Source organism: Quercus robur, chromosome 7, assembly GCF_932294415.1.
Source record: "Quercus robur chromosome 7, dhQueRobu3.1, whole genome shotgun sequence".
Taxonomy (NCBI): Eukaryota; Viridiplantae; Streptophyta; class Magnoliopsida; order Fagales; family Fagaceae; genus Quercus; species Quercus robur.
Genome location: NC_065540.1, coordinates 1,854,779 through 1,926,508, shown reverse-complemented (window position 1 = coordinate 1,926,508; position 71,730 = coordinate 1,854,779). Strand labels below are relative to the sequence as shown.

At 37.2% G+C, this 71,730-nt stretch overlaps 3 protein-coding genes across 8 annotated transcripts; 2 read left to right on the top strand and 1 right to left on the bottom strand.

The window, feature by feature from the left end:
* Nucleotides 1–1,827: 1,827 nt before the first annotated feature.
* On the top strand, nt 1,828–9,679 carry LOC126691672 (type I inositol polyphosphate 5-phosphatase 8). Of its 3 annotated transcripts, XM_050386762.1 has the most exons (12): nt 1,828–2,123; nt 3,128–3,184; nt 3,274–3,361; nt 3,453–3,524; nt 3,861–3,936; nt 4,461–4,565; nt 5,052–5,120; nt 5,853–6,324; nt 6,479–6,675; nt 7,257–7,365; nt 7,541–7,689; nt 8,616–9,679. In XM_050386762.1, exons 2-12 carry the CDS (start codon nt 3,155–3,157, stop codon nt 8,896–8,898), a joined length of 1,650 nt encoding a protein of 549 aa, XP_050242719.1. In that variant the 5' UTR covers nt 1,828–2,123; nt 3,128–3,154; the 3' UTR covers nt 8,899–9,679. The 3 variants fall into 3 exon arrangements, with proteins under 3 accessions (XP_050242719.1, XP_050242721.1, XP_050242720.1); XM_050386764.1 differs by lacking the exon at nt 5,052–5,120 and having other exon boundaries at nt 1,829–2,123; nt 3,456–3,524; XM_050386763.1 differs by lacking the exon at nt 5,052–5,120 and having other exon boundaries at nt 1,829–2,123.
* A 26,790-nt stretch (nt 9,680–36,469) lies between these two features.
* Nucleotides 36,470–40,669, top strand: LOC126691670 (uncharacterized). 3 transcript variants are annotated; one of them, XM_050386758.1, is made up of 6 exons: nt 36,470–36,817; nt 37,157–37,302; nt 38,344–39,621; nt 39,713–39,778; nt 40,019–40,217; nt 40,319–40,669. In XM_050386758.1, exons 2-6 carry the CDS (start codon nt 37,300–37,302, stop codon nt 40,387–40,389), a joined length of 1,617 nt encoding a protein of 538 aa, XP_050242715.1. In that variant the 5' UTR covers nt 36,470–36,817; nt 37,157–37,299; the 3' UTR covers nt 40,390–40,669. The 3 variants fall into 3 exon arrangements, with proteins under 3 accessions (XP_050242715.1, XP_050242716.1, XP_050242714.1); XM_050386759.1 differs by having other exon boundaries at nt 36,473–36,817; nt 38,353–39,621; nt 39,710–39,778; XM_050386757.1 differs by having other exon boundaries at nt 36,475–36,817; nt 39,710–39,778.
* Nucleotides 40,670–41,371: 702 nt separating this feature from the next.
* On the bottom strand, nt 41,372–47,123 carry LOC126691671 (WAT1-related protein At2g37460-like). 2 transcript variants are annotated; one of them, XM_050386760.1, is made up of 8 exons: nt 46,973–47,123; nt 46,600–46,888; nt 46,418–46,480; nt 46,214–46,330; nt 44,543–44,783; nt 44,282–44,443; nt 41,896–42,047; nt 41,372–41,822 (listed from the first exon to the last, which is right to left on the bottom strand). In XM_050386760.1, exons 2-8 carry the CDS (start codon nt 46,785–46,787, stop codon nt 41,621–41,623), a joined length of 1,125 nt encoding a protein of 374 aa, XP_050242717.1. In that variant the 5' UTR covers nt 46,788–46,888; nt 46,973–47,123; the 3' UTR covers nt 41,372–41,620. The 2 variants fall into 2 exon arrangements, with proteins under 2 accessions (XP_050242717.1, XP_050242718.1); XM_050386761.1 differs by lacking the exon at nt 46,973–47,123 and having other exon boundaries at nt 46,600–46,942.
* Between the last annotated feature and the right edge of the window lie 24,607 nt (nt 47,124–71,730).

Here is a 71,730-nt window from a genome sequence, read left to right as displayed (position 1 = left end):
AAGGGAAGATATTAAAGACGCGCTTCGGATAACCAAACGGCATAAACGCATCGTGCGCAAATTAAGGGGAACGTCTTGTAGATCGGTACATTCCCTGGGCAGGTGAAAAGTCGCCAGCGTCAGTCAAGGGCTGAATTAAATGAGCCATAATAAAGGCTCGATATTACCAAAACCCCCCTCTCCAACCAGGAAGTCGGACAGCAGGGTTTTGAGGGGCTATTGTGGGGCTCAACAATTTATGGACCAGGCCCACTTGCTCATGCGAAGTCCAAGGGCCCAAGCCGAAAAAGGTTATGGCCCAAATTCAAAAATATAAGGCAAAAAATGGTCCAGAGATGCAGCCGATGACAGTTTAGTCCTCGGCAGACCCAAAGCTCCCTTGAGAAGAGGGGTAAAAAAGAGGTATAGGAACAAATCTGTAAGGAGATCTAAAATATCTTGGGTAAGTTACCCTTACTACCCTTCCCAGATAAGACTCTGCACCTAACAGAGCCGTATTCTTCAGCTTTTTCAACCATCTCCTACAATTCTGGAATTAGACTGACGGGACAAATATCAGTCTTGTAAAGGTTGACCCTACACGTGAACGAAGGACAGCGAGCGTCAGCAAGTATAAAAGAGAAAGTAAGTAATCTGAATAGGGGGGCTGGGAAAAAATGAAGAAAAACCAGGAGCTCCCATCCCACCTCCAGGAAAAAAAAGACTCCAAGGAGGAAAACACCTGAACTCTGTATGCACACCACCAAAACACTCACCGCCGGGTAACCGGGGGAAGACCTTAATGCTCCTCGGAACAAGTCCGAGGAGCCCAATCCTTCAGGCTACGAAGTTGTAGGGTTTGGGTGCCCAAGCTGGACCCCTTTCTACGTAAGTTCCCCTAAAATCAGGACCGGATTATCGCCCCGTGATCGACGGCTAGCCTTTCAAGCCCACTCTCTACAAATCATATTGTGAGGGATCTTTCATGTACGAGCCCAACATCATCATTGGGCCGTTAAATAATCGTGTCCTTACACTAGTATTTATTAATTTTCAAATACATTGTTACTATTAGGGCATGAATACTCTCTTTATCGTGTGAAAGTGTATTTGATTCCTCTTGTGTCCGTGTACCACACATTTTTTTTTTCTTTTAAAAAAAAAATGACACAACTAAGATACACACGAATAAGTATTCTAGGCTTGTCCTATGTTCGGTAGAATGAACAAAGTTTTTGGAGAGAAACCTTACAAATTTATCTTATATCTTTATATTAAGTATGAATTTTGCATGTTCTTATTATATTATTCATATTTGCAAAATTTTAAGCAGATCAAAGATCAATTATTATATCATCAAATAAATGTTAAAATTTCAAATTTTTGTAATTTTAAATTGTATATAAAAAATAAATTTATTGATTGAATAGTAAATGTGTTCTGATTTAAACAAAATTTGATATGCATGTTAGGAACATAAAGAAACATGAAATTCAATTGTTAGAATTTTTAAAATTCATACTAAAAAAAGAAATATATGAAAATTTTGAAAAAAAAATTTTGATAGAAAAAAATTTATTCCAACTAATTTAGTGAGAAATTTTGTTACTGTTACTGTATTGGGCAAAATATAATGAGACGGATACGCGTACGGTGTGGTGTTTCAGTAATTCAGTTACATTAACAAAGTGTTTAAGGCTTTAGGCGCTTACTATAATAGTACTACTAATTAATGTAGTAAATGACTAAAATACCCGCCAATCAAAGGAGTGTTTGGTCTTTAGAACGTGGAACTTGGACTTCAACATCCCCATCTCTCTCTCTCTCTCTCTCTCTCTCTCTCTGAAATCTTTTCACTTTCTCCATCTCACACTTATAAATTTGAGGACCAAACTCACTTTTTTCTTTTACGAGGAGGAACGCCTCCAAACTTGTTCTGCATTTTTTTCTCTTCACGAATCTCCTCCACCAACCAAAAGAGGAGAATCAAGTACACATCACAACAGTACTTATAAAAAAAGTACGCATCACTACACAATCCTGTGATTTCTCTCTCTCTCTCTCATAAAAGGGTTCTTTTCAATCTGAAGCGCACACTTTGATCTTTCTCTGCAAAAACTTAAACCTTCCCATCTCCATTTCTTGTAAGTTCTTGTGCATCTCTGAGATTTTCTTTTACGTTTTTTATATATATAATTTGGTTGGTTAACTTCAGGCCTCAGTGGATAGTACTTGTGGTGTATGTAATTATTGTTTCTTTTACCTTCTTGATTGTGTCTTCCTTTTCTGCTAAAGTGACTTAAATCAATCTCTAATTAGCAATGTTGTTGACCCCACTTCCCAAAACCACTTTTGATGATTTCCTGCTTCATTATCCTGCTTTTCTAGTGTACTCTGTTTTTCCTTTTTTTTTATAAAAAAATTATAATAAACGTCTTTCTCTTGCATTCATTATTACTGTTTCAACAACACACAAATGGGTTAAACCGAAAAACAACTTTAAGATCTTGGGGCACAGTTCGGTTTTCTGGTGTACTTTTCTGTTTCTTCATTATGGTTTTCAATGCCTCAGATTTATGTTTATGTTTTCTTAGGTAGTTTCAAAGAACTAAAAAAAGGTGAACTTTTCGAAATGGGTTTAATTGAGATTGATCATTAATCTTAAAAAAAAAAAAAGTGAAGTCTTTTTTGTTGTTTAATCCTTGATCTTCCACTCTGTCTTCCTCTCTGTAAAGAGCAAAACTGGTGCTTGTAAAGGATGTATCTGGCCTCTTCTTTCTCTTTCTTCTATATTTTATTCACAACATTTCTTTTTCTTTATTTATTTCTTTATTTTATTTTCCTTGCTTGCTTATATATATCTCTCAGAAGTTGTCTCCGTTTTCCCTGCAACTGGGTTTTTAATATTGCCGTTGATTTTTCCATTTGAAACTAATAAAACCGTCTTAATAAATATCCTCTTTTTTTCGTACCCTCTTGGTGTTTGATAACTTTGATTAATAACCCATTTTTGTTTTTATTGAAGACTTTCAGTTTTCAATCGAATTTTCTAAAAAAATACAAATCTTATAGATTCGGATGGTCTTTTACTTATACATTGAAATACCTTCTTCAAGTCTTAACCTTTGGCAACTGTGATTTGATTCAGTTTCAGTGATCGGACGGTGGTGGTGCAATGAGAACCGAGCGTGGGAAGATCTCCAAGGTACGAAAATTTGATCCTTTACCGGTAAATTATTCTCTACCGAAATTTCGGCGTATTACTGAAACCCGAATTGTTTTATTTTATCGCAGTCTTCTTGGCCGAAAATTATCGTGAGAAAATGGCTAAATCTACAGAGCAGAGGAGACGAGTTTCACTCCGATTCTTTTGCGTTAAAAGGTAAAAATTTTTCCTTTTCGTTACTTTGTTCTGTATCGGGCACGTTTCGGGTTTCGGTATCGGATTTAAAAACGTACTTGGAAATTTTCAGCAGATAAAACCGAGAGGAGGAAAAGTTGCTCGGACAAAGACTGCTACGTCGTCGTTCCGGAAAAGTTTTCAGGTAATTTTACTGTGTAGTAGCACTGTAGTTTTGGTTCGTACAGCTTTATATTCTCGGGTACGTTTGAGTCGTCTGATTGACGGCTCTGATTGGACAACCGGACTTTGGGATCATCGGGGTTTGCAAAGCACAAAACTTGGAAAATGGGCTTTCTTGCCCTTTTATTCTAATTGGGTCCCCCTAATTTCATTTTGTAAGTTTATGAGTAAGAGTAGGGCCCATCTGCCACGTGGACGGTGGAAGATACAGATTCTTGAAATGGACCTGTAATTTTTCTTTGGATTTTGATTTTTTGTTTTTTGAGTTTCTAACTTGGTCTTAATTTTTGGCCGCAAGGTTGGTTGATGGAGGCAAATGATGGGCCAGGATTTGAACCAGTAGCACCAGCTTTGACAGATACACAAAACCTCAGGTAAATTAGAGAAAATAATGTTTGTTAGGCTCAAATCCATCATACTTTGATTGGAAATGCACAAATTTGACAGCTTTTGCGTGCTTTATAAGTGGAATTATTATTAAGGCTGCTTCTTAAGACTTAATATATATATATATATATATATATATATATATATAGAGAGAGAGAGAGAGAGAGAATGAATTAGGGTAAATTCCATTTACGTGTGTCTTGAGATTTGAGTTAATGCTAACGAGGTTTAAGAATTTTCAAAACTACTAATTTTTAGAAATTAAATTAGGTTTAAGTACCAAATTGATAAGTTTTGAAAAATCTTGAGTTGATATTAATTCAGACTTCAAATTTACCATGAATCATAATTGGATGTGTTTCTATTTTCATATTCTTTGAAATACAATGTCAAAATATATATATATATATATATATATATATATATATGTATGTATGTATATAGTGTAATGGGATGTCTTGATTATGATTTGGGAGTTGGTAGTGACTGTGGCATAGTTTGCATTGGTTAGGATGTTCGTGGGGACATGGAATGTTGGAGGAAAATCGCCCCACGAGGGCTTGAACTTGAAAGATTGGCTGAGGTCCCCTGCACCTGCTGACATCTATGTTCTTGGGTAATAATGCTATAAATATTTCTCTGTTTTTTTATTATCTAACCCTCAATTCCAAATTTGCTTTGTCCTCTTATGCTTCGTTTCTCTTTTGCCAATTATAAGGTCAATTTTAGAGTTGTGAGCTACACAAAAAAAGTGGGGTTGGTCACACATTTCTTTTCTTTCTCTTTCCCCAAAGTTTCTAGTGTAAACGGGATTTGATTCCCATAGTTGATATTTTTCTAATGCTGATGACAAAAACAGTTCACCAGAGAGCAGTGGGGGTTGATGTTACGAGAAACGATTCGTGTCCATGTGGGGAAGTCTAAGCATTAGTCATAGTTTTAAGTTCTGACAACTCCTACTTTACTAGGGTAGCTGTTACTCCAACTTCTTATTAATTAATGAGAGAGCCAAGTCCAGAAGTAACGTAGAACAGTTTGATACCAAAACTACATAAATTTTCTCACCCACTATCTCTACTCTTTAAGCTTTTGCTGTTGGCAGTAGGCAGTTTTCTAACAGTGGAAACTCTCACTCGACCAAGTTGCCCATTGATTATGGAGTTATAACAAAGTACAGTTTTTCTGACGTTCATTTCCCTTTTTTATTTATTTATTTATAAGAGTAATGTTAGATATATAAATTTTTTTATAAAATTTTAATGATAGATTTAAATGAAACCTAATAAAAAGCTGTTCACATCAATCGTTTGTAAAAATGTTGTAAAATAGTTTATGATTGTAGTATTATTTTTTATTTTTTAAATTAGTTTTTTTTTCCTTCAAATATTCTTATTAAAAAAAAAAAAAGCTGAAAAATGAACCTTAGAGCTTAACCTAGCAGCCGATTGAGAATTTTTTTTGGGGTGGTTTATAAGCATAATGTAAAACAAAAAATAAAAAATTAATTTATTTTCGAAAAATTGAAAAAAAAAATTTTAAGAGAAAGTTTTAACCTATGAGGCCCGTTTTTGGTGATAGCTCTTTATTATAAGACCAAAATGTCAATCAGTTTTTGATGTAGGTTAAGGCGAGGATTGAACCCTAAATCTCTTATATAATCATCAAAGACTTTATTAGTTGAATTAACTGAAATTCACTTGAAAATTAGATTATTTGAAATAAAGCTGAGACAAAAAGTAACCTGAGTCTACAAACGGAGATAACTTAAGCAAAAATCTAGTTTATTATATTTGGTTGTCAATGCACACTTAATATTGAATAAAAAGGGGTATTTTGGTAATTTGGAAAAATGGTTTTATACTTCTCTCATTTATTTTTTTTTTCTTTGCTGTTTGTATTGTAGGTTCCAAGAAATTGTCCCTCTAAATGCCGGGAACGTACTGGGCGCAGAGGATTACGGCCCAGCTACCAAGTGGCTTTCCCTCATTCGTCAAGTTCTGAACACAAAAGACCCTGAATTTCCACAATATAACAACAATGCCACTGGTGCAGAACTTTCACCACAGGATGACGAGCATGGGAGCTTGAAGCCAAGACTGAGCTTCTCAGACTTACTTTCATTAGAAGATGAACTTGGCATAGAGGATTTCCAAAAAATGGTGGACTCAAATATGAATTTGGAAGAATGCTCGCCCGGCTCACCATTCAACTCCGAACAAGATGGTTCAACTCAGCAACGTTTCTGCCTAGCAGCGAGCAAGCAAATGGTAGGAATTTTCTTATGCGTGTGGGTTCGAGCCGATCTTTACAAACACGTTAGTAATTTGAAGGTCTCCTGCGTTGGCAGAGGCATTATGGGATATCTTGGGAATAAGGTTAGCTATTCATCACACAATGCATAGAGTTTAAGACATGTAACATAGTTGCATTATGTTGTGGAAAACATTATTAGTGAATAGGAAATGAGTAAAGTAGCAAGTTGCTATTTTGGTTTTGATATTTGTATTCTTCTTTTCAATGGTAATATAGGGTTCAATATCAATCAGCATGACATTGTACCAGACGACATTTTGCTTTGTATGTACCCACTTAACCTCCGGGGAGAAAGATGGCGACGAGGCTAGAAGAAATTCAGATGTGGTGGAAATTTTAAAGAAAACAAGGTTTTCACATTCATCTAGAGGTCCTGAACAGACGATACCTCCTGATACCATATTGGAGCATGAGTAAGTCCTTCACTATTTATTTATTTTTACTGTTCTTATATTTAATATATTTGATTTTGTTTTTATGTGCTCTCAAGAAAGATTTGACTTTTTAAGCACTTGAATGCCTTATAATACATGGTGGAAACTGGATGCTATTTTTCACAAAGGCTTCAACCGCTAAATCATTACCTTTGGACCTTGGTCTATTCTGTTTGCCAACAGATTTGGTCATCGGATTTGAACTTAAGCAAATGACTGAACGTATATAAATTGACAACTGTCTTGGAACTGATATCGACATGAAGTTTCCACCAAACATTCTTTCTATAATATTATAAATTATTAAGAGTGATGTTAGGAATAATACAAATTTTACTACATGTGTCTTATAAATTGGTGTATCATTAGTCATAAAATGGTATTTTTAATAGGACTTTTATAGGTTTATATTGTACTAGCAATGTAAACTAATTTTTTTTTTTTCAAATATTCATTTATTACTAATTGACCACGTTAATTGTAATATCAGTTTGTAAACATTTTATAGTAAAATTTGTGATAACTCTAGTTTTGACCCCTTTTTTTATATATAAATTCAGCAAGATTATTTGGCTTGGGGATTTGAATTATCGGCTTGCGGTTGGTTGTGGTAACATGCATGATCTACTAAGGAAGCATGATTGGGAGGCACTTTTAGAGAAGGATCAGGTGAGTGATTGTCTGATTGATCACTAATTTTTTGGTTCTTAATTTGTGTTTGACTTTGGATTCTGTTTTATGTGAGACAAAGGAAATTGAGATTTATACTAGAAAATTAATAAATGTCAGTTTGAAATACCCTGTTTTTTATCCAACTAATGCGTTGATTCAATTATGTCGGCAGCTAAGGATAGAGCAGAGAGCTGGTAGAGTATTCAAAGGTTGGGAAGAAGGGAGAATATACTTTCCACCTACTTACAAGTACCTCACCAATTCTAACAGTTACGTTGTCCAAACCTCTAAATCTAAAGAGAAAAGACGAACTCCTGCCTGGTAAGATTCCAAATCTTTTTTACCCTATCTTTCCCATTTATGAGAAAGTATCTAGATTTTTGTATCGTACTTCACCATCATAGGTCCTCCCTCCCCCATTGGTTATGCCATGTGATTTGACCGACCTTACTAATATGTTAAGGATCTATAATCGATTTCAAAATTTTGGGACTAAAACTTGTCTGTCATTATTGTTGTGCAAGTCTCCCTTGAAATAAATTTTTAATTATATGATTACCCCTCAACCGAACGTGATCCTATGCCAATGAAAGATGCCTAAATTAAGCTGACATAATTAATTGATATTTTCCTTTCTCTGATGGATCTTATGCCGGGGTCACTGTGTCAATTTAGATGAGCTTAAGTTGACTTAAGTTGCGGTCAGTGTTGTGCTTGAATAGGGTTTCAACTATTTCTTCTATAATGTGTTTCACAATTTCTTTTATATCAAAACTGAGTTTTTCAACGGAGAGCATTATTTGCATAATTGGTCTTACTATGCAAGTGGATGTGTGCGAGAGCGAGAGAGTTGAATTTCATAAAGCACAGACCATTCCTTGAGAGGAGGCAAGCAAGAGTCATATTTTTCTTTTTAAAATTACTTCCGTGTGAGAAGAATAATCTGACTGTAATTATTGTACATCGTTGATTCAAAATATTGCAAGTCTCAAACAAGTTGTGACTGACTTAGTTATTTTTGACATTTCCATGGCATGTTCATTCTTATATTATTATATCTTATCTTACGCTATCTGTGTGCATGTTATGTTTGCTTACAATAGTTTCATTCCACCCAAGCAAATAATGATACGAACAAGTTATGTCCCATTCGATGACATTTTATGTACAATTATATCCACTAAAGAAAAACACAACTTGCATAATAAAAAGCTAATTGATTTTGCTTTGTTTGGATACAATGACAGGTGTGACCGCATATTGTGGAAAGGTGAAGGGCTAAAACAAATATGGTACCTTCGAGGAGAGTCCAAATTCTCAGACCACAGACCTGTCTATTCACTATTCTCAGTCCAAATAGACATAGCAAACAAATACAAGCCAACCAGTACCACATCCACCAAGTTCTGCACAAATAGACTGTCAACAAACTCTGCCTTGTCAACCACGTGTGCAGCCAAAGTTCAAGCCGAGGAACTTTTGTTAGTTAGCAGAGCACGAAGCTGCATTCACACTGCGTCCAGGTTTTGAGTCACTCTCACTCACTGCCCAAATTTGAGAAAGAAATAACACTAAAAATAGAGTACACCCTAGAGAGCTGTAATACTCTGACAGACTAACAGACAAAGCTCGAACACCGAAAAGCATATATCCCACTGGCAATTTTTTTTAACTGGGTGGGCCGGCGTGCAAGGTGGGCGATCATGGACTGGCCTAGATAGAGCCTCTGTTTCTTTCTGTGTCTTTTATGTGATTTTCAAAGCAGATGAAGAGAGAGAGAGAGTCAGAGAGAGAGCCTTATAATTAAAAATCACGTGGGTGCGCCGTGCCATGCTTGTGCCAGTGTGGTAAAATTTTGAAATGTGGAAAATTGTAAATACTTAGGAGTGATGATGAGGAACATGATGACTATAGGTTGGTGGTGAATTTAAGGAGTGAGTTTGAAGCAAAAGACAAAGGGGAAAATGGATATAGGGGAAGTTGTTGCTGGATGGATCTGTGGGGGTTTTGAAGTCATGCGTGTCTATAATTTTTTTGAAGCTGTGTTTTTTGATTGAAGGTCTATTTTGTATTTGGTTCAGTGCTTAGGGAATTGGTTCAGCTTTTGCAGAGAAATGGCTTACTATATTCATTTATTATTTTGTGGGAGAGAAGAGACAAATAGAGATTGGTTTACAACTAGAACTGTACAGTAAAAGGTGGATGGTGTTTTGGTCTTTACCTTTTCTTTATAAAAAACAAAATTATGATTTTACAACTAATGAAATCTACCGCTAATGTTACGAATCTACCAACATGTTTGTTGGATTTATTATCTGTTCTATGTGTCTGATGGCTTATAAATTGAATTCTATTGAAAATGCAAGGACCACTTTATGCTTGGATTCGAATATGGTTTTTTGCAGGAAATATGCAAAATTGGCATTATACGTAATCTTATCTTCATTTGCCCATCGCTGTGAGAGGATGGATTTTTGAGGCCATTACAATTGGACGCTTAATCCATTGTGTCTGCTGCTTAAAAGAACATTCTCACCAGGCTAGTTAAACTAATATTTGGGGGGAAAATAACTAAACCTACGTAAATCTATCATGCATCAGTCTTGAGAAACTAGAACACAAAAGTAAAAAAATGAACAGTGTCTCGATATCATTAAGGAACCAATCATCAACAAACTAATTAAAATAAACTCTTTTTTTTCCATTCTTTGATTCTCTCTCAAGTAAATTTCTCAATGGGTCCTCTCTCTCCCCCTCTCTCTCTCTGTGTCTCTCTCAATTGACAGATAGATGGTGGTTGTGGAAGAGCAAGATTTGTCACCTTCATCAGTGTCAAAATCAAACAAACTCGAGGGAGTACCCGCCGGAACGAATGTGGTTTGGCCAAAAGGTTGTTAGTGCTCCGCACGACCAGATTTGTTCCACCGTGCGTCATGCTTGAGGCTTAACACTCTTGATGTGAAACCCAAGATTAGATTTGTTGGGTTCTGAGGGTGGATCGAACATTGGAATCTAGTGGTTGGGCTTGATGTTGGGTTGTAAATAAGTCGAGCTTTGTCAAGTAGTGAAAGTTCGAGCTTAGCTTGACAACAAAAGTAAAATGTTCAAATTCGGCTTGAGCTCAAACCAAATCTACAAAAGAGTAATGTTACATTCATAATATTTTCACAACAAATCTTAAGTAGCAATTTGTTATTGATGGACTAAAAAGAAGTGATATAAGTGATAGACTCAGATTAAAATCAATAATAGCTCTCCAAGGGTTTATTGTAAAAATGTTGTGAATATAACATTATAATATATAAAAATGGAAGCGCTAGAATTAATATTGCTATGACTTTACACATTCTCTAACCCGTTGTAACTAATCATAATAATTATTGTTACTAATTGGTTTATAAGTATCATTGAATAAAAATACTCTTAAATATTTAAATATTACTGTAGGGACACGACTCTCAAACGGCCCAACAACGACGATGGGCTCGCGCGTGAAAGATCCCCCACAATAATATTTGTAGAGAGTGGGCTTGAAAGGCTAACGTTGGGTCACGGGTCGTTGGTATAGGCCGGACTTTAGGTGAACCAAGACAAGAAAAGGCTTTAATCTGGATATTCAGGCCTTACCCCTTTGTGACTTGAGGGATTTGGCTCCTCGGATCATGTCCGAGGAGCACTAATGTTTTCTCCGGTTACCCGTCGATGGGTTCTCCATGGTGGAGTGCGTATACTATCCGGGCATTCTCATTCCTAGAGTTTTTTTCCAGGAAGTGAGATGGGGATCCCTCACTTTGTCACCTTACGTTTTCTTTTATACTAGCCTACGTTCATTATCCCCCGTCCACGTGTAGGGTCGACTTTTCCAGGACAGAGATTTGTCCCATCAGTCTAATCCCGAAATTGTGGGAGATGGTCAATAAAGCCTGGGAATCCGGTTCTGTTAGGTGCAATGTCATGTCAATGAAGGGTATTAAGGACTATTTCCCCGAGATATTTTCTGATCCTTTAAGTTTGCTTGTATTCCACTTTCGTCAATGGGATTTTGGGTCTTCCGAGGACTGAGCGGTCCTCGGACGTATCTTCGGGCCACTTTGGGCTCACTATTTTTGGGTTTGGGCCCTGGCCTCCTTCAGTTTGGGGTCTGTGAACTCCCCATAAGCGAGCGGGCCGAACCCACAAACTATTGGACCCCACATTAGCCCCTCAAAACCCTGCTGTCCAACGTCTTGGTTAGAAATGTGGGTTTTGGTAATATCAAGCCTTTATTGCGGTTCATTCAATTCAGTCCTTGATCAACGTTTGCGACTCTTCACTTCCCCGAGGAATGCGCCGGTCTACAAGACGTTCCCTCAATTTGCGCACGTTGCCATTATGCTGTTTGGTTATCTGAAGCGTGCCTTTAATATTTTCCCATTTACGAGACCTCCCAGATCTAACGGTTACTGATGGCGTGGAAGAACGAAACGGCGCATTCTTCTTTATAGATTTCCCTGGGGATCTGATTGTGGTATATATCCTTTTCTTCGTTCCCTATATAAAGAGAGAAGACAAGGCGATTTTCTCATATCTGAATCCCTCAGGCCCTTCTCAAAATTCACTTCGTCCATCTGGTTATTCCCTATCCCCTAATACATCCGCCATAGTATTCAGCCATGAATAAACCCTTTATCTCCCAGAAACGCCATGTCCTAATAAAACTTGAGATGGCTCGGTCGGGGCAAGGGTGGAGGAGACTCAAGATTTGCCTCCCCACTCTTTTAGCCAAAATCCGAAGCAGGGACTCGTCACATCTCACTTCCGGTGTGACTGAGTCGAAAACCTCCCTTGTCATCTCCATCCGCTCTCTCATGAGCATACCTAATATGGCTCCAGTGTGCTAAGAGTTAGGATTGAGGCAGGGACTAAACGCCCTTGCTTCTTCCTCTCTTTGTTCACTGGCGCCATCCTTTGATTCCCCTTCTTCCTCTTTTGCTCCTTTTTATTTTCTTCATCTCTTCCCTCTTCTTCTCCTCCTTCTTGCTCATGTCCTCCATCTTCTTTTCCCTTTGCCCTCCTCAGCGACAAGAGCTTGCTGAAGTGCTTCCATGTGTTCCAATTCTTCTTCCTTCTCCTTCCCCTTTTCTATATAAGGTTCTTCTCCTGATATGAACAGTACTGAGGCAGAGATTTTAGAGAGACTTTGAAGACGAGTCTAAAGGACATCTGACGGTTTACTTATCTGTATTATGGATGTTATTACTGCTTTAGCAGTTCATCATTTTTTTTGTATAGGCTTGTTTAAGCCCTTCTTTGTACGTTGTAATAATTTTTTATATTAATAAAAGTTACTGTTATTCCATTTCGCATGTTCTGTTTATTTGTTTTAATAAATTTGCAAGCACTGCTCGGTACAATAGTATAGCATTTGAATCAATGATAACTAAGGCTACAATACTCGCTAATAAAAAGACGCCATAATAACTATAACAATATCATCATTCGGCATAACAATCCGACCAGTGAGAAACGAGACTTACCTTGAAATTAGTCGAGATGGGGACTAAGTGCTCAATAAGGTGTAAGAAATAGTTATCCGAGGACTCGTCGCCCTCCCAATGCACAATTTCCTTAGGCTAATGATTATCAGTTCGTTTCGCCATCTTCTTAACACACTGGCCTTTACCTTTTCCAGTATTTGGGCCGAGGAATTTGTCCATCCGAGCAGTTGATTTCACAAAAGGCCTGAGTCCGAGGACTTCGCAAAACCTGGGTTTTACTTAAAACTTATGCTTTTTCTTTTATGTACTTGGCTTCCCCCTAGACTTGAGTCCGAGGACCATGCAAGCCCTAGGTTCTGTCCAAAACCTCTGTCTTTGGTTTCCCCATAGGCTTAAGTCCGAGGATCATACAAGTCCCAGGTTCTGTCCAAGACTTTTATGTCTTCGGTTTCCCCTTAGGCTTGAGTCCGAGGATCATACAAGTCCTAGGTTCTGTCCAAAACTCTTCGAGTTCAGATTCTCCCTTTCATCAGGCATTTCATAAGGCGCCGAGCAGGGGTCGTCCTTGGCGACGGCTATTTCTCGGCGAGGGCCGCAGTCCCTGGGCCCTCATGCAGAGCGGGCCTGGGCCGCGAATTCACTTAGCCCACGAATTAAGAGATATTTCTGCAACCTCTGGCCACGCGGTACTCTCTGACGTCACAATGATCGAGGTGCGCCTTTACGAGGCTTCTTTAATCTTGGGGCTGCAGTTGACGTTGGAAGTTGAGCCAGAACCCTTTTTTCTGTAGCGTTCGTTGGGACGCCGCGTGAGTTGACTGCCATCACCTTGTCTTTTCAAATAAATGGGAGGGAGAAAAAGTTGCTTTATATATGCGCACAAATCCTTCAGTTTTCTCCCACATCATAGCTTCCATATCCGGAGCTCTCCTCCCTTAGCATAACATGTTTAAGGCAAGGGTTGGGAAGAAAGACCTTTCTCCACCGCTGATACGCCGTGCCTTCATGAGACTCAGAATAGTACGGTATGGGCACAGGAAGCATAAGTTCAGGAGAGTACTCCATTTCGTCCTGAGGGGAAAGGGGTCTCTCCCTCTTTCAGTCAAAATCCGAAGCAGGTTCTGTTCATGCCAGAATTTTGGTATGTCAGAAGAAAGATTTTCCGCCATCAGCGCCTCTGCTTTGCGGCAGGCGTATATTTAGAGAAAGCCCCTCAGCCTCCAACTCCCTGCACCTTTCCTTCAACAGTGTCAAGCTCAAGTTGGGTCTCTTTTGCTGTTTGAGTTGTGGGCATGTGAAAGCATTGAGGAAGAACAAGGTCCTGGGGCTGTAGCCAACCTCTCCTCTGACCTACTTCCTCAGCTTCATTTTATTCTCTTGTATCTTCCTTTCTTTTCGGTTATGTAATGAGCTTTGACGCAAACTGATTCCAGCTTTTCATTGTACGTGGGATAACAGTTGAATATTCTGTGATAAGCGCGTGAACATCGTCCAAGGCTGATAATCTCGAAATAATCCATCCGAGCAATCGACTGGGGAGTACGGAACTCCGATGGTGCTTTGTTGTACTCGGTTTCCCCATAGGCTTGGGTCCGAGGACCATGCAAGGCCTTGGTTCTGTCCAAAGCTTGTAAGATTTCTTGTTTGTACTTGGTTTCCCCATAGGCTTGGGTCCAAGGACCATGCAAGGCCTTGGTTCTGTCCAAAACTTGTAAGATTTCTTGTTTGTACTTGGTTTCCCCATAGGCTTGGGTCCGAGGACCATGCAAGGCCTTGGTTCTGTCCAAAACTTGTAAGATTTCTTGTTTGTACTTGGTTTCCCCATAGGCTTGGGTCCGAAGACCATGCAAGGTCTTGGTTCTGTCCAAAACTTGTAAGATTTCTTTTTTGTACTTGGTTTCCCCATAGGCTTGGGTCCGAGGACCATGCAAGGCCTTGGTTCTGTCCAAAACTTGTAAGATTTCTTGTTTGTACTTGGTTTCCCCATAGGCTTGGGTCCGAGGACCATGCAACGCCTTGGTTCCGAGGACCATGCAACGCCTTGGTTCTGTCCAAAACTTGCAAGATTTCTTTTTTGTACTTGGTTTCCCCATATGCTTGGGTCCGAGGACCATGCAACGCCTTGGTTCTGTCCAAAACTTGTAAGATTTCTTTTTTGTACTTGGTTTCCCCATAGGCTTGGGTCCGAGGACCATGCAAGGCCATGGTTCTGTCCAAAACTTGTAAGATCTCTTTTTTGTACTTGGTTTCCCCATAGGCTTGGGTCCGGGGACCATGCAAGGCCATGGTTCTGTCCAAAACTTGTAAGATCTCTTGTTTGTACTTGGTTTCCCCATAGGCTTGGGTCCGAGGACCATGCAAGGCCATGGTTCTGTCCAAAACTTGTAAGATCTCTTTTTTGTACTTGGTTTCCCCATAGGCTTGGGTCCGAGGACCATGCAAGGCCTTGGTTCTGTCCAAAACTTGTAAGATCTCTTTTTTGTACTTGGTTTCCCCATAGGCTTGGGTCCGGGGACCATGCAAGGCCATGGTTCTGTCCAAAACTTGTAAGATCTCTTGTTTGTACTTGGTTTCCCCATAGGCTTGGGTCCGAGGACCATGCAAGGCCATGGTTCTGTCCAAAACTTGCAAGATTTCTTTTTTGTACTTGGTTTCCCCATAGGCTTGGGTCCGAGGACCATGCAAGGCCATGGTTCTGTCCAAAACTTGTAAAATCTCTTTTTTGTACTTGGTTTCCCCATAGGCTTGGGTCCGAGGACCATGCAAGGCCTTGGTTCTGTCCAAAACTTGTAAGATCTCTTGTTTGTACTTGGTTTCCCCATAGGCTTGGGTCCGAGGACCATGCAAGGCCTTGGTTCTGTCCAAAACTTGTAAGATCTCTTGTTTGTACTTGGTTTCCCCATAGGCTTGGGTCCGAGGACCATGCAAGACCTTGGTTCTGTCCAAAACTTGTAAGATTTCTTGTTTGTACTTGGTTTCCCCATAGGCTTGGGTCCGAGGACCATGCAAGGCATTGGTTCTGTCCAAAACTTGTAAGATTTCTTGTTTGTACTTGGTTTCCCCATAGGCTTGGGTCCGAGGACCATGCAAGGCCTTGATTCTGTCCAAAACTTGTAAGATCTCTTGTTTGTACTTGGTTTCCCCATAGGCTTGGGTCCGAGGACCATGCAAGGCCTTGGTTCTGTCCAAAACTTGTAAGATCTCTTTTTTGTACTTGGTTTCTCCATAGGCTTGGGTCCGAGGACCATGCAAGGCCTTGGTTCTGTCCAAAACTTGTAAGATCTCTTGTTTGTACTTGGTTTCCCCATAGGCTTGGGTCCGAGGACCATGCAAGGCCTTAGTTCTGTCCAAAACTTGTAAGATTTCTTTTTAAGTAGTCTTTTCTCTATACTTATTTATTTTTCGAAGGTCAGCCCCTAGGCCAGGGAGGGGAGAGTTGGCTTGAGGCCGGAAGCCCCTAGAGCTGTTCGCGCCGTTAGCAGTGCAAGGCGTAGCCCCTAGCAGAAGCTTATGGCGGAGCAACAACTGCACGTCGCCGGAGATGGGAGAAACTCGTGAATCTCCGCTTGCTATAGAGCTGACTCATGCGCCACCCTTGCCAACGCGTAAGCCTTCCCCACAAACGGCGCCAATTGTAGGGACACGACTCTCAAACGGCCCAACAACGACGATGGGCTCGCGCGTGAAAGATCCCCCACAATAATATTTGTAGAGAGTGGGCTTGAAAGGCTAACGTTGGGTCACGGGGCGTTGGTATAGGCCGGACTTTAGGTGAACCAAGACAAGAAAAGGCTTTAATCTGGATATTCAGGCCTTACCCCTTTGTGACTTGAGGGATTTGGCTCCTCGGATCATGTCCAAGGAGCACTAATGTTTTCTCCGGTTACCCGTCGATGGGTTCTCCATGGTGGAGTGCGTATACTATCCGGGCATTCTCATTCCTGGAGTTTTTTCCAGGAAGTGAGATAGGGATCCCTCACTTTGTCACCTTACGTTTTCTTTTATACTAGCCTACGTTCATTATCCCCCGTCCACGTGTAGGGTCGACTTTTCCAGGACAGAGATTTGTCCCATCAGTCTAATCCCGAAATTGTGGGAGATGGTCAATAAAGCCTGGGAATCCGGTTCTGTTAGGTGCAATGTCATGTCAATGAAGGGTATTAAGGACTATTTCCTCGAGATATTTTCTGATCCTTTAAGTTTGCTTGTATTCCACTTTCGTCAATGGGATTTTGGGTCTTCCGAGGACTGAGCGGTCCTCGGACGTATCTTCGGGCCACTTTGGGCTCACTATTTTTGGGTTTGGGCCCTGGCCTCCTTCAGTTTGGGGTCTGTGAACTCCCCATAAGCGAGCGGGCCGAACCCACAAACTATTGGACCCCACAATTACTATTTGGTTTATATAAATATTTTCTTTTAAATTTTTTTTACAATAATAAATATATTTAAAAATAATGCATTATGTCTTTAGGCATTCTCTAAGCCGGTTTTAACTTATGAGTGATAATATTCATTTGACATTTATTCTCCTAAAAGGTCTATTTCACTCTCACTTAACACCCCACCACCCCCCCCCCCCCAAAAAAATAGTGTCATATGAAAACATATAATAAAAAAAAACACATTCATCTATATAATCGAGGTATCTATACTACTATTTAAGAGGTTGCACCTGTTTGGACCGAATTTTTTTTGTTCCAAAATACTCCTACACCCTATGTTTAAGTAGGGGCAAAATTTGGTAAAAATGTCTTTTTAACTTCCACGTAAAACACCATCTAAAAAATAGGACCACTCTCACGGTCTCAAACTCAAAATTGGCTAAAATAACTGATCCCAAAATTCCCAATAACAATTAGATTCTTCATTGCCCAACTACAACCGTACGGCGCAAAATTTCTATACGCTACTTTTCTTATGCAACTGAAAACTATCTGCAATAAGGCTGTAACATGACTGCAAGGAAAAAATGTTCTTGGATTTTATTGAGAGTGAGAATGGACCAAGGGAGGCGAAGAATCAAAACAGAACACAAAAGGACATTGTTTGAATTAAAACTTGATAAAAATGTTTTTTTAACTTCCACGTAAAACACCATCTAAAAAATAGGACCACTCTCACGGTTTCAAACTCAAAATTGGCTAAAATAACTGATCCTAAAATTCCCAATAACAATTAGATCCTTCATTGCCCAACTACAACCGTACGGCGCAAAATTTCTATCCGCTACTTTTCTTATGCAATTGAAAACTATCTGCAATAAGGCTATAACGTGACTGCAAGGAAAAAATATTCTTGGATTTTATTGAGAGCAAGAATGGACCAAGGGAGGCGAAGAATCAAAACAGAACACAAAAGGTCATTGTTTGAATTAAAATTTTTCTTTTTCTTTCTTTCTTTTCCTTTTACAGTTCGATTATGTAAATTTTTGGGTCTTATTGTGTTTTGGTCATTGTTTGAATTAAAAATTTTCTTTTTCTTTCTTTCTTTTCCTTTTACAGTTCGATTATGTAAATTTTTGGGTCTTATTGTGTTTTGGTCATTGTTTGAATTAAAAATTTTCTTTTTCTTTTGGCTATTCGTTGTTTTACACTTTTACTATAGGCTTTAATGATGATAGTGATGAAGTGACATGTGGGTGGCTAGAATTACTGATTCGTTGTGACAGAGGTAGTGGTATGGACATGTTGCAATCCTCTGACCCAAGAATGAAAACCTTGCAAGAGAATTCAATCATTTCTTTCAATGCAGCCTTTAAAGTATCTCACGAGTCTTTATTTCATTATACCCCTAAGTTTTTTTTTTTATTAGAAAATATGGTAATCTCAAAATATAATAAATACTCTAAATTAACTCTTACCAAAAAAATAGAAGACTCCCAATCCACTATACAAAACTATTGGTGCAAAAAGAAACAATACCTGAGAAGGAAGGTGTTCACACAAGAAATATTGTGTATAAAGATGGGTTTGGACATGGGATTTGAAATTTTATGGATTTGTTTTTAACATTCAGTTTTTTTAGCAGAGTAGTTATCTGAAACTTTTGTTATAGATTTCGAAGTGGTTTTTATTTTTGATAAGTTTGAACGTGGGTTTTTTTTAGGGAAAATTTGAACATGGTTCTTTTTTTTTTTTTTTAATGTCTAATTCTACTATTTTAACTTTACAAACTGGTAAATTTAAGAGTATTTCGAACATTAAAATTGAGGATTCCAAACAGAGGAAGCCCCTTAAATAATAGTAGTAGTAGTAGTAGTAGTAGTGTGTGTATATATATATATATAAAATGTTAATGTAGCTTATATTTGCAATCTATGTACTTATGTGACCATTAAAATTTAGAAATGCTGACATTAGTCATGCAAACAATGCACATAATTTGCCATGTAGGCATTTTTAGTAAGACAAGCATAGAATTATGCTTCCTTTTTGTAAAATTAGCCCAATTGGATGCTTTTCGGGTAATGGACTATTTGACGTCCATTTTGAGAGCACAATAAGAAAATGAGGAAAAGGAAATGTTGGACAAGATGTAACAGAAAAATTTATGAGGTCATGAATGAGAGAATTGAAAAAGGTATCTAGGGAATAGATTTGAATAGTTGAATGTTGAAAAAAAGAAAAAAGAAAAAAGGAAAATTGGCTACTGATTAAGAAAGTATCGGAGAGAATTTAATAATTATTAATAATGTTATTTTCATAGGATAACAATTTTTTTTAAGTGGTAGTGCAATAGAATTTTAAGGGAATCGATGTCAATTGAGAACCAAATAGTTTAAACAAGTTAGAACCACTTTTTTTTTTTTATTAGGGACAAGTTAGAAACACTTAAGAACCATCGCGCATCCTTTGCATGATGGTTACTCCACAAATATATGACTAATTTTATTACGTGTGATACATTTATTAATCCATTTGGTCCAAACATAAACTATCTTCTCAACATAATTAAACAATCCACTAAACTCACAATTTTAACATGTTCTTATATAATACTAGCCTTATTACACGTGCTTTGTGTGTGCAATGAGACTTTTCTTTCCTTTTTGATTTAGTATCATAATTTTTCATTCATTTATCTCTAATCGGGCAGTGAAAATTTATGGTGAATTTGAGTTTGCTAAATGCCTAGACATTTTTTTTGTTCAAAATAAAAGGGAATGTAGAAAAAGTAAGGAAAAAAAAAATAGTGTATCTTTTTAAATTTAAACTAGTCTCTGAGCACGCGTGTGAGAGGCTCTTCTATTTTTTAGGTAAGGGTTAATTTAGAACATTTATTATAATTTGAGATTACTACATTTTCTAATCACAAAAAAACCTAGGAGTGTGATAAGTATTATGTGTGGTGAAATAATTTTTCATCACACCCCTAGGTTTTTTTTGTGATTGGAAAATGTAGTAATCCCAAATTATAATAAATACTCTAAATTAACTCTTACTCAAAAAATAGAAGAGTCTCTGAGCACGCGCATAAGCGCGTGCTCAGAGGCTAGTATATAATAATAATAACAATAGGCCAGCTTTAGTAGGATTTGTAGTAATAGGATTCAAGATAATCATGCAAACTTTTTTTTTTTTTTTTTTTTTGAGAAACATAATCATGAAAACTTTGATGGCCTGTTTGGATGTTAAAAAAAGGATGGGGAGTAGAGTAGAGGAAGGGAGAGTAATTCAATTACCTTGTTTAGAAGTTTTTTAAGGAATGAGGGGGAGGGGTTTCAACTACCTTTAACCCCTCATTTTTAATTTTCCCAAATTAGAGAGATTTGGAGGGAGAGTAAAGTAGATAAATTATTGACCAAATGAATTTCCTAATTTACCATTTTTAAATTAACAAAATTACAAACTGATTATATAAATAATAAAAAAAACAAAACAATTTTCCATTTAGTTTTTTTTTTTTTTTTTTAATTTCCTCGAGCTTTCTCGACAAACAAATAGGGATTTAGAAACGAACTTGGTTGGGTTTAGGAGGAGTTTTGTTGTAGCAGAGGATCTTGACCAGTGGGACCACGAAGGCTAGGGTTTTGCCAAAGCCAGTGGTGGCGTCGACGACGACGTCTTTGTAGCTACAAAGTAAGGGGATTGTGGCGGCTTGGACCGGCATGCAAAACTCAAAGCCGGCTTGGGTTAGGGCTTCGAGAACTGGTTCGGAGAGTGAGGGGTTGAGATCAGAGAAGCGTGTTTTGGTTAGCGTGCTGCTCTGGTTGGGGGAGATGGAATCCATGGATTCCAAGAGCTAATATCATTTCTGATTGTGTGCATTTTGGGGGATTCATTTTGTGTTTCTATGATTTTTTTTTTTTTTTTCCTTCTACTTGTGCTTGTGTTTGGTTGCTCAGAAAATGTGGAAAAGAAATGAGAATTTGGATTTCAGTTGGAGTTTGAAAAAACCTACTAAATTAGGCACTATTTAGTTTTTATTAATACTGTTATGAACGCTTTGTTTTCAAACATTCAGAGAACAGTTGGATTTTGACTGATAATGATTTGATTTTAGGAGATTAGGAAGCTAATCTGTATCAAGCTTTGTATTTTTTTTTAATAGCAATTTTTTTTTTTTTTTGGTATGATCTGTAATAATAGAATTTTTAGATACGCGTTTGTATGTATGAACTACACTAGTTGTTGAAAATCGTGGTTTCGTGTTTATATTCTGAGATTTGGATGAATTATAATCAGGTTCAAGACTTTACAAAACCGATAAATTAATCATAGACTAATGTTGCAAGTCCATTTTTAAATAGGGATAAATTTGTCTATTTAAATCATTTCCTCTCTTCTCCATTCTAATTTTTAAAACATCCAAACAAGAGGAAGGGTTAGTTACTCACTTCCCCCTTACTAATTTTAAAAACATTCAAACAAGATAGAGGATAATCATTTCCCTCTACTCTCCTCCCCCCACTAATCTCCTCCCCTCTACTCTCCTTCCTCTCTAAACTTCCAATAAGGTCATGAGTCATTTATGGATTCTAATACTCTTTATGTCGTATTTATCTAAAAGTTTTGGGTGATAATAATCTTCTTCTTTTTTTTTTTTTTTTAATTTATTGGGTGATAAAGTAAAAGTATAAAGTATTTGGTGATAAAGGCAGAAAGCATAGAACATTACTCACCTTTTTTAAGGTTGTAATGTCCATTACTTTCTCTGGCCCAATTCTGCATGTGAAGCTATTTAAACATTGGGCCCAAAATACGTCAAGAAGAGTAATGTCTTGATTTGGTGGCCGAGCAAAGTAGATCTTGATTTGGTGACTGAGTAGAGCAAATCCAACCCTGCTCGGCCCATCCTGTCAATTAGGAATTCTTGGGGGTCTATAAATAGGTCATTTGGTGTTTTTTTTTTTTTTTTTTTTTTTTTTTTTTTTTTTTTTTTGTGGATAAATTACAAATTACACTCCTAAAGTTTGAGTGTGATTGAATTTTACACCTTGTCCTAACATGTGAGGGTGTTTGGATTTTACACCATGACATTTTAGAATTTAGATTTTACTCCTTATATTTATTATATTTTAGGGGTGATTGGATTTTAATCTCTAAATCTTAGGAGTATTTGGATTTTACACCTCTTAGGGTGTAAAATCCAAATACCCCTAATTTCAGGGGATAAAATCCAAACACCCCCAAACTTTAGGGGTTGTAATTTGCATTTTACCTTTTTTTTTTTTTTTTTTTTTTTTTTTTTAATGTTCCAATAAAAAAAAAGGAGTAAACTACATATTTTGTCCCTATCCTATACATCATATTTTCAATTTGATCTCTAACCTTTCAATAGTGTCAATTTGGTCCCTGCAGTTATCTTTCGGATGAAAATTGATGATGTGTCTAATAGCAAAATAAAAAATTAGCTTCCGTTGATGTGATAATAAACTTAAATTTTATTTTGGCTGTTTACCATGTTAGAAATTTTCATTCAAGATATAATGACAGGGACTAAATTGACACAACATTGAAATGTTAGAGACCAAATTGACACAATTGAAAGGTTAGAGACCAAATTCAAATATAATGTAAAGGATAGGAACCAAAAATATAGTTTACCCTTAAAAAAAATCTTATTGTGGAAAAATTCACTAGACTCTAACTAAAACACTATATACTCTACTTATCTCCCGTTTTCTCTTTTTGTCAATATTATATGTTCTATAATTTTATTTTATCTTACTCAAAGATATGTATGCCTTATCACTGCTACTAAATAAGTACATACATGAATCTGATTCTTGAAAATGTATGGGATTTATAAATTGAAAATTATAGAAGCATTTCAATTAGATGATTTTTTAAATTATCATATGAAAATTTTATACCAATATTCAATTTGATGGGTTAGCACACATCAGCAAAAGTCTTGTCAACTCTTTTTTGTTAGACTTTTTTTGTTGGGGGGAGAATCGGTCCTATTAGTTGACTTAATTGTGTTACTTTAACTTTGAAAAACAAATCAAACTTGGAACTAAAGATGCTTATGGATAATTCTTTACCAACATTTCAAATGAGAGCATCAAGATTCAAGATGGCCAAGCGGCGTTGTTCAAACATAGTTAGTTGAGGAGCAGAAGGGGCAGTGTCATGCCTTTGATAAGCTCACTGTCTCTTTTTTATTTATTTTTTAAAATTTTTATGAATGATCACTCTCTTTTCAAAAGTGATAACTTCATGATAATTAATAGTTAATACGCAATTTTAATACTTAAAGTTATTGTCTGTTCATTGTGGCCCACCTTAGCAAATGATGCCTTATTATTTAATACTGTAGGCTTAGCTTCAAATGCCAATGTTTCAAGGATTTTCATGAGCCAGATCAAACAAGATACTGCTGTTTTCTCAACCAACCAAAACATAAGTAGTTGTTTCTCCCATTCATTGTTGCCTTTGTCATTGTATTGTTGTAATGTGTTATTGTTTCTGTATCAAGGATTGTTATAATTTGTAATCTTTTCTGTATCAAACTTATGCTACACAAAAGAGTGATGTTTTAGTTGAATTGTATTTGTTGTCTTTAGAATGGTTTAAGTGTTTCATTGGTATGACCGCATGTAATGGCTTTGATATAATAGCTAAAAATTCTATATAATGACATTTGCTTATAATTTGTGAAAGAGTAACTAGATGTATATGTTTTCTTTCTTTATTTTCACCTTGATAATAATCTTTCCATTTTTTTTTTTTTACCAATGGGTGTTTGTGGTTCATATTTACATGTCCTATACTGCTATGTCGTGAATGCACTTCCATAGGAAAAGTTTGATGGATCTCAAAGTGATAACAGGTCAAAATGGGCTTTTACCCATTTCTCACAAATTTTTTAACTAAAAAGAACTTAAAAAATAAACTCTTAATTAGAAATTTTTACTTAATTATATGGATGTTATTCGTACTTAAGAAAAAAACAAAATTTCCACTGTAATTTAAACAGTCAACCTATCATCATTCCTATTATTAATTATATGGATGTTATTCATACCTCCCCATGCCTTCAATCATATATTTCTCTAAAAATCTATGAAAAATTAAAGTGCATGTAAATATTTAAGTAAGCATATATAGTTGAGAAGAAGGGGGAAAAAAAACACTAAAAATAGAGATGAAGGTGTAGTGCTGAAGAAAGAAAAGAAAACTGAAAACTCACCTTCTGAATGATTTATTTTAAGAAAGCAAGAAGAAAGAAAATAATGGTTAGGTTTTTTTTTTTTTGGGATCGTGAGGACTGAGTTTGAAAGGAGGGCTAAGCTGAGGTTTTGTTTTGTTTGGGGGCTGCTGAACCAGTGGAGTGGGTGAAAAGAACAAGTTGAATACTTGCATATTATTATGATGTTTGTTGAATTTTAAAGAAATTTTCAACCCTGAATCTCCTCCTAAATTTTATAATTAGCCAAATACCTGGGTGCATACAAAACAGAAAATTCTGGACTTGCATTTTAGGAGGATTTTTTGATGTAGGTACTGGGTGTAATAATTGATGTAGTTGGAGATTGGAGTTGGGCTGCCATTAGTTCCAAGTCATGACAAGAAGCAACGACTTTTCTTCTAAGACAAATTAGTACTGACAAATTTTGCTAGCTGTGAATATATATTTATATATATATATATATATATATAGAGAGAGAGAGAGAGGGTCCAAACCTTTAAATTGAGTCTTAACACCATTCATGAGGTTTTGTAATTCTTTTTATTTTTTGCTAAATGAACAAAAATATAACATTCATTTAGAAATAAGTTATTTACACTCTAAAAGAAATGCATACACCTCAACCCAAATACAAAATAACAAAGTTTAACAAAAATAAAAATAACATAGTTCAACAAAAATATAATATTCTTGGAACTCGCCAAATGCTAAGTATCAATATTGAAAGAATTTGAGCAAACAGTAGACTAATTCTGACTATGACCATGATTATCATCCATAGATTCTTTGTTGATGTTCAAATTCATAACATCTTCCACAAGCTCATCCAATTTCATTTGTGTAAGTTCTATGCCCAAAAAAAAAAAAAAAAAAGTATTAGTAGTTCTAGAGTCTATAAAGTTTCAATTTCCAATTATATCCCCTGTAAATTTTTGTAATTACTTACTTTTCTTTTTAAATTTAAAATATATGTTGGATATAAAAAGTATTTGACAAATCTAAAATAAAAAAAAAAAAAAAAAAAAGTACTTGAGAAAACATTGGAAAAAAAGAGAAACATACATAGGACTTCAACTAGGAGGGCTGTAATCAACTCAAGCCAAGTATAGAATGGTCGAGCTCGGTTTGATAATAAAGATAGCATGTTCAAACTCCGCCTGAACTTGATCCAAGCCTAAAAACAATTTTTGAACTTGAGCTTGTCAAAGATTCTAAAAGCTTGAAGTCGAGGTCAGCTAGATATTTCCTTACCATTGTTAATGATGCCACTAGATCCACATGGGTGTACCTTATGAAAACCAAATCTGAAACCAAACCCTTGTTAATTTCATTTTTCAACATGATATCCACACAGTTTAACACTAAAATTAAGGCCATTAGGAAAATAGACTTTAACTAATGTTTGTAACAGAATATGGGTAAGAAGTTGATATGTTGGTTAGTCCAATATGTGATACTAACATTAAGGAAAGGCAAGATGTGCTTATATGTTGTTTGGATTGTTGGTTGAGTTGCATGTTGGATTGCATTCATGTCTGTGTTTTTCTCATCTCGAAAAATTGTTTTTAAAAGCTGGCTCGATACCTCCTCGATACCTTGCTGTCTGTCGAGCTTCTGCAACTTTTTCTAATCATTGAGTTACTTCCATTCCATCATTTAATAAGCAAAGGCATTGAGTGACAGAACAGACAATCCCGAGCAAAACCCAACAAAGAAAGGCTATACTTAAGGGTTTGGATTGCTTTACTTTACAATTTTTGTTTTACAATATTTTTAGGCCTATATCTTTATGTAACATTCTGTATAAGTTAATTTCTAAGGTGTTGGCTAACCGTTTGAAAACTCTGTTGCCATATGTTGTATCAGAATCCCAGAGTGCCTTTCAATCCGATAAGGCTATCTCGGATAATATTTTGGTAGCTTTTGAAACATTACATCATATGAAGATCAAAAAAACGGGGAAGGAGGGGTTTATGGCTATGAAATTGGATATGAGTAAGGCGTACGATAGGGTTGAGTGGATTTTTTTGGAGAAGTTGATGCGAAAGATGGGTTTCCATGAGAGATGGGTTGATATGGTTATGGTTACAATCAAATCCGTGTCTTACTCTTTCTTGATCAATGGGTTCCCTCGAGGATTAATTAAGCCTACTAGGGGGATTCGTCAAGGCGACCCCCTATCCCCTTATCTTTTCTTGTTGTTCTCGGAAGGATTAAATGGGTTGCTCAATAAAGCCGTGGCTAGGGGTGATTTAAGGGGCTTCTCGCTTTGTAAGAATGGCCCACAAATCTCACACTTATTCTTTGCCGATGATAGCTTGATCTTTTGTCGGGCAAGGATGGGTGATGTGCAAGCAATCCAAGTGGCGTTATCCATATACGAGAGAGCATCCGGGCAAAAAATAAATGGCTCAAAAACAAATCTTTTTTTTGGTAAATCTGTCCTTGAGAGCACCAAATTAGATTTGATGAACTACCTAGGGATGCCGGAGGTAAAGGAGTATGAAAAGTACCTAGGATTGCCGGCTATGGTGGGTAGGAAGAAAAAGGAGAGTTTTATCTATATTAAGGAGAGGATTTGGGGGAAACTTCAAGGGTGGAAGGAGAAACTTTTGTCACAAGCCGGTAGGGAGGTGTTATTGAAAGCTATTGTGCAAGCAATCCCATCTTTTGCTATGAGTTGTTTTCTTTTACCGGTGAACCTTTGCCATGACATTGAGGTTATGATAAAAAAAAATTTTTGGGGTCAACGTGGAGAGAGAAGAAAGATTCATTGGAAAAATTGGGAGTCGTTGTGTATGCCAAAAAATGAAGGCGGAATGGGTTTCAAGGAACTTAGGAAGTTCAACGAAGCCATGTTAGCTAAGCAAGTTTGGCGGCTGGTTCATGACCAAAAATCTCTCTTTTATCGGGTTTTTAAGGCAAAGTTTTTTCCTTCGGGGGACATTTTTTCAGCACATGTCAAAACGGGGTCATATGCATGGCGGAGTATCCTTAAGGCACGCTACATAATTGCTGAAGGTGCTAGATATAGAGTGGGGAACGGCCAATCTGTCCGGATTTACAATGATTGTTGGCTACCGGGTGATGGGTCAGGTAAAGTGATCTCTCCCCCCTCTTTGTTATCTGCTGATTCGAGAGTTTCAGACATTATAGATGCTGATACGGGTTGGTGGAATGTGTATCTGTTGGAGCGAGTTTTTCTGCCATTTGAGGTGCAGAAAATAAAATCCATCCCTCTTTGTCTTATCCCACAAGAAGACATGTTAATTTGGCCAAAAACTAAGGATGGCCAGTATTCGGTGAAGCTTGGGTACCAACTGGTGTGTGCCAAGGAGCTCTCTGGTTCACCGTCAGGATCATCAAATGAGGCAAACCGGAGGTTGTGGTCTGGTTTATGGAGAATGAAGGTGCCCAGCAAAGTTAAGACTTTTGCTTGGCGGGCTTGCTCGGAGTCTCTTCCCACGATGGTGAATTTGGCTAGGCGAAGAGTGGTTCTGTCCAGCAGCTGCACGGGGTGTAACAGGGGGCCTGAGACAGTGTTTCATGCTCTATGGGGGTGTGAGAAGGTGAAGGAGGCATGGGGTACTAACTTTGATGAGTTGCGGAGTGCAACGAATCAAAATTTATTTTTTGTTGATCTTTTCAGGTTGGCGCTGCAGAATCCACGTGGAGCTGAAGGTTTCATAATGATCTGTTGGTCTATCTGGAATCGGCGCAACAAAATCCGAGTTAATGAGGTTGCTACTCCCCTTGAGAAGATTTCGGAGCTGGCACAGAAGCAGCTGACGGATTTTCAACAATTCTGTGCAAAACCAGAAGCAAAAATGGTGGCGCGGAAGGCCATCTGGAAGCCTCCTGATGCAGCGCTGCTGAAAGCAAATTTCGACGGAGCGGTTTTCGACGATCTGGGAGCTGCTGGAATTGGTGTGGTGGTGCGTAATTCGCTGGGTGAGGTCTTGGCGGCTCTGTCTGAAATAATTCCCCTGCCTTCATCCATTGTTGCTCTGGAAACTATGGCAGCAAGGCGGGCTGCTCTGTTTGTCCGTGAGTGTGGTTTCAGTGGTGTTATTTTTGAAGGGGATTCGGAAGAATCTATTTCAGCCATAAAGAAGAAAAATTTTCAGCATCCAGTTGTGGGTCATTTAGTTCAAGACATTATGTCTTCAGTCAGTATGTTCCAATACTATTCTTTCTCTCATACGCGTCGGCATGGCAATGTTTTAGCACATGCGTTGGCTAGACGAGCGAGATTGTCTTTTCCTACTTTAGTTTGGATGAATTCCGTTCCTACGGATATTTATCGTTTTTTTGTATCTGACATTCCAGTAATAGAATAATTTTTGTCGGCCTGGTAGGGCAGGCCTGATTCTCAAAAAAAAAAGTAAAGAATAGAGTGTTAAATTTTGAAAAATATTACTATACATTTGAGGTACTACCTAAACCTTAATTTTTCCTAACAATAAAAGATAAAAAAAGAGGAGAACATAAATTATATACCATATGATATAAGTTGTGATTGTACCAAGTGGATATCATATTTAATTGCATTGCACCATCAATTTTTTGGATAGACACATCAACTTTTATTTCTTTCTCTATTTCTTTTTCTTTTGTCATTTTCATTTTTTACTTTTGGTTTTACACTTTGTTGAAATCAGATTCTCTCTCTCTCTCTCAAAATTTTTTTTTTTTTTTTAAATTTCTATGATAATACACTACTTCTTCTTTATTATCATGATTATTTTTAACATTAAATGTGACAATTTTATTCATAATACACCACTTTTATTGTCAATAATTCTCATTCTCTTAAAATTTATATAGGTTGATTAAAAATTTAACTTCAGAGCATTCCCATCAGGTGTGCTATGCTAAATGCCATTTTACCACATCAAAACCTACTTTATCAATTTTAGCACATCATTTTACAATACGCTATATATCATATATTCTATTTTAATATTACACTACATTAAAACAATAATTAAAAAAACCCAGCCATTGTACTGTAGCAGTAAAAAATTGTACCATAGCAATTTTACATTCTACTAGTACAAATTGTTATATAATTTGAAACACCTCATGCCAATACAATTGTTATTTAATTATACAACATGCTATAGTACAATTCTATCATAGTTGTCAGTATCGTACGATACGTATCATATCGTGTACAAAAAGTTTCGTATTGTAAGTGCCCATGAATCGTCCGATACATAAGTGTGAATCGTATGAATCGTGATTCGTACGTATCATACGATACATAGACATGTGGGTTTAAAATGAGTTTTTTTTTGTTAAAATTTGTGATTTTATTTGATTTAAACAAGTTTTTAGACTTTGTTAACACAAAATTATTGGAAAACTTAATTGAGTCTAATGAAATAGCAAGTCCATGAGTTTTTTTCCTCCCTTCTATTTCTCCTACAAAACTTAGACTATACTCATAACACTCACTTTCATATGTGCAAATTTATTTTCTATGCTATTAATAATGTATTAAATGAAAATATATTTTGAGTTTAAAAAGCTAGAATTTAAAAAATATAAAGAATAAATTATTAGAATAAAAAAACCAAAAAAAAAAAGTGAACGTTGATAATAATAAAGAAAATGTCTATGAAAAAATAATTTTGCAAGATGCTGAATATGATGATAACATTGACTTAGATAAAGTTGATTAACCAAGACGACGAAAATATATTATTATTTTGGTTCATATATCATGTATTACTTCTGAGTTTAATCAATTTGAATGTGCATGTTATAAATATAAGTTAATTTGATTTATTTAGTTGGCTTTGTTAAATTTTATTACATAAGTAATGATTAAATTGGTCATTAGTTAAATATATTTTGAATTTATAATGAATATAACTTTTATATATGTATATCTATAATTATTTTATAATTTTATTAGGTGTTCGTGTATCTTACGATACACGATACAAAATAATCAAAAATCGATTCACGATACAATTCATGATTTGACAACTATGCTCTCAATACAATTGTATTGTAGCAAGTTTGCTAAAAATGCTAAATATTTTAGCATATGAAACACCTCTTGAATCTTGTTTTTTGATGTTTGGTGTGCCAAATGCCAAATATTTGACATTTGGAATGGGAATGCTCAATTTGAAATTCTATATCTATAATAAAACTCTTCCAAGTTGATATATTCTTCCACCTATCCTACCTATGAACATTGCATATATGTATTTATCTTCTTTGTTTTTGTTTTTGCCTGTTTTTTGGTTTTTGGTTTTTGGTTTTGCATGCATAAAATGAAATGCATCAAGTTAATTAGGTTTGTGCGTAAGAAAGATTTCATGTAGTTTAAAATGTTCTATGTGGATCAGTTAAACTTTCAAATTTGTTTATATGATGTTATTGCTATTCTGAGAACTTTATCTTTTTCACGTAATTTAGTTTATTTCATGCATTCATAATTTGTCATTTTATACTACTAAAGGATTGTGATTGTGTGCCAATCGTGTTTCATGGTTATTTCTGTTACATCATGAGTAAAAATCATATACTAATATTAGGCTCATCCAACACATTTTGCGCATGCGATAAAATTCTTTTTATTTATTTGTTTTTTGGATTTAGTGTCATAATATTTAAAAGTAAGATAGAGATAGTGTATCTTTCTTTATGCGATTTTTTTTCTTCTGATTAGTTATTTGTACATAAGTTAGTGGCTGATGTGAATAGAAGAAACTATTTGAAATTGAAACTCTTTATTTTTTTTTCCAACTCTTATGCAGAGGCATTGTAATTCAAATAGGAGAAGTAATCTTTATATATAAATATATATATATATATATATATATATATATATATATATATAATGGTGTGTATCTTTTTTTTAAGAAAGATGTAAGATAACATGGAATAATATTCAAAAGTCAGTGGAGAAGAGAAAGGAAAAAGCCTAAAACTTAAAAGTAATAAATTACTTTTTTAACTAGTTTATGTTTTTTAATTTAAAATTATTTAACTAAAAGATAGGGATATTTTAGAGAGTTTAAGAATTTGTAGGAGGATATTTTAGTACGCAAAACGATGAAACTCAAATAGAAAATTCTATTATTAGTGGTATAGATAATAAAAATTAGGTTTTAAAAATTATGGTTGCACCAAGTACATATATTGTCTAATTGTCATGCATATTACTTCAAGGATCTGTTTGGATATCGCTTATTTTGCCGAAAACTGAAAACTTATTACTGAAAATACTGTAGTAAAATATTTTTTAAATGGCAAAACACTGTTCACACTGTGTCATGGGTCTGCGTTTTTCTTCATTTGTTTGTAACAGTTCCGTGGGTCCCGCGCCTAAAATGCGTGAACAGTGTTAGTGCCTAATGCTGCAAAACGCGTAAGGCACTGAAAATTGAAAATACTGTAGCAAAATATTTTTTAAATGGCAAAACACTGTTCACACTGTGCCGTGGGTCTGTGTTTTTCTTCATTTGTTTGCAACAGTTCCGTGGGTCCCATGCCTAAAACGCGTGAACAGTGGGTCCCACGACTAAAATGCGTGAACAATGTCAGTGCCTAATGTTGTAAAACGCATTACCCAAACGCACACCAAATCAAATTATATTTTTACCATTAACTTATTTGTTTTTATTAACCTTTTTTTTCTGTAATAATTCTTATCATAATTTTTAATTGTTTGTTCTTATATCAATAACCTCGATATTCGCATAATTTATGTTATACGAATTATTTATATAAATTTTTTTTAAAAAAAAACACTAAACTAAACTAAACTCAAAGAAGCTTTTCAAAAAAAAACAAAAAAACAAAAAACAAAACCTCAATGATGCTTTCTCGAAGTTTCATTTTTTGATATGATATAAAACTCGTAGCTGTTATTAGAGCATTAGCATTGGAGAATGCTAATGCCAAATTTAAGGGAAATTTGGAATTTTAAGCCCCAAAACCATCTATATTGGAGAATGCTAAACAGCAGTATTGCAAATTTTTTTGCAATACTGCTACAGTGCAATTCTAAACATAGAATTGCACTATAACAAGTATTGTAAAAAAATAATAATATTTTATCTGACTCTCTCTTTTGTGTCTCTCATCTCTTGTCTCTGTCTCTCATCTCTGTCTCTCCATCGCTGAACCCAAAAACCAACACCACGACGAAACAGCCACCCAGCACCATATCACGCCAACCCAAAAACCGAAACAGCCACCCGCAACCCAGCACCACAAAGCACAGCCAACGATCCACGACCATAGAGCACAGCCACCCGCAACCGAGCACCACAGAGCACAGCCACCTGCAACCCATATCACGAATTTGCGATCCACAACCCATGATCCACAACCGTAGCAGTGCGAGTATGACCCATGAAGTTTTGGGTTTTATTGAAGCCGAGTTGTGAAATTTAGGATTTTTTGTTTGTGGGTTTTGTTGATTGATGCGTTTTTAGTTGATCTATGAAGTTTTGGGTGTTTGAGTTGATGGTTATTGTTGGACTATTTCACCACCTCGCCGGAAATGAAGGCTCTGGCGGAAGTTACAGATGGAAGAGAGCTGAAAATGAGAGAGAGGAGAGAGATGGGAGAGAAAATATATAATTTTGAGATATATTATTTTATTATGTAGAAATATTATTTTAATGAGTAAAAGAAGAAAATAGAAGTTTGGGATGTGGAAGTATTGTAAAATAATATGGTATAATGATAAAGTGACTTTTTAGAATTGTAAAATAGAGTAGCATTGGAATTTTCCAATGCTAATGCTCTAATCTCGGTTGCTACCGCTATGTTAGCACTTAACATCGCTATGATTTTTAGTGATAGGATTCAAGATAATGCTGCAAACCTTGAGTCATTAATGGAATCTAATACTCTTTATGTGTTTGTCCTAATCTAAAGTTTTCGGTGATGATAATCTAAAATATTCGGTGATAAAGTAGATAATCATCACGACTTCCTTCTTCTATAATTCTTAATAAGTGAATTAAAAATCCTAATTTTATTATAATTTAAAATTCTTCATCTCCTCTATTTTTCTTTGTTGAGTGTGCCTCCAACTCTCTTTCAAGGACAACAGTTCAATTAGTTCAATTATTTTCAAGCAAGTCTTTTTTCTAAACTTTGCTTTCATAATTATATATATTTTAAAATATTTAGAAATTTGGAATATTTTAATTATTGAATTAGAAATTTAGTTTAAATTTTCTTTCAAATGCTTTTTGAATTGTTTTGAATTATTTAATTTCAAACCACTCGAAAATATTTTTGTCTAAAACTTGAATGATAAAAAAAAGTAAAAACAAATCTAGAAAAAATATAATAAAATAAAACACTTAGTTGTGGGAACATATCTATTTGCCGAGTCTAATTTTAACCTCTGTCAATTGCATGTTATTTTGTCTCGAGTAGCAAGGTATGAAAATCTAAAATTTAAAAAAAAAAAAAAAAACAATAAAAACCAATTCATATCTCGGCAATAGGTTTGAAATATTATTGTTCCTATATGAAAAATAAAAACAAAAACAATGACAAAAGAAAACATGGATACATATACTGCAGAGGGGTTCATGTTAGAGAGTTGGTAATAGAGCTTCTATCCGGATTCTTAAGGATACTTGGATTCCCAACCATCCCACAAATAAAGTCCTACATCCACCACTGAATATTGATGAAGAGATGATGGTCTCCGAGCTATTAGACCCGAAGCTACAATGGTGGGATAGAGGTCTCATTATGCAAAATTTTAATAAGGAGGATGCTGAAGCAATTCTACGGGTGCCTTTTAGTGGAAGATATATCCCGGACTCCCTTTTTTGGCTCCACAATAAAAATGGCTAGTACTCAATGAAATTGGGGTATCATGTAGCGAGACAGTTGGCAAGGGAGGAGAAGTGGGTAGAGAGCTCTAATGGAATTAGGATTTATGGAAGAACCTGTGGAAGTGATGCAAATTGGTTAAGGGAGAAGAAAATATTTTAATATTTTATATTGTTTTATCTTTCCTAATGGAATTAGGATTTATTTGCTTTTATTAGTTTAATTAAAATCCTTTTCCTAGTTAAATTAGGATTTTAATTGTTTTTCTTTTCATCGTTAAATTGTTTTTCCTTTCTCAAATAGAAGTAGGTTTATTATTTCTTTTTCTAAAAGGAGTAGGAGAAATTCCATTCCTACAAATACTCTTTATAGAGAGATTGATTGATGTTATGCGCCTACGTTGCTCTGATACCAACTGATGTAGCATAAGCATGTAGAAGCAGAATTTGTAACACATAATTACTACAACTCCTCCACGAAATCTAAGTTCCACAAAAACACTATGCTAGTAGGCAAAATAATAGAGAAAATCTCTCTAACAATCTTTTATTAATCAACGCATAACATTAATCAACCTCTCTATAAAGAGTATTTTTAGAAATAGAATTTCTTCTACTCCTTTTAGAAAAAGAAATAATAAACCTACTTCTACTTGAGAAAGGAAAAATAATTTAACGAGGAAAAGAAAAACAATTAAAATCCTAATTCAACTAGGAAAATGATTTTAATTAAACTTATAAAAGCAATAAATCCTAATTCCATTAGGAAAGATAAAACAACATAAAATATTAACATATTTTCTTCTCCCTTAACTGATCTACATCTGGAAGCTTAATGTACCAAATAAAATCAAAGTATTTGGTTGGCAAGCTTGTCGTAACATCCTACCCTCCCGAGCAAACTTGTCACAAAAAAGAATTATCCAAGATAATTCTTGTGAATTTTGCAAGAGTCATCCCGTAACTGGAATTCATGCACTGTGGGAATGTGGAGTGGCAAAGGATGTATGGGCTAGGTGTTCTACACGATTGCAAAAATGCCCTGCGGGCCAAGCTAACATGCTTTAGTTAATGGACAAGTTAATCAATCGGCTTCCTCCTAATAAGCTGGAACTTTTCTTGGTTCATGCCTGGTTTATTTGACACCAACGGAATCTGATGATTCATGGTGGACAGTTGCAGGGACTTGGGGTATTGAACAAGAGAGCAAGGGACTTCCTAGATGAGTTTCCGAGAGCCAAGACTCAGCTTTCCATAAATTCAAATATGGCTAGTCCGACCAATTGGTGCCCATCGCCATTATCTCGCTTCAAACTAAATTTTGATGTAGCAATATTCAAAGACCAAGCAGCCTCAGGGGTTGGTGCTATTATATGAAATGATAGAGGTGAAGTAATGACTTCCCTATTAGCTAAGGGACCACCGGTGACTAGTAGTTGAGGAAGTAGAAATTCTTGCTTGTCGCCAAGCTGTTGAGTTTGCTATTGAGTGTGGCTTTTTAGAGTTGGTTGTCGAAGGCGATAACAAGACAGTCATGCATTCTCTGAGGTTGAAGAAATTCTCGCCTTCTTGGTTGGGACACATTTTCCAAGACATGATTTGTCTTCTCAACGATCTATGATGGTCGAAGGTTCACTATAACAAACGAAGTGCCAACTCAGTAGCTCATTCTTTAGCTAGGCATGCTAGAAATGTTACGAGTGATGTCATTTGGATTGAGGATTCTCCTTCCCTTGATGTGGAGGCTTTGTATTTGGATTCTATTTCTATTCAATGAATTTTGAGGATAGTTTCCTTTTTCAAAAAAAAAATCCTATAATGTATTAGGAGGTATTCAACAAGTTCTCAAAGTGGGAAAAAAGCACCTACTTTTAATTTCCTTTTTCATTATTACTAAGTATGATCATTAATTTAGTTATTATATTATCAAATAAATTACATATTGTATAAGATTACATGAAATTAATTAAGGCTTTAGTACTCGTACGTACCTCAAAAAGGAAGAGAACATTAAAAAGTCAATTTGAAGATAAGATCACATCTCTCCTAAGTGGGCCACGCTTTGGACGCAACACCTTCTTATAATCATAGCTTCGTGGACCCAACTCCGCGAACTAAACACTAACACAAACACAAACACGAGGCGCCACTGCCAATTTGCCAAACCCAAACCGATCGAACTAGTTTCTGGTCCACGTGTACGGCCACGATGAGGCTCCACGAACTCTGATCGTGCGGCCCACCATCTAAATATCTTTCTCCTCAAACAAACACACAGCTACAAACACAGCAACAACAACCCAAAAAATAAAAAAATCCAAAAACGGAAAAAACCTCTCAAAATCGAATCCAATATCCAAACTGGCCCCATTTGCTAGATCTCGCCGCAATCCACCGTCCGTACAATCTCCGGCGTTTTTTCCGGCTGATATCCACCGTATCTTCCATCGATCTCCGATCACGGATCGTGCGGTTATCAGAGCGTCTTGTTGTTCTTTCTCGCGACAGGTGCGTTTCACGGAGATCTCTGTTTTTCTCTGTACTCAGAGCTGTAGAGCTAGGGTTTCATTCGCTTTTCCTTCTGTTCTGTCTCTGTTTGGTTGCTTCGAAAATGAGCGACTCTCTTTTAGTTAATTCATAGAATAAACTGTTGTATTTGCTTTTGTTATTCGCTGCGATAAATGTGAACTTTCAGTTCAAGTAAGCGCCATTGTTGCATTGAGATTATTTGAGTCGAGCTTTTTTCCTTTACTGCATTATGACACTTTGAGATTCAGAAACAGAGGATGAAAGTAAATTACTGTGGATTTGTTTCATTGCTAATATATTGAATTTTTCTTTTGGCAGATGAGTTTTGAATAATTGGCGGCGAGCTTAACGGTCCACTACGTTATGTAGCATTTGTTCTTTCATTAGCTATTAATTTAATCATCGACCAATTAGAGAAGTGCGAGGAGAATCGCAGAGAGGAATTTGAAGTACAATACAAAATGGTATGTTTTTGGACCTAAAATTTAGAGATTCAAAATATGTATTAAATGAACCATGGAAATTATTATAGTTTGTATCTTTTTTTTTTTTTTTTGAGAAACTAGTTTGTATCTTTTTGTTAAATGTTTAGCAGAAATCAAAGCATGTGAGCTTGGAATAAAACTAATGGGGCCCTTTATTTATTTATTTTTTAAGAAACTTTGTCCGTGTGTGTACTTGACCTAGTGAATGCATATTTGTACGGCTTTATCGCCCTTCTTGTGGTTCTTGGAAGAATGGAGGCAAAGGAAGATGCTATGGAATGTGTGCATGCACCCGCCCATAATTATAGTGTTTAAATTCTAGATTGAGACTCAGCCCCTGAACTGATGTGCTGCTCGTGTTTTAGGAAGGACTCAAGCTTAATTAGACTTCGAAACTCTCTATTTTGATTGGAAGCTTAAATAGGACTTGTCAGCATTTGTAGAAAACAAAGTTCTGAATCTGTTTCCTACTGACAACCCCAGAGGATTCTTGGGGACTGGAAACTGATAGTGGGAAACAAAAGCATCTCTAGGCTTTACATGATAGTGTATTGTGTTGGATGGAATCTGATTATTGGCTTAAGTCATGATCTTATTTTTACTGTATTTTTTTAGTTATCAAAAACATGGAAGTATTGTTGCTGTTGTGTGTGTTTCCTCTCTTTCTTTCTCATTGTTGTCTCTAAAGTACATGTTGATTGGTAATTGTACTTATGGTAAGGAATATGATTAAGCGTGGAGAGTGGAGAAGAATGAGGTGAAAAGATTTCCATGAATGCTTAAGTTTTATGTCATTCAATTTTTGTCATTCATGGCGGAGTAATCTTGCATTGTTAATTGAATTGTTGAAACTAAAACAGTTGTACTGATTGGTTAAGCAGTTCTAATGCAAATAATGTGAATGGTTCATTGATCTTAGTTTATAATTATCTACTAGATACAGATATAAAGTGTTCTCATTACTCTCCTTTTAATTAGCTATATGGTAAAGACATATTTGTAAGTAATTATTTGTGACAGTCTTTCCAGAATCAGGGCTTCTGGATGAACAAAGGTGCTGGATGTATAAATGATGGTGAGACAGCTTATGATAATTCTTCCAGGATTGAGCCGAAGCGTGCTCATCAGTGGTTCATGGATGGCCCTGAGGTGGAGCTGTTTCCCAGCAAGAAGCAGGCAGTAGAGGTTCCAACCAATAATTTATTTTCAGGAATGTTGAATCCAAATGTTTCTCCATGGGGAAATGTGCCCAGTTTTCATTCATTCTCTGGCCAATTTACTGAACGGTTATTTGATTCCGAAACAGCCAGGACTGCGAATTTTGATGACAGAAATATTCCATCACTTACCACCACAGAGAAAATGAATGTGGGAAGAAAGCTTGATGAGGATACATTTGGGAATGATTCCTCATTTGGTCTATCAATGTCACAGACACTAGAAGATCCTAGACTAGGTTTAAATTATGGTGCATTTAGAAAAGTTAAAGTCAGCCAAGTTAAGGACTCTGAAAATGTTATGTATGTATCAATGCCACATGCCTATAATCGTGGTGATGACAATACCATGTTAACAGCTCATGCTTACAAGGCAGATGACAATTCAATATCTATGGGTCTCACATATAGCAAAGGGGATGACATCATATCTTTAGGCGACGCCTATGACCGGGTGGATAACAATTTCATATCAATGGGACAACCTTATAACAAGGGGGATGAAAACATATCAATGGGTCAAACATACGGAGAAAACGCTAATTCTATATCAACATGTCAGACAGTCAGCAATGGTGACAACAATATCATTTCTATTGGTCAACCCTACAACAAGGCAGATGACAATACCATGTCAACCTGTCACATCTTCAATAAGGTAGAAGACAATTCGGTACCAATGGTTCATACCTTCAACAAGGATGAAAACAGTACCCTATCAATTGGTCACTCTTATAATAAGGGAGAGAGTACTATCATATCTTTCGGTGGCTATGATGATGATGATGATAGAAATCCCTCAGGAAAGCTAATGTCTAGTTATGAACTGTTGATGGGTCATCCTTCAGTGCAAAGATCAGAGTCAGTAAATGAGAAAGAGTTGGTTAAATCAAGTGCTGATGCTCATACAAGTACTGGCCTGATAACTTCTTCTGGAACTGAAAATGTTTCCAAAAAGAAAGATGATCTAAAAATGTCCAAGAAGGTTCCTCCAAATAACTTCCCATCAAATGTCAGAAGTTTGCTATCAACTGGTATGCTGGATGGAGTTCCTGTAAAGTATACTGCCTGGTCACGGGAGGTAAATATCAGTTCAAATGTTTATTATATTCTTTTAGATTAGCTTATCATTGATGAAATGACTGGTTCATTCTGTGCATGGATGGTAGAAGGAACTTCGTGGCATTATAAAAGGTTCTGGATATCTATGTGGCTGTCAGTCATGTAACTTCTCCAAGGTAAGTTTCTGTAGATTTAGTTTCTTATATATGGTCCGTTTGGTTAGGCATTTTGGGAGCCTAAAAGTGCGTTTTTAAAACTCAAAACTCTGTTTCACAACAGCAACTCCTCATAGTTTCTTTACAAACACTCATTTTAAACCCAAAACACCGTTTTGCAACAACTTATACAAACACACCCATAATAGGAATTTTATGCACAATTAGTTGACTCAATGGACCAATTATTTGATTTTCTAGGTGATCAATGCATATGAATTTGAGCGTCATGCTGGATGCAAAACAAAACATCCAAATAATCACATCTACTTTGAGAATGGAAAGACTATTTATGGGATTGTCCAAGAGCTCAGGAGCACGCCTCAAAATATGTTGTTTGAAGTTATTCAGACTATAACCGGCTCACCTATCAATCAGAAGTCCTTCCGCCTTTGGAAAGGTGATGCAAACTCTCTTTAACCTGTACTGCTTTAGAATTTTGTGTCAAACATTGTCCTTTTTTTTATGTCTTCTTCTCATGCCTGCTCTTGCTACTTTCAGAATCCTTTCTAGCTGCAACACGTGAACTTCAGCGTATATATGGAAAGGATGAGGCGAAGCAACTATCATGAACCGAGCTGATTTAAATTGTAAGGTAGGATCATCTTCGTTTTGTGCATAGAAGTCATCTTTTTTTGTCTATATCTTGTACTCATTATGGTGATTGCACCACTAACTTAAGGGTTTGGATACTTTTCTAATTTGAGGGCAAGGTACATGGTGGGACTAGGAAGTTCTGTATGATGACAGTTACTTATTAAAAAAAGGAACACTGTATGATGACAGATTGTAGTTCGTGGTTTTTTTTTTTAAAGAAAAAATGAAATTTAAGATGTAACCTGTTGGCGGAAAGGATATTTTGTTACTTTTAATATGCATTCATTCTCATTGATCTTGCTTGTATATGATTGTGATATGCTCATTAATGGAACTAATTGTTTTTGAAGGAAGATCTAGGGCTACATCTGTTTAGTTTTCTTTATTCAGTTTGAATCATATAAGAAGTAACTCAGCAATATTACTGAATTTTTTTTTTTTTTTTTTAAATCTAAATTGTATTGAAGAGATATGGTGCTAAGACTCCATCTACTTAAGTCTATATTATTTAGCGCCATTAAACTGTCTTATGGAACTTTTTTTTTTTGCTGGGTAAATTGTCTTATGGCATTTAATTACACAATTTGGTGTTTCTGCATTGTTAATAAACAAAGACCATCTGATATATTAGTGAGAAGCATTATGCTTGTGTCTAAGGGTTTTAGGAAGAAGAGAGCCCAAGAAGGCATTATGGCTTTGTTTTAGGATCTTAGGAAGATGAGAGCCCAAAAGAATGTATTTCATGGTGCAAGATGAAGGAAATGCTGGGCCCAATGCTTCACCTGCCAAATTAATATCCTGGGAGAATGAGATGCTAGGTGATACTCGACATCGGAGTAGATTCAGTTCCCGATCACTTAATTAATGTGGGAATCTGGTGCTGATCAGACACTACTGCATATGTCCTGAATCATGACATTCTCTTGTAGAGAATCATCTGATCTTCCTTCCACCATATTAACTCAAGTGCTATCTCTGATTCATTATATTTTCAAGTCAATTGTCATTTTCCTTGACATAATTAGAGACCAGTTCACATACAAATAGAAAACCTTTTGACGCAGTACAACCAGAACAAAACTGAAACAACAATAAAATAAAGGGATATGACCTAAGAGTTAGCACCTAGGCCTGGCTTGGAGTCGTACCCTAGACAGTGATTGGACTCCTTTGCTCATGAACTTGTTCATCTCTAGTTACAATTTCTCAACCAGACACGTCAATAGTGATTGAATTTTTTTCTGTTGATTCATGATTGGATTCTTTGTTTCCAGTGCTACCTGCTTGTATTATTTGCTTATCTGGTGCTGTTTTCTCATCGATCAATGAAGTTGAGGACTTGTAATCTTTGCTTTTACCCCATACCACAAGATATAATCCTGCAACTATGATAATCGCACCTAGTATCCTGTACAATTGACAAAATTAGTTAGTCACTTTGTTCTGGTATGCTGTGGTGGTGGATTAAGCTTGAAGAATACCTTCCAAGATACAGTTGCTCAGCCAAAACGAATGAGCCCATGATAGCAACAATAACCATGCATAGGGGATTAAAAGCTGTTACAAATACAGGACCTCTGTCTTGCATCACAACCCCTTGAATGTAATATGTCAGTCCCGAACAGATTATGCCCTGCATCAATAAATATGAAGAGTTGTAAACATGTCTTGCTGGCCTAGAATCTGATTCTTCCTTGGGCAAAATCCCTTTTTCCATGACTGGAGAAATGAAAATATAGATGCTAGTAGGATTTTTCCGTTTCTTTAGAAAGATGATTTTTTCCCCTTTTGTTTGTGGAGATGCAATAATGCATGAGTTTTGGTAGTGGTGTGTCATGGTGGGGAACTCTGGACAGGTGATACAGACGAAGATTTATAACTAAGTCGGTGTTTGAAAGTCACTGTCCAGGCATTTCGGTCTTTCTTTTGGGTTATCTAACCCTATGGTGGTATACAATCTCCTGTATTATAGCCTAAGATTTTGATATGATAAAAAGGGACAGATAGTAGCTTTAAAGGAAATAAAGTTCCTAGGGCAATGACAACCTCCCTCCCTCCCCCCTGCTTCTCTCTTTTGGTTGGACAAAGTCCTTTATAAATTCTCACAAATTCTCGCTGCAAGATTAACATAGCTACATATATTAAAAATTTAACAACTAAATTGCATGATCTTTATAATTTTTTTTTTTTTTTGATTAGTGCATGATCTATATATTCTTACCATGCATATCTACTTTTGTTCAAATTGAATTTTATTTACTATTCATTCCATAGACTTATTTTTTTATGCATAATTTAAGATTAAAAAAACTTGAAATTTAAACATTTGATTGATGGAGTAGTTATTGATCTTTAATCTTTTTGAAATTTTGTAAACATAGAGGATATAGTAAGAAATTGCAATCTAATGGTGAATTTGTCAAATTTCACATTTAATAAAAAGATATAGGAGGAGTGCTCGAAGAGAAACCTTGTCCTAGTTGATTGGTGCTTCTCCATTTGTCAAAAAGGAAAATGCTTATGCTTTTGCTTTTTATCTCTTTTTTTTTTTTTTTTTTTGAAAAATCCTAAATTAGCATTTTCCAAAAATAAAGTACCCTTTTATAAAATCATTGTTATGAATTCTGTTCTAGTTGAAAAATACAATTCCAGTATGTAAATCGGAATGAGAAATCTCCATATTCCATCTTGGATAAAATTTCGGGTCATTCCGGTTAATTTTGGCCATTTTATTTTGGTGAATTCCAGCCGAAATTGAAGTTTTTGTTGGTATGAAGTATAAGCTTCAAATTAGATTTGCTACGATGCTATCAAATGATTTGAAAAAAAAAAAAAAAAAAAAAAAAAAAAAAAAAAAAAAAAGCAGAAATTCAAGAAAAAAGAAGAAGAAGAGAACAAAAATTCTCAAGTTTTGGTTGCGTTAGAAACTTTTTTCTTCAGTTTTGCACGGTTTGAAATTTTTTTCTTCAGTTCTGCACTAAAACTTATGGGTTTCTAATTTTCAAAGACAATAGAGGTCTATTTGAGATTCGCTTTTTTTGCTGTAACTGAAAATTTTTTGTTGAAAATACTGTAGATAAAGGTAAAAGTTAACTAAAATAATATAGTAGAACCCATGAATAGTACTAAAAAGTACAGTGAAACTCATAAATAGTACCAAAAATAAATTGAATGGTAAGATAAACTGACTTTTTAAGTTGAAGCCAAACATGCACTAAGAGTGATGAGATTTTGTAAGTTGTAACTAATGAGATTTTGAAATAAAAAAGAATAAGAGTGTAAAAGTCATTGCACGAGACAAGTGGTGGAGTGGGGTATAGGTGAAAAGGGAGCTTCCTACTTTATAAATATCCGGATAATTTTTGTTTATTTACAAAAGTACCCAAACTTGATTTTTAAAATAATCAATCTAATCACGTAATGATTATGATATTTCTTTTAAAACACTTTATATTACCTTCATTAAATGATATTACATTAATTTATATCATTTGGCTTAAGAATAGCAATGAATAATAACATTTTTCTATTAATTAATATATATATATATATATACACACGAAATGGTAATTTCAAAACGGTCCAAAATGGTATATCAAAATGTGTGTAATTGTTTCTCAAAAAAAAAAAAATGTGTAATTAAGGTGTGTGCATGTGTGTTTAGCAGTTTGTTTCTCAAAAAAATAAAAAAGGTTGGTACTGAAATATTCCGTTTCAACAGAAAAATTGAAACGGACACCAAAGCGATATTCAAGACTTTTTAAAAAAAAATTAATTTTTTAATTTTTATCTTTTTGTTTCATATTTAACAAATAAGTTACGAAAAATTTCAGAATACCAAACAGACCATTAATGTTATATTCTTACACTGTAGAGAGCTGCCAATAGTTTAACGTCCCAACTGATCGCCCAGATTGCAGCTTTTCCCCTCTCCATCACTAGTGCCACTATGGTGCCTTCGATTGAGCCTAACAGGCATATCCAAGCTGTTAGGGAAAGCTCAGCAGGGTATGTTTTTAGTGTGATTGCCTGGAAAAATAGAGAGCAATGAGATTATTATATTTGGGACTTTGTTGTGAATTACTCATATTGTGCCAATATATAAATTTATGAGGAGGAAAACTTTACTTGCAGATTAACAAAACAAGCCCAGCTGAAGCAGCCAATTGTTATCATTATGGCACCCGTAATCGAATGATGAAGATTGGTCCCATTGTTTTGCTGGTCGTGGTTTGTTTTTCCTTTAGTCCAAATCAACTCAAGAACTGGGCCTTTTACCATTGTTATGACCATGGCTCCCGCTACTGTTGCTAGAGTCCCGACCACTTTAGCTTGGCTTCGGATACTCTTTAATTTTACCTTCTCAAGCCTAGTCAGAGACATAAAAACAACATTTTTTACATTTATAAACAAAAATCCTACTAAAAAAAAAAAAAAAAAACTTGTATTTATACCATTTAATTATCTCTTGATGCATCAAATATAGTAAGAAAAATAAGGAACGCAGTAAACCGAGAGAGAAGACGATGAAAACTTAATTGAATTTAGGATTCAACGTTGGGCCTATCTATGGATTTTACATCTATAAAAATTGTCTTGAAAATATTTTTGGAAGCTAACAGTTTAACAAATACAGAATTCTGTTATTAGAAAATCTTAACACAGTACATAAAATATTTTTCCTTTTGTTTAATTAAGAATATATTCTATTATATTTAAAACTTTTTTTAAAAAACTTTTAACATTAGGAATATATTCTATTTGAAAGTTTAAAGTTTTCCACAAGTTAGGTTTGGGCTTTTGCTAATGGAGAAAAAAAAAAATTTATGGTGGGTAACGCACTTTGCCATAATAGAGCCTATCGATGTAATCTTTTGGAAAAATCCTAAAACTAAATCCCTAATTTGTCATTTTGTGTTAAAATCATTTTCTCTCTCCCTTGTATGTGTTTGTTTCTCAAAAAATAATTTGTCATTTTGTTTTGAAAAAAAAAAAAAAAAGAACTAAAAAGAAAAGGACTACAACAAGAAAAAAGAGACTCAAAGAATCAGATTGCCGGGATTAAGTATTTCTCTTGATGATAGATTTATGGAGTCGAAATGTTGGAACGCTTAATCTTTTTTTCTTTTCTTTTTTTTTTAAAACATTCTCTCTTAGTAACAGTCGTGATTAATAGATTGTGTAACGTTGAATTACATGGATAAGAATATTTGTTTACGATTACGATAAGTTTGAAGCTACTTATTACTTAAACAGTTAAAAATCTAATATCACAAGATGAATAGATTGTGTAAACATGGTTTTACAAGTGATCCTTACGGATTAAAATCAATCAACCAAGACCTCCCCAATCTTGCATTTTGGATTTGAGAATTTAATTAAAGTTTTTGAAGAAAAATTCTAATTTAAGTGACTTGATATGAGTTTTAATAACACGTGATGGAATTAAGCTTTCAAGATTTTACTCAGGCAAAAGCATCTTCTAATGTTGTATTTGAAATAAAATTTTACGTCTAATAATTTTGAATCTGGCCAATATCAGTATCGCCAAAAAAAAAAAAAAACAAAAAACAAAACAAAAACAAAAAAGAGAGAATCTGACTATAAATTTCGTAATAGAAAAAAATTGTTTAAAAAAAAATTTAATTTAAGTCATTTAAACTAAAAAATGAAATTCAAATCATTCTCTTCTGCAACTATTTAAACACAAATGAACTACTTTAATGTTTAACTTGCTTTCATGTTTTGTTCTTAGTGAAGTATATGCGGCTACAAGATCTTGCTTTACATTTTATTTACCTAAGCAACCAAGCCATTAGGAAAGTAATGGCCGGAAGAACATTGGTTAAAGCTGCTGCAAACGTTGCTGTTGTGTACTTCATTCCCAGAAAGTACAAGTTCTGGTCAATTACCGGCCTGCCAAGAGCACAAGATATAAGATATGCTTAAACAATACAATACTATGAATAATTACTATAAGGCTTAGTATTAAAGAATACTTACTCTAGTAAGCTAAGCAGAAGTAGTTTGGTGAAGATAGGAACTGTCATCTTTGGCCTTACTTTCCTGTAAGATAGTGAGGGAAAATTTGTTTTAGTTATCTCTTCCCTCTGCATGTGTACGTGTACGAGTGTGTGTATATGTATGAGTGTATGTGTTTAAGCAGAGAGGCAAAGAGAGATAACTTGTCAAGAATCACTGCAAAAGGGGCAATGACAAGAGTAGCAACCACATGGCGATAGACAACAAGTACGTAATTGCTCATCCCTTGGTTTAGTGCAGCCTTAGAAAGGACATCCATCCCTGCAAACCCAAATTGCAAGAATACAACTGCAAGAAATGGTTTTATTCTATCAAACGTTTTCTTCTGCATCTTGTTGGTGCTTCCTCTTTGAACTAGAATATACCACAAGCTTCAATTGTGAAACAGGTATATATAGCTCATAAGAGTATCCAGTGGTATCACTGATTCAGCTGCATGAGAAAAACATGATATCACATAATATATTCCCAAATCCACGAATTCCACTAATACATTAAAACTCAATTATTACTCACCAATTATTGACACTAATTAATTAAGTATCTTAGGACCATAAACTAGGTGATCATACACCTATATATACCTAGGCTTATTGATGTAAGAATGCTTTAAACCTTAGTGCTTTCGTTTATTTATATGGTACTTTGGTGTTGGTGGTGAGGGTCACTTCACAGGTGGTGGAGTTGCTTTGCAGCCATTTTCAAAAAGTTGGATTAAATTATTTGTGACCCTTTTTAGTCTTCTGCAATTTTCAAAGACATTTTTTTGCATAATGCATAAAGGAAATGGATAAAAAGTTTTCGATGTAGGAAGCATGAACACGATGATATGAGCAATTTCTGAAAAATTATAACATAAGATGGCCGATATGACACCGGTATGACACGAGTAAAACATGGATACGGCGCCTAAATGAAGTGTCCATACTTCCTAACTTTCTATACCTAATGAAAGACAAAAGCAAAAATATGATTAATTTTGTCTCAGAGGCGTGCTCCCTAAAAATACAATATGGTCTTGAACCTGCAAAAAATCAAGAATAAGGTGGAAGAGCCAAAAGGTTTGCCCATACGCCAGTAATAGCTTAAAAGGTGACGGATAGCAAGCTTTTGATCATGTACATTATTAAAGGTGCCAAATGATTTTTTTGACTTACTGGTCAAAAGAAAAAAAGAAGGATGGCTAGCATTACAATCTTCTTTATATTGTCTTTCTGCTTTAAATTTTGATTTTAGCGAGTCTGGGAAATTACCTAGTGCAAGATCAAGCTAATGCTGAGCACGTAAATCCCACTAGTTTTAGTATATACTGAGCATGGTTTTGTTTCCTTATGCTTTGTGCGCTACTTGTAACTTTGTGCACTATTTGTGACTTTGTGAGACCCTACCCACTTCCACTCTGGAATCCATTTTCATTTGTGCACTTTAGTTTCGTGTTTCAGTGGCTATCCCTGTACTAGAGACTAGAGAGTGGTGTTGTACATCAGCTCTTAAACGTCAGAACAATGTTTCGTTATTGGGGTGTTGAAGGTTGAGGCTTGCTGTGTTACACATAGATTGCCATATTTTTAATATGCCTTTCCGAATAGGAAAACATACAAACACAAAAACAAAAACATCAAAAAGAAAACAAGTTTGGCCGACAGATAATTTTATGATTTGGAGAGAGAAATACTTTGGAGAGACTCTTGACTCATTAATATAACGGCAAATGATTATGAGCTCATATATGGACATTACTCAATCCAAAAAACTTAAGTCTAGGAGTTTGGGCATGACTATATTATACTAACCATTAATTCTTTTTATTAGTATCTAATGTGAGACTTCATTATTTAACCAACCACACCACTCACACATAAATATTTAGATATTTTATTAATATGGAAAGTGTCTCTCTGATCAAATGTTGTAATTTACTCACTAGAGGTATAGAGAATTGGATTCAGAATTCCTTTCTTAAAATCTGTTATGTTTAGGCCATGTGCATGAAGCCAAGAGGTGGCCCATCAAAGAAAAAGCCAAATATTTGTATGGAACTTAAATGAGCAACTTAAAGTGGAACAACAATCTATAGCAATTATAAATTTGTTGGAGTAATTGAAAGGCATATGCTGACCTATTTTCTGATCATATAGGCTTCTATAGTTTTTAATTTTGATGGTTTATGTCATGGTAACAAAGCCTAATTTAACCAAGGGGTCAAACATATGGTTCCCTTATTCGATGTGGGGTCAAAATTAGGACTTCGAGTTAAGAGTCGACTCTTATATTGGCTACATGTGGCAATTCTAATTTTTGGTTGCTACTTAGTTGTTGATGATTTTTTTCTTTTTCTTTTTTGGTCTTTGATGAAAAATTATTTTGTTTGAAAATTTTAAAATGTCAAGTTATTTGTTTTAGGTAAAATTGATTAATTGGCTTAATTTTTTAAATCTATTTTAGAGTCCATATTTTTAGGTTGGAAAACAATGATCAAATTTAATCAATTTATAGTATTTTTGGTGAAATTGACTATACTAAAGGTGTATTTTAAAGTTCAAGACAAAGACTCAAGCTCAGCTCAAGTCATACTCAAGTTTAGCACAAGAAAAATAAAGTTTCTGTAATTTCGATTGAAAGTTCAACTGATCGAGATGAGTTCGATTCCCAGCTCGACACCTAGTTTGACCGATTGAGATTACGTGTATTAGCAAAAATCAGAAACACGAAAAGGCCATAACTTATTCGTTTCAAACCCAATTCGTAATCCGTTTGTTACGCTATTTAAAGGATATCATAAGCTATCACCAAAGAGGCTTCTCATAGAGAGAAATCATCGTTTGTACGGCTAGGGTTTATATAACCAAGTTTTTCTCAATTTTACTATCCTAGAAACATTCAAAGTAGATTGTAAGAGTTCAAGACCACATAAAGAAAAATTAACTTAGTGTTGCTGCTACCATAGTGCAAGACTTATATGAAGTCATAGAGCAATCTAGTCTACAATAGTTACTAGAAAAACTTTCAAATGGATTTCTTGGAGTCACAAACAGGAGAGTTTTTGTGCAATCAATTAACCACAATTACTTATTAAATCTTTGAGAGTGGATCTTGGAGTCACGAATAGAGGAGTTCATGTGCAATTCTTCGGAATGGAAGAGTCATGGATTCAGAATTACATGTAGTTACACCAGTAAGTACTACATGAGGTAGCAGTAGATTTAGAATTAAGTCTATTATATAATCTTCAACTCTATTAGTGGACATGTTGCCTTGAGGATTGTTTAGGCTAAATCCTCCCCAGTTTATTTATTTATTTATTTTTGAAACAATTTGTTTCATTAGTTTTCTTGAATTACCATATTATTGTCTTATGTCATTTCCACTAGATCTACTGCTTTATTATTTTATTGGTGACATATTTAATTTATGGCAGTTAACCTGGAAATCAATATAAACGCATAATTGATTAATTATATAAAGTTAATTAATTCTGCTATAAAATCAATCAAGGGGTCTAAAAACCCTCACAACTTTGTTATTGGTATTATTATTTTTTTTTTTTTGGTTAATTTTTTTGAGGTTGTATATTTTGTTTTAGATTTTAGATCTATAAAATTTTTTATAGCCTTTAAAACAAGGAAAATGCTAGAGCCATTGCCCTAAATCCAAGGATACCTCCGTCCCTGGTTGGATGTGCTTGCAAATACCTCCGTCCCTGGTTGAATGTGCTCGCAAATAAGGGAGATGTCAGCACTAGAATCCACTTTCTCAGTGTTTAAGATTTTTGACGTTGAGCTTCCCAACATAGGCATAATTGCAATCCTTGATTAATATTAAAAAAAATTGACTTTTGCATACTTGAAATAACTAGCAGTGGATGCCAATAGAAATTTACCAAACAACTAAATAAATAATTATTCATTCTTTCACCACGAAGATTTCTGCCATGTTCACTTGCTTGATATGATGGTGATTGTCACATGATTACTACTTTCCTTGCCATTCTTACTAGTATTAATCAGTTCCCTAGCTAGCTGGTGGTATTTGATGACAATGATGGACAGAGAGAAGTTTTATCCTTGCCATTGGCTAAGATAAAGGAATTTTGGTCCTTGGCTTTACCCCACATAACAAGATATAGACCTAAGATTGTTAGACATATGTGATTCATTTGTTAGGAACATATGTCACTATTTTATATAATTGGCTTATCTTTTGACAAAACGCACTTTACTTGTATTTGGGTAGATTTAGGATGTGTTTAATACTTCAAGAAACTGTGTTTCAAGATCAAGTGTTGAAGATATGCAAGTCTGTCCAAGATTAAGCTGAAGAAGTGTTGTTCATTAAAGCTCGACAGCTAGCTATCCATCGAGCTTAAGAAGCTGTTCCAGCCCTGTGGCTCGACAGCTGAACAGCTGCTCGACAGCATCTCAACAAATAGGTATCTGTTGAGCTTTATAAAAAACAGAATTTCAGTTCTGTTTTGACTCTAATCCGTGATTATGTGTTTGGGCTTTCTTTTCTTCTAACCCTAAACATATAAAATGATTATTTTAAGGGCCGTCAAAGAGTACACAAGTTGCACAAGTGTTGAGCAAAGTTTGTTCAAGCAATTTGTAACCGGAGACAAAGTTTTGCCCTAGTTCATTATTCTTGTGAAGAAGTTGCTGTGTATGTGCACCGTAAGATTTTGTGACCAAGCATCTTCTTGATCTTCATTGTTGGGATGAACTGAAGAACTTTGTAGCCAACAACCTTCTCTAGTTGATGATTGAAGTCACGTACTGGGATCCACGCATTGGTTAGTCACGTACTTGGGAGCCGTGCATCAAAAGGGAAAATTGTCATTACAGAACAAGTCCAATTGGATATTGGGGTAAGGGTTCAACTATAGGTTGGTATGAGGTACTGGGATTCCTTTACTTGTAACCGCTTGTTTTGATAATAGTGGAATTTCGGGAGTGGTGACCTGAAAATCACCTGGATTGGTTTTTGCCGTTAGGTTTTTCTCATTCATAAACAAATCACCGTGTTATTTATTTTCCGCTGCATAATTAGTTTATTAGTGATTTGTTTGTGCTACCACGCGTTTGCATGTTAATTAACTTAATTAATTCTCTTGGCTAAATTAATTGGTTAATTTATCACAAGGGGTCAATTCGTTTTTGGCCTATCAAAAATTATCACAATAATGGCGCCAAGGACCCTGTACATATATATGGCATTACATAACTTGCAATCATCTTTCGTTCATAATAATGTTCTACATGTATAGTTATGGTGAAGGAAAGAACTCGATAGATTATACCTTCCAAGGTTCATCTGCTCAAAGCAGGGGCGGAGGTATGTATAAGGGTGGGTGCGGGGGGGCCCCCCCAAAATTTTGAAAAATTTTAAAATATACATACAATTATTTTAATGTTTTCAAAATTTAGTCTACAAAAATAAGAGTTGGCCCCCTCAAATATTTGAATTAGTCCAATAATGCTCTTTAAAAAAAAAATTGGTCTAATAGTTATAGAGATATAACTTTATTTTTTCCAATTCTATTTTATATTATAAAATGTACTCTTATATCTATTAAATATTTGATAAAGTTTTGTATCAAACATGTTTAAATCTATCTTTTTCAACCCGTTATGTGACAATTAAAAAGTCATTGACTCATTAAAAAAAAATTTGTCACTAAAACTACACATGAAATGTGTCTTTAGTTGCCATATAATGGGTTAAAGTAAGATAACTTTAAATATGTTTGGAGCCTAACGTATTCCTCCAAGTTTTGGATCATTCATGTTTTTGAAAATTTCATTAGTTCAATTGAAAGATTTTTTACTTACTTTAGCATAAAATTTGATAATTTGTATTTTAAATGAAACTTTTTAAGAATTTGACTATGAAAATGGAAAAAATGAATTTTATTTTATGAAAGATCACCATCAAAAATAATTTTGATTGAAAATACTAAACTTTTTTTTTTGGTTGGATGTGTGTATATATACAACTTATCAAATAAAAAAGTGTGTGTATATATAATAAAAAAGCGCACGTGTGTATATATATGTGTGTGTGAAAGTTGTCTTGATAAATGTATTAGTGTCACAACTTGAACCCCTCCAAACAAAAATTCCTAACTCCGCCCCTGGCTCGGAGAAAATGATGGAGCCTATAGTAGTAACTATGACCCAGGTGAGGGGACTAAAGGCTGTTACAAAAACCGAGCCTTTTTCTTTCATTGCCACTGATTGTAAGTAAAAATTTGCTCCTATGCTGATTATTCCCTGCATATATACGTCATTTTCACACCATGAAGAGCTGAGAAAACATTACACCCACATTTCTAGTCACGTGTTCAAGTTTATGCATGTTTATTATTAGGCTAAAATACAAAACTCACCTTCTAAATTTCACCATTTTTCATTTCAGTCCTTTAAATTTACATTTTGTCATTTTAGTCCTCTAAGTTTCAATCCTTCTCAATTTAGTGTTCCGTTAGTCTTCCATTAATATTTCATCCCTACCTTTCATCACCTTATTTTATTTTTTCTTAATTTTAGAGAAAAACATTAATTTAAAAAAAATTTTAAAAATAAAAAAACCATAAAGCAAATTAGAGGAACCCAGTAACGCTCTAATACCAGCAGATCATGAGGAAGAAAGTGAGAGATTGACGCGCATTTAACCCAAGCAGAAAGACTCTTCCTTTGACTTGAAATAAACCAAGAAATCCACTGTGAAATCGGGTTAAAGAACCCCATAAACCCAGACTAAACCCAGGTACTCAACTCAGTGATGCTCAAGCACCCAAGGTACTCTAGCCTCATGGTCCGTGACTCCAGTGGCTGAGAACACAAGTGCCGCATTGAGAGACTGAGACGGAGAGGAGGTATTTTGGCCGGAGTCAAGTACATCTCTTGGAGCGGAGTGTCGAGGATTGGCCTGAGGCTAGCTGCCGAGTAGCTTCTCTCCCTCTCGATCTCTTGACCTCTCGGTTTGTCGATCTCTTTTTCTCCCTCTAGATCTCACTTTCTCCCTCTCGATCTCAATTATTGATGGGTTAGGTAGTTAGGCAGGAGTGGGTAGTGGAGTTTCTCCTTCTTATTCTTCAGATGGTTTGTGTTCTTCAGATGGGGGATGAACTGGGTTTTTTGTTTTCATTAACGTTTTTTAATTAAGAAATAAATAATTAAATATTCAATAAAGGGAAAAACTACATCGTTTTTGGACAAACTAACGGTAGTGATGGACGGAATATTAATGGAAGATTAAATTGAGAAGGATTGAAACTTAGAGGACTGAAATGAAAAATTGTAAAACTTAGAGGGTGAGTTTTGCATTTTAGCCTTATTATTATTATTATTATTATTATTATTATTATTATTATTTGTGTTACCTTGTATAGCTGGCAGTTATAGATATAAATTGGATTTTAGCTTGAAGAAAGTTGCACATTGATGAATGATTTCACTTTTAGACTAGTGCATATTTTTAGTCTTTAGTTTGGAGGTGTTTTCATTTTGGCCCTTACTTTTCAAATTTTTCATTTAGATCCTTTGTGTTTGATTTTGTTTTCATATTAACTTTGTCATTCATTTTTGTTGATAACCTAACTGTTCATAATATGTTTTTTTTTCTTATAATAATAAATTCTTACATACTACAACATTTTAGACTAGTATCTCAAAAAAGTTAAATATGAAGGGAACTTAACGAACATATTATTAACGAAAATGGATGACACTCGTGGCAGAATCAACATGAATGGCCAAATGAAAATTTTGAAACGTAAACGGCCAAAATGAAAACATCCATGAATTTAAGAGCTAAAAGTGTACTTCAGTTTTTTTTTTTTAAGAATATTTAAAATTATTAACAATGTTATCAATTCTATTATGTTCCAATTTTATTTTTGTTCTAATCAGATGATCAAAATATTCATTTTTTCACTAAATCGACATGCTTATTAACAACCCCCCCCCCCCCCCCCCCCATCTTGAGTCAAATTACAATATGTTTTACTATTTTAGTATGTTTTGGTCTATATTTAAATTTTGTCCATTATAAGTTCACCCACTTCATTTTCTCCCTTTTTCCCCCCTTTCTTTCCTTCATTTCGTTCGCTATTACTCTTCTTTTATTCTTATTTTTTACCGATTAATGATGATGTTATATATCTTTCATGCACATTGATGGTAATATGGTTATGTGTAAAGGAGAATCATTAATGCACAAATAAGAAAGAATAAGTTAATTTAAGTTGAAGTAACAAAAAATATTGTTGAGAAATACCTAAAAATAATATTAAAAGAAGTAGTAAAAAAATAATAATCAAGAAAATAACAAAGAATATGATTTTAGATAGAATAGAATGATAGGAAAAAAATGTAGCCAAGTCTGATTAATCTATTGAAAATCCATAACTTATTCCAAAAATTGGGATTAAGGCTTGATTTTCCATGTTGCTCTAAATTTTCTTCACTTTGTGTTATATAATTATTATTCTTTAATAGATATGATATAAAACCATATGTGATGAGAAGTTATATATATTCATTTTCTATTTTTTAAATATATAATAAAAATAATTGTAACTTCAAAACCGTACTTCAAAATAAATCAATATTTAAATATTTCCTATTAAATTTCAATTAACAAATGAGAACAATCACTGAAATGGAATTAGCATTAACTTTGCTTATTACAAAGGGTTAGATTGCTAAAATTTTATTCAGTTCAAATATCCTTACATAATAGAGAGCTACCCAGAGCTTAGCATCCCAACTAAGAGACCAGGCTGCAGGTTTCCCCCTTTCCATCACAAGAACCAGTATGCTACTCTTAGCTATGCCTACCAGGCATATCCAAGTAGTAAGAGAGAGTTCAGCTGGTTATAACCTTATTGAAATTGCCTAAAGAAATAAAATGCCTAGTTATTAGGGCTTTAAAACAAACCATTATATTAATGTTCTTTGAATTGGATTGTAAATATAGAACACATATTGACAGTGCACTAACTTGAAGAACAACAGAAAAAGCTATGACAAAGCAAGAAGCTACTAGCATTATAGAACCCGCAATTAGATGTTGATGATTTTCAGTGCCTCGTTCAAGTTCTTTGTTACTTCTTCTTTTGTAAACATAAATGTAGGCCCTTTTACTAGTTTCATTAGCATGACTCCTGCAACTGCTGCAATGGATCCAAACACCTTGGCTTGGCTCCGGATATGCTTGATATCAATATTCTCAAGCCTATCACTCCAAAATAAAAATAAAAATAAAAATCTCAAGCCTACCAAGTTACACATGCATGTCAATCATGTTTCAGGATAAGCACAATAGAATTATGTTATTTCTATGGAAGTGAGAAGCATGTTTGTCCACACTTGGGAATGGTGCTTGTTAAATGATTAATTAAATTAAATCACCATTTCTTTAGTTTAAATTTTTATTAATTTATTATGATATTAGAGCATGAGGTCCAAACTTTGCCTCCACCTTAGCTCCCATTTAAAAGTTTTCAAATGTGTTGAGCTCCACTTAATAAGAACATTTTAAACCCACATGTAAAGGAAGAGTGTTAAAAGAAATTATCAAACTCACAATTTTCTAACAATTTAAGTTTTTGGAAAATCAATAATTTATCAACACGTACTCAAGATGGCCTGCTAAATAATAAGCACGATTGGGCAACAGATGTTAGTTAGAGTATGGGAGTTACCTAAGAATGCAAGCCAATAAAAAGGTTATCGCTGGAAGAGTATTATCAATAGCAGATCCAAATGAGGCTGATGTGTATTTAATCCCACTAAGATACAAATTCTTATTTAAAACAGATCAGCCAGGAGAAAATATGATTAGATAGATACAGGAAAATTTGCATAAAGGAAAAGAAGTTGACGAGTCTGAATCTTACTCCAGCAAGCCTATCAGCATTATCTTTGTAAATATAGAAAGAGTTAACTCAAGCCTCCTATTTCTGTCCAAAAATTTTCTGTCGACTTCAGCATATTTAATCTTTCTAGAGATAAATAAATAGGTGAGAATGTGGGTTGAGAGAGAGAGAGAGAGAGACTTGTACAGAAAAAATTGCAAATGGGGCAATGAAAGCAGTAGCCACAGCAAACGAATAGGTAACCAGGACGTAATTGCTCATTTGCTGGTCCATTGCTACTTTAGAAAAAATGTGTCCCTGCCAACCCAACACATAACAGAATCACCGCCATGAAAGGTTTCAACCTACATAAACAGTCGTAACTCGTATGATAATTGATTTCTCATCTTCACAGGCTTTGTATTGCCTAAGTTCTATGAATTACTCAGAACTGAAACTTAAAATTTATTATAAAGAAAAATGTTATCACATGAATAACTTCAACGTGCAAATTCCACTCTAGTATCACAAAATCTCAACCCGCTTGGCATAACATCAATATCAGGTATTGAACTCTAGTCAGCTGAAACTACTTGCTGCATGGCAATAAGTGATATAAAACCAAAACTTGAACATTGATAGCCTTGTTACACACACTGTTACCACAATTTTAATTTCGTTTTTGTGTATGTGTAATAAACACTGTTCTTTAGGCTAAAGGGTGCTGCAAGTTATTTAAGTTACAGTGAATACCAAAAATGTCTGCAATCACGAGAGATGGCAGAATTGCTTGTAGACAGAGACAGGACCCACGCCTCACACAAAATTTGAACTTTTTCTTAAAAGAAATATTAATTATTTAAAGTTTGCTTTCCTAAAAATTCAATTGATCTAAAGAAACTACAATAAAATAAACTTATCAGCTAGCCTATATAATTTATTTCCCTCCTCCTCTAAATACAAATTTTTTAACATAATACATTTTCAAAAAAATAAATAAAATGATATATACAGCTCTAATAATATTTTGGTAAACAAAAAAAAGATATTTCTTAGTCACTAGAAAATTAAGGGCAAACTGAAAAGTAAGAAGTTTAGGGCCTTCAAGCAAGATCACTTGTTTATAGCATTCTAAGATAATATCTTGCTCTTATACGCGTGCATGTGTGCGCTCTTCCAATCTTTATCAATATATTTATTTATATTTTCTTTCAAAATTTCGATGGGATGATAATAAATCTCACATATTTTATATTAAAAGATCAACAACTTATCTGCTTGTTTATAGAGTAACTGTATTTACGCTTACTCTTTTTGTATTTAGTGCAACCACATTCAAGACGAGAATTTTCGGTCATAAATATTGCTTTACAACAAAAAGAAAGATGATTTTCTAAATAATTACTGCAAATTTAGTACAAAACCAATCTTATTGTTTTGGGGATTTAAAAGAATGACAAATTCTGTTTTGATAAATGATTGATTTGGCATGTATTGAGAAAAAAAATATTGTGACTTTTCTTTTATTTATATTTTGTTAATACTGAATGATACTAGTTTTATTTTTCATGGTATATATATATTTTTTTTGAATATTAGTATCATATTCATTCTTAAATTCTAAAAAAAAAAAAAAATTCTATGCTTTGGCCCCTCAAAACTAAAATTTTGGTTTTGTTACAAGAGAATATGACCTTGTACCTATTTTGTTTTTAATGTGCAAAGCAGTAATTTTAATATAAGTTAAACCTTACATCAACCCCAATCAACAAATGTAGAGGAAACAATAAAAACACTAAGGGAATGTTTGGTTTGCGTAATATTAAATTGCGTTGTAATCTTAGATTATTAGAATCTTTTTTCCTAGAATCACATTTTAAAGCTTTGAAGATATTTTTGGTTATTTTAGAGATTTTTGGGGATGGCAGAGGTAGCCCAGTAAACTAGACAAACTGGAGGCATTACCTCACATACTAGATCTAGAAACTCAGGAACAAGATTTTGGTATTTTATACTATACTAGAAGAAGATCGTGTAGACTCTAGACCTATAGTATGATTAGTCCAATAGTACAAAGCACAGAGACTCCTGCTAGAAGAAAATGGAAGTCAATCTTTCCGATCCCAGGTCACTGTTATTGATCTTTCCGGATCAAGGTTAGCAAGCTTGCCTCTTTCTTTATTATTGGTCAAAAAAAAAAAAAAAAAAAAAAAAAAAGCACTACTAGCTATTGAACTTCTGCTGTAATCATTTTAGAGTTTTTTGGGTTTTTTGTAATTAAAGAGGCTTTGAGGGTATTTTTGGTCATTTTAAAAATTTTAGATAATTCTAGAGATTTCTTGGTATTTTAGTCATTCCCATGAGAGAGGAATGTAATATTGCAATCATTTAATAAGGTAATCACATTACAATAATTTATGGTCATGAGAATGTTTTGGTAATCTTACATTAATGCAAAGTTGTGTATAGATAAATGAACCAGACTTTGTAATGTCCACACTACAGTAATATATTGTTTGTAACTTATTTTACATTACAGCGTGCAAAATTATAAAAAAATTCCCCTTTAAGATCAAATAATTCCATTGAATTGAGTATTATTGTATGTGTAATGGCATCTACGATAAAGCCAATTGGTAATTCACATTTCAAGCCAAACAAAACACAAATAATGGAGCAAACATGGTAGGCACGTTTCAAATCAATACACGAAGGAGATCTCACACAAAAACACGAGGAAGTCAAAACACACTTTAAAAAAAAAGTATAAAAAGGTGCTAGAAATAAAGGACAACTTTCTTTTGCAAGGAGACCCACATAAGGGATCCTTTGTTTCCCCTCCTAATAGATAGTAGAATAACATTATAATTCATAATTAGGAATCCCGTTCAATCTCCATATTAGAATCTTCATTCCACTCTGTGGGACAATAATTGGACTTGTGAGTCTGTCCAACTAGAGAAAGTAGGAATGTGAACGTCCTTACGTCTTGCGAACTAGTAGGGTCAAAATGGGTGTACGGCGCCGAGCTCCCAAAGCCCATACAGGCCTTGGACCCAGACCCATCTAGGCCCCGGGCCCAAGCCCATACCAGCCTTGGGCGCAGGCCCAGCAGATAGTTCCCGTTACCTTATGCCTTTCTTAAAACTGCCTTAGGGCCAAAAACAAGTTTTGGTTATTAAGCTCCCGGGGTTGACCGGATAACATTTCCCGGTAGAGCGCATGAGTCAATACCCGGGAAGGTCATGATATGCACGGGAACGTGAGTCGCCGAACACAATCGGTGAAAATGGAGCCAAGTTCCAAGATCATAAATGCTGCACCGCCCTCTCACCTAAAACAGCCACTTTAACCAGATAATACTGGACCTTCAATAGCACTAACGATGAACATAATCATGGTCTCCCCACTAACCTTGGCTATAAATAGAGGAAAGTTGGGAGAAGAAGGGGTTCAGAAAAATTGAGAGAAAGGAGTCAAAGAGAGAGCTTTTCAGCTGAGTGTTGCTTTGAGTCTCTCTGCCGAGAACGACCCATTGTAGGAAATCCTTAAACCCACTACAAATAAATTGTGAGCCCAAGGGATCTAAGGCCCAGAGTTCTTGTACTTGGTTCTTACAATTGGCGCCCACCGTGGGGCCATCCTACGAAGCTGTGGTTCGAGTGAGACTCAAGCAAAGAAGATGTCTGAGGAGCGTTCAAGAGGGCACGTTCCGAGCAATTCCGCAGGATCTTCCCGGGGATCGACGTGGAGGGAGAGAAGGCAGAAGCGGCTGGAGGATAGGGAGCATTCAAGAGGAGAGGAAGGGTCCGGATTGGGAGAAGGATCGGACCAAACGCACCGGAAGATTTCAAACGTCTCAGCACATCGGCAACCTGATGATAGAGACCAGGAGCTGGAGCGGTTGCGCAGATTGGTAATGGACTTGGAGCTGGAGGCAAGGGGTCGGCGCCACGAAAGGGACCACAACCCCCAACCCAGAAGGAACCGTGGCGAGGAAGGTTCCAGCCGACCTGTTACGCAACAACACCGAGACCGATCCCATTCTCAAGAGTCACGTCGTCACTCCCGGGATATTCGTCGTAGACAGGACCGTTCCCGGTCACATGGATATGATAACCACGGGTCAGAGTCGCCAGAGGAGCGGCAGCACCACAACGCCGCGATGGATGCCATGAGCAGGGCCTTGCGGATGGCGGCCCGGTCTCCATTCTCGGATGAGATTGAACGGGCACCCATGCCGAGCAGATTCACGCGTCCACCATTCAATTCCTATGAGGGGAGGACAGACCCCGTGGAGCATGTCAGTCATTACATCCACATGATGTCGTTGCATGCGCACAACGATGCATTGATGTGTAAAGTATTCCCCTCTAGCCTCGGCTCTACCGCACTGAGATGGTTCAATGGGTTGCGGAAAGGTTCTATACACAGCTTCGCCGAGCTGATTCAGGAGTTCGGCAGCAGGTTCGTAACATGCAGCCGAGTGCAACAACCGGTCGACGCGTTGCTTTCCATGAAAATGAGGGTCGGGGAAACCCTTCGGAGTTATGCCAGCCGATACTGGGAACTCTACAATGAGATTGGTGGGGGAAACGAGAAAATTGCGGCTAGCACCTTCAGGATGGGGCTCCCCGAGGATTCTGAACTACGGGAGTCGCTGACAAGAAGACCCCCGGAGGACATGAGGCAACTGATGAGACGCATAGAGGAGTACAAACGCCTGGAGGATGACCGGCTGCAAAGCAGGGGGAAAGCCCCTTTTTCAGGGAGAGTTCGGCAAAGCTTCTTGCCACCAAAGCCGAAAAGGGACTTCAGAATGCAGGAACCGGAGGTGCAGATCGAAGGGGTTAATGTGTTGTTTAAAGAGCCCGTGCACAAGATACTGGAACGAATAAGGAACGAGCCATTCTTCAGATGGCCGAACAAAATGGGGGGCGACCCATCTCGGAGGAACCAAAGCCTATACTGCACTTATCACAGAGACAAGGGGCACACCACCAAGCAGTGTAGGGTATTGAAAGATCATCTCGGGCAGTTAGTGAAGGCAGGGCACCTGAAAGAGTTTGTAGTAGATTCCACTGACCGGGAGACCGAGCAGGGCGCACCACAGAGAAGGAATCCCCTTCCACCACCCCGGGGAGTAATCAACGTCATTCATGCCGCACCGAGAGGGGCAGCGGCGGCTAGGATGGTGATGACAGTGGCTTGCGCGGAGGGAGAATCATCCAAGAAGCAAAAGAGGACTGGACGGCTAGACATCTCGTTCGGAGAAGATGATTTCGAAGGAACCGTCCAACCCCACGACGACGCTTTAGTGGTGACAGCCCGGATAGGCGGATTCCTGGTGAAGAGGGTGATGATTGATCAGGGTAGTGGGGCTGACGTCATGTACCCGGACCTCTTCGAAGGGCTCGGGTTAAGAACCCAGGATTTGGCGAAGTATAACACGCCATTGGTCTCGTTTGACGGGAGAATTGTGATTCCCGAGGGGCAAATCTCACTCCCAGTGGACATGGAGGGCAAGGAAGTTGTAGTTACGTTCATAGTAGTCCGATCGTTCGCACCTTACACCGCAATCCTGGGGAGGCCATGGATTCACGCCATGGGGGCTGTTCCGTCCACCCTTCACGTGAAAGTAAAGTTTCCTACTGAGTACGGAGTTGTAGAGGTAAGGGGGAATCAGCAGGTGGCGAAGCAATGCCTCATAGCCGCGGTCCAGTGGGAAAAGGAACAGCTCGGCCAAGCTGAGCACGCCGAGAAAGAGACTGCATAGCAATTACAGATACCCCAGGAAAAGGGGGCGGACGTTGCCGAGGAGGTACTGAAGGTAAGAATTCTCCCAGATAGTGACAAATACTTCCAGATAGGTACAAGCATGAATGACCGGGAAAGGGTAGAGATGTTGTTGTTCCTGTTGCAGAACATAGATGTCTTCGCGTGGAACCCGTATGAAGTGCCCGGCGTAGACCCCGAGTTCATTGTTCACAAACTCAATGTGGACCCATCATTTCCTCCGAAAAAGCAGAGGCCGAGAAGAGCGTCAAAGGAGCACGTCGATGCAGTAAACCTGGAGGTCCAGCGGCTGAAGGAGGCCGGGGCCATAAAAGAAATATTCTTCCCGAGATGGCTAGCAAACACTGTCGTAGTAAAGAAGAAGAGCGGTAAATGGAGAGTTTGCGTGGACTTCACCGATTTAAACAGAGCGTGTCCCAAGGATCCGTTCCCGATGCCCAAGATTGATCAGTTGGTGGATGCCACGTACGGGCACCCGAGAATGAGTTTCCTGGACGCCTTCCAAGGCTACCACCAGATTGCCTTAGCACCCGAGGACCGAGAGAAGACAGCATTCATATCCCCGAACGCAAACTACCACTACGAGGTCATGCCGTTTGGATTGAAGAATGCCGGAGCTACCTACCAGCGTATGATGACAAGGATGTTCCGGGAGAAAATTGGTTGCACGGTTGAGATTTACATCGACGACATGGTAGTAAAGAGCAGAAAAGAGTCGCTGCATACTGAAGACCTTCGGGGAGTGTTCGAGATACTACGGCGACACAGGCTGCGCCTCAATGCCGAAAAGTGCACTTTCGGAGTGGGGGCTGGCAAGTTCCTGGGTTATCTGATCTCCACTCGGGGAATAGAGGCTAACCCCGACCAAATAGAGGCAATCAATCGCCTAAAACCACCGAGCAACCCTAAGGAGGTGCAGGTGCTCACCGAGATGTTGGCCGCCTTGAACCGGTTCATCTCCAAGTTTGCCGATCGCTGCCGGCCATTCTATCAACTTCTGAAGAAGTGGAAGGGGTTTCAGTGGGACGAGAGCTGCGATGAAGCTTTTCGAGAACTAAAGGAGTATTTGGCAAAGGCGCCGAGGTTGACGGCCCCGGAGCCCGGGGAGGATCTGTTTATGTACCTTGCAGTGACCAATCATGCCGTAAGTGCTGTATTACTAAGGGACCGGGGAGTGCAAATACCGGTGTATTACGTAAGCAAGACCTTGGTCGATGCCGAGACAAGGTACCTGCCTCTTGAAAAGTTGGTTTTGGCCTTGGTACACGCCACGAGGAAGTTACCACACTACTTCCAGGCACACACAGTGTTCGTCCTCACCGAGTACCCATTACAATCACTGTTGAAGAAATCCGATTTCACAGGACGGATTGCTAAATGGGGGACTCGGTTGGGATCGTTTGACATAAGATACCGACCTAGAAGCTCGGTGAAAGGGCAGATTCTCGCTGATTTCATCGCGGAATTCACACCTAAGAATGAAGGCCAGGTAATCTGTAGTGCGGAGATTCGCCCGTGGAGGTTATTTGTGGACGGCGCATCAAACGCTATGGGGGCCGGGGCTGGTATTGTCATAATCACCCCTGAGGGTATGCGACTGGAACATTCCTTCCAGATTGGGGTTCAAAGCCTCGAACAATGAAGCCGAATATGAGGCCCTGTTGGCCGGACTAAGGGCAGTATTGCAGCTGGGCGCCAGGGACGTAGAAATCTACTCAGACTCTCGGCTGGTCGTTTATCAGATCACTGGGGACTTCGAGGCTCGGGATCCTCGAATGAAAGCTTATCTGAGTACGGCAAAGCAGATTATCGGTCAGTTTGGAAAGGTAAAGATATCCCAGGTGTCCCGGTCGCAGAACAAGCATGCTGACTCTCTTGCTACGTTAGCCTCATCGGCTACCGAGGACACCCCGAGGCTTATCACGATTGAACTTGTAAGGGAACCAAGCATCTGTGTGCAGACTGCCCTCGACCGGGCCGGAGTAGAAGTTGCGCAGGTGGCGGTGGCCGGACCATGCTGGATGAACCCGATCATAGACTTTCTTTCTGAAGATAAAGTTCCAGAGGATGAGGCCGAGGCCAATAAGATTCGACGAATGGCTCCCAGGTACTGGTTGTCTTCGGACCGAAAGTTGTACAGAAGGTCCTTCGCGGGCCCTTACCTCTTGTGCCTGCATCCTGAAAAAGTTAAGGAGCTTCTAACCGAGCTGCATGAAGGAGTATGCGGCGGGCATGCCGGGGGACGATCTCTAGCACACAGAGCAATGACGCAGGGGTTTTGGTGGCCACAGATGCAGAAGGACGCCGCCGAATACGTTCGGAGTTGCGAACAATGTCAAAGGCACGCCCCAATGATCCATCAGCCTGCCGGACATCTAAATCCTGTCAGCAGCCCGTGGCCATTTGCACAATGGGGGCTTGACATCCTCGGGCCATTCCCCCGAGCAACGGGGAACCGCCGTTTTGTATTGGTGGCCGTGGATTACTTCACAAAGTGGGCTGAAGCTGAAGCCTTGGCCAATATTCGGGATATCGACGTGAAAAAGTTTGTGTGGAAAAACATAATTACAAGGTTTGGGGTACCGAATTCACTAGTGACAGACAACGGGCTACAGTTCGACAGCAACGCTTTTCGGACCTTTTGCGGCGAGCTCGGCATCAAGAACAAGTATTCAACCCCGGCATACCCCCAGAGTAACGGCCAAGCTGAAGCAGTAAACAAAACTATTTTGAACGGGCTCAAGAGAAGGTTGGATGGAGCGAAAGGAAGGTGGGCAGAAGAACTACCCAGTGTCTTGTGGGCCTACCGCACGACCCCCAGGAGATCCACGGGGGAAACCCCATTTTCTCTGGCATATGGAGCAGAAGCTGTGATACCGACCGAGGTGAGCTTATGCAGTGCGCGGGTCGTTGGGTTTGACCCTGTACAAAACGCCGACCTTATGATGGAGCAGTTGGATTGGCTAGAAGAATGCAGGGAGGCTGCGACCGTACGTCTTGCCGAGTATCAGCAGAAGCTAGCGCAAAGGTACAACCGAAATGTAAGGACCAGGGAATTCAGTGCCGGGGAATTGGTGTTAAGAAGGGTAGTAGGGAACATGAGGGACGTGGCTGCAGGGAAGCTTGCTCAGAGTTGGGAGGGACCATACAGAGTCACAGCCGTCGTAGGGGCAGGGGCTTACTACTTGGAGGACCTGGACGAGAGGCCGCTCCCCCGACCATGGAACGCCAACAACCTGAAGAAGTTCTACGCGTGACCATCGATGTAAGCCGAAACTTGTATTCTATGAAGATTAAGAGTATGATGAACTTTTTTGTCTTTGCTGTTTTTTACCCTGTAGCCGCACACCAAGAGAATCGCCAGCAGAACCTAAGGACAGAAACCTGACCCTCGGCTCGATCAATATCGCCGAGCAGGTGAAAACCTTACAAACAAAATCCTAAGGACAGAAACCTGACCCTCGGCTCGATCAATATCGCCGAGCAGGTGAAAACCTTACAAACAAAATCCTAAGGACAGAAACCTGACCCTCGGCTCGATCAATATCGTCGAGCAGGTGAAAACCTTACAAACAAAATCCTAAGGACAGAAACCTGACCCTCGGCTAGATCAATATCCCCGAGCAGGTGAAAACCTTACAAACAAAAACCCTAAGGGCAGAAACCTGACTTTCGGCTCGGTCAAAATCACCGAGCATGTGTGAACCCTGCAATTAAATCTATGAAAAAAAAAAAAAAAAAATTGATTCTCGGTTAAAATCAAACATCCGGACAAACGGAAACTTTGCAAACAAATGCTCGAAGGACGGAAACTCAATTCTCGGTTAAACCAAAACCTGATAAAAACCTAACACTTTTTACAAAAACTAAGTCCAAATAGCGCTCTCAAAACTACTCACAGCTCCGCACAACAGGTTCTCGGGGGTACATTCTATTAAGCGGCCATAGCATTGGTGTGATTCAAGCAGAGCACAAACGGATATAATTTCATTCAACAAAATTGAAACAGGAAAAGAAAACGGACTTCCAATTAAAAGAGTAAAAGCAATTGTTCAGTCACCACAGCCCGGTGACATGGGCAAATAAAACCAATAAATTAAAACAACGGTTCAATCACCACATCCCGGTGACATAGGCAAATAAAAACGAAATAAAAATAAGCTAAAATAAAATCAACTAGGGGGTTGAGTCGGTGGTGGCACTTCCTGTTGGACGATCAGGGAGAAAGGCTGGGCCTCGTCAAGAAGTTCCTGCACGGTCGGTGTGCTCGTAGCCTCCAGTTCCTCGGGCTCAGCATGAGAGTCTATTTGCTCAACCAACTCCCTCATACTGGCCGTCTCCTCCTCATCTAGAGCAGCCGGGGCGTTCTGGACGGTAGGTACAGGACTCGGAAATGGAATCTGGCCGGGGTCTCTCAGCGGCGAGTCTTCAGGAACTCCCATTGCTTGAAGAGCAGCAAACCACCCGGCCTCGAAACCCATATGCCGAGCCCGAGCCACCACCGGCTCTGCGGAGTTCTCGGCGTCGGCGAAGCCCACGTCGTACCACTTCTGCTCCGCGGCCGCCAAGCCCGCCCTGAGATCAGCTATCTCCTCGGCATGAGAAGTGTTGAGACTGAGGGCTTGGGCCAGTTTAAGTTCCGTCTCATTTTGCCTGGCCAGGAGGTCAGTACACCTCTGTTCGGCAGATGCTCGGAACTTCTCCGCGGCAGCAGCCTTATTCTCGGCAGACTCAGCAATCTTGGCCTTTTCTTTAGCCGTTTTTACTGCTGCCTCCCGCGCCGCCTTCTCGCGCTCATTTTCCTAGTCAAGCTCCCGTGCCCGGGCAGCCACAATGTGAGCTAGTTGAGCGGCCTAACAAGCGTAAAGGTTAGCAAAGTGGCAGAAGGAAATTTACATGGAGCAAATAGACAAAAGAATTACCGCAATGGCGTGCCACTCTAACCGGCGCCCCACAGACTCCTCGGACCCATCCTCAAAGGCGTGCACGTCCTCGGGAAGTTGGAGAGCTCCGGCCAAGGTTTGGGCAATGCGGCCGCCCTCGCCCTTATCCCATATCCGAACATAGGCCGTTGATGGCAATGGTTTGCCATCCAGAAGGAACTTTGGCTCCCACGCCGGAGCCATTTGGGAGGAGGATGCGCCCCCCGTGCCGGCTTCGGTCTGCGGCTCACGGATGACAATCCCCCCTGTTGGTCGGGGAGGAGTCCGGACAGCGGCTTCCCCCGGGGCCGTGGAATGTGGCTCGGCCACTTTCTGTTTTTTCCGGGCACGTCCGGACTGCGAGGTTGGAGGAGGTTGAGAAACTGGACCCCAACCCTGGGTAGGCGGGGGCTGGTTGGTCGGCCGGGCACCAGGCACGAACCTGTCTAGGGTCATTATTCGCCTTGCCACCATGCTTGCACCGGGCTGGATCGCTTCAGCTAGCAGGTTAGCCGCGTCCGTCACTTGCTGTTGATGCTCGGCGGGTGGATCCTCGGGATGGCTCTGCTCTTGGGCTTGGTCCCCTTGTTGTATAGCTTCGTGGGCTCTCTCTCTAAGGCGCCGGGATACTTGCTCCGCGGAATCGTCTCGAAGGGGAACTAGTTCGTCCGCGGCAGTGAACCGCCTACCAAATTCCCTCGCTTCCCCGGTTGTAAGCTTCGGCGGCAAGAAGTTCACGTACCGGACGTCTATGTACGAGAGCAGGGGGCTGTCAACTATCAACGCCTGCTTGAATGATTGCCAAGTAGAGTAAACCGGTTCCACGCCGAGGATCAGGTGTGAGGCCCGGAGTTGCCCGTCCCAGTGCACGTAGATCTCGGAACGAAGGACGAAGTTTAAGTCCTTGACGTGGACGGCTCTGAGGTCCTGAGTAAACACTTTGCCGTCTGCAGAAGAACAAATAACACGTTAGCTTTTAACAATAAAAGATTTTCTTTTACTCAAACAACTATAAGAAGGGAGAGGTACGAACCCACTTCACGCCGTGTGAGGGGGCAAGGGATCTCCCCGGCAAACCAATTGCCGCGCACCCTGACAAACTCCCCGGCGGAGTTCCTGTTCGAATCGGGTAGGCACGATATCAGCCGTACCCGAGCATCCCTTGTCTTTAAGTAGTAATTTGTGGATTTGCTCCCACAAAGGCTGTACATTTGGTTAATATCATGGTGATCTAGTTGTAAGTTAAAGGTATGGTTCAACTGGCCGACACAACTAACTACCCGGTAAAAATTGGGGAGAAGCTGGTCGGGGCACAGCCCATAGTAGGTAAGTGTGCTTATCAGGAGGGGATCTACCGGGAACCTAACCCCACCTTCTAAGATGGACATCAAAGGAAAGAAGGCCGTACCATGCCCTCGGTGGAGTTCCATATCACTCTCATGGCAGTAAGCCACGTCCACGTCACTGGGGATACTAAATTTACTCCTAAAGTTGGCCAAAGCAGCCGGGGTATCTAGAAGGTAAGAATAACCCATCTATAAAGCCTAAAACTACAAGAATAAAATCAAAGAAACAAAGCTGAAGGAACAGGAAGGGAGAAAGAGACTTACGTTGGGTTCTAAGGAGGAAAAGAACGCTGAGCAAGCAAGCACACAGAAATGTGGTCGGCAGAGAGTAGGCGCTAAAAATCAGAGGCAAAGGAAAAATGGAGTGACGTTTGGAGAAGAACTATTTATAGAGCCAGAAGAGATGGGGAAAGAAGAAACGCTTGATCAAACAATAAATGGGCACAGCGAACGAGCGACCCAGCAAATGCCAAGCGTAACCGATTTGCGCACCGCTTCGGTTCACGAACCGTCAGGCAATAATGACGTCTGCACCTGGCGCCGCGAAACGGCGCGTCTTTTGAGATGGCTATTAATGAGAAATGACAGCCAGAAGTCCCAGACTAAAAGATCCCCGAGGTCAAGAAGCCCAGGCAGCTCCTTGATTCTCCTCGGCAACCGAGTATGAATCAAGGGGGGGCTATTGTACGGCGCCGAGCTCCCAAAGCCCATACAGGCCTTGGACCCAGACCCATCTAGGCCCCGGGCCCAAGCCCATACCAGCCTTGGGCGCAGGCCCAGCAGATAGTTCCCGTTACCTTATGCCTTTCTTAAAACTGCCTTAGGGCCAAAAACAAGTTTTGGTTATTAAGCTCCCGGGGTTGACCGGATAACATTTCCCGGTAGAGCGCATGAGTCAATACCCAGGAAGGTCATGATATGCACGGGAACGTGAGTCGCCGAACACAATCGGTGAAAATGGAGCCAAGTTCCAAGATCATAAATGCTGCACCGCCCTCTCACCTAAAACAGCCACTTTAACCAGATAATACTGGACCTTCAATAGCACTAACGATGAACATAATCATGGTCTCCCCACTAACCTTGGCTATAAATAGAGGAAAGTTGGGAGAAGAAGGGGTTCAGAAAAATTGAGAGAAAGGAGTCAAAGAGAGAGCTTTTCAGCTGAGTGTTGCTTTGAGTCTCTCTGCCGAGAACGACCCATTGTAGGAAATCCTTAAACCCACTACAAATAAATTGTGAGCCCAAGGGATCTAAGGCCCAGAGTTCTTGTACTTGGTTCTTACAATGGGCATTTGCCCTTTTCGCCCAAAAGATATAGCAAGCCTCTGTTCTGAAACTATCTAGTAAAATGCCCCTATTTTGAAACTCGATTTTTAGAAAATCTAGTTATTTGGAAAAATTCACATGGAACTCGAGTTTCATAAATTTTTTTTTTTTTTTTAAGTTTGATTGCCTATAATTCGATTTTCTAAAAATCGAGTTTCAATGTAAAACTCGATTTTTAGAAAATCAAGTTTCAAAAAAGAGGTATTTTACTAAATAGTTTCAGAACATGGACATCTTGCTATATCTTTTGGGTGAAAGGGGCAAATACCCATTTTTGCCGAACTAGTAGTTAGGTTCACAAGGGAGTCCCTGTACATTCCCAATTTCTCATTGTTTGCACAAGATGATCATCTCCTTCTATGAACATTCCAGTGTTTTGAATGTAGCCATTTCCTCTTCCTCTTCTTTTCTAAATACCAAAAAAAAGTCTCTAGTATAAACTTATCGACCTCACTCATTTTCTCTATTTTATCTTTTTTAGTGTAAACTTATCGGCCCCATGCCTTTTTCTCTATTCTACCTTGGAGATATTTTATGATATCTTAGTAACATGCAATTTGCTGGCCTACACTAAAAAACCGACAAGATGCATTATGATGAAAAAAAAATTTTGACAATAAATGGGCCACAAAAGAGTCTAAGGTTTACCAACACCGACAACATTACCTTTTCCTTTTTTTTCTTCTCTCTTTTTTCTACATCTTTTTGACTGAGGATTAGTGACAGAGATATTCACATTATCACTTTGTGAATTCACTATATATGTATAGTTATATATAGTTAAGTAATAGAATGGTCGGCTTGCTTTATTTCTTTGTCTGGTTGTCTGTCTCACATTTTATATAAGTTTTTAAAATTTCAATATCAACAAATGGCATTTCTCCACCACGAATAAATAATCTAGATATCTTCTTGTAGTTAAGGTGAACAGCTGAAATTTCTTCATTTGATAATTGGAGGAAAATGACAATCTTTCCCACCAAACAGTTCTTCATTTGATACTTGTAAGCTAAAGAGTGTTGACCAAACTACTTTTATTTTTGTTACTTATCCCTAAAATAAAAGTGTGTAATTTATATTTCAAAAGATCTTAAGCTATCGCATTTGGAAAAGAATCTAGTTTTTTTTATATATATAATTTAGTCCAGGCTATTTTCTTATGTTTTTAGAACTTTTTTTAAAAATTTTAACTATGAAAATAAATCTAAACCATCAACATTATAATAAATATCATATTTAGTATTAATTAATTATATATTTATTTGGTATTTTAATTTTCACAAAACTCAATTTATTATTTAAATAAAAAATAAAATGACCAAGGATTTCGCTTGGACCCAAAAAAGAAAGGAGGGGCTAGATATGGTGAAACGTGTGGAGAAGGGTGTGGACCAAATAAAAGAGGTCCACTACCCATCTTTTACGGGTAAAAACCTAATAAGTAAAGACTAAAAGTAGCACTAAAGAACCAAACAAAACTGTAAAAGGCAAAACAAACATGGAAAAAATCTCAAAGTCTCCAACCTAAAGGAATGACAACGTACTAGAGAGTTTGACTGATGCTGCTTAGTCATGTTCAACGACAAATGCAAAAAAATGTTTTTTTTTTTTAAAGCAACTTTTTCCAGTGATGTGCAATATGAAAAAGAAGAGGTATGAGCTTTTTTTTTGGGGGATTTTTTTTTTTTTTTTTTTTTTTTTTTTTTTTTTGGGTTTTGCTCTCCTTTGTTGAGAGAGAGAGAGATTTCAACTCTTAGGTCAAAAGAAAATTAAAATTTTTTGTTTTTTTTCTTAATATTATGGGTATAATTTATTACTCCTACATTAAAAGCCTTCTTTCTCAATTTTTTTTTTTTGACATTTTTTCCCTAATTTTTTTGGCTGTAATTTAGGGTTTAATTAATTTATTTTATAGTTTTTTTATGGGAATAAAAAAACTAACATAATTTGTTAAAATTTGAGGGCCTTAGGCTGTTATCTAACTCGCCTAAGACTAGCCACCCCCTGTTTCCTCTTTAGGGC

Bases quoted from the DNA above. Each gene is read 5' to 3' on its own strand.
- LOC126691672 (XM_050386762.1), top strand. From the start codon at position 3,155: ATGAGAACCGAGCGTGGGAAGATCTCCAAG. The intron at 5,121-5,852 runs GTACAGTTTTTC...TTTGTATTGTAG, and splicing joins GATTATGGAGTTATAACAAA to GTTCCAAGAAATTGTCCCTC. The intron at 7,366-7,540 runs GTGAGTGATTGT...TTATGTCGGCAG, and splicing joins CACTTTTAGAGAAGGATCAG to CTAAGGATAGAGCAGAGAGC.
- LOC126691670 (XM_050386757.1), top strand. The intron at 39,622-39,709 runs GTAAATATCAGT...CATGGATGGTAG, and splicing joins ATACTGCCTGGTCACGGGAG to AAGGAACTTCGTGGCATTAT. The intron at 39,779-40,018 runs GTAAGTTTCTGT...TTGATTTTCTAG, and splicing joins AGTCATGTAACTTCTCCAAG to GTGATCAATGCATATGAATT.
- LOC126691671 (XM_050386760.1), bottom strand. From the start codon at position 46,787: ATGCAGAAGAAAACGTTTGATAGAATAAAACCATTTCTTGCAGTTGTA. The intron at 44,784-46,213 runs GTAAATAAAATG...GTCTCTGACTAG, and splicing joins CTAATGGCTTGGTTGCTTAG to GCTTGAGAAGGTAAAATTAA. The intron at 44,444-44,542 runs GTAAAGTTTTCC...CTATTTTTCCAG, and splicing joins CTTGTTTTGTTAATCTGCAA to GCAATCACACTAAAAACATA.